The following is a 72,089-nucleotide window of genomic DNA, read 5'->3' as shown; positions in this document are numbered from 1 at the left end:
CACATGAAGAACTGAATATGCAAATATTTCATTGAGTGCTAACCTTCACACAAGGAACTGTTTTAACAGTTGGCAGTACTGAACTTGGTGTTACTTCAGGTTCATCAGAGACCTAATCTGTGTGAATCATTATGTTGCTGAGAAAGAAGAATGAGTGCAATATAGAAATAAAAGTGACCTAAAAGATCTCTTAGGGCTTAAATTGGACTCTGTTCTTGAACTGTTTCTGATTTGACACATATTTTTCAGAGTATAATTGTAATTTTTAACATCTTTGCACCTAAAGTACCAGATAGAAAATACCAGGATACTTTTAGAGATACAGATGTCTTTTTACAATTAAAATCTCCTCGCATCATTTAAGTACAGACTGTTTAATAGACTTAAATCTTTGTCTCTAGATATGGGGTGCTTGTTTTTAGACAGAAAACTGATAATTACCAAGATATCTTTATTATCTGTCACCTAGATCTATGTCCTACAAGTATTATCCACATGTCTAAGTGAACTTAATGAAGAACCTTTTCTTGAGCCACAGAATAGTACATCTATTAGACTTGACCTATTTCAATAGTTCCTTTCAGCAGTATCTTTTACTGTACCTTAACACCCAAATTTTGAGTAATGGGTGGTGTTCATAATTCAGAGATCCATCAAATGACATAATTTTCAGAAATTGGCTTAGCTCCTCACTATGCTGCAACTCTTATATCTGCCAAATGTGCTATGTAGGGGAAGCAGAGCTGAAGAAAGCGAATTCTCAAAAGAACAGATGCTAGTTTCCAGCTATAGAGTATATTGGAAATTGCAGACTCCCAGTTCCTTTCAGCCTGCTGTCATGATGGAACCTCCTTTTATCTGTCATAGAAAAAAAAAAAGTATCTACTGCTTTTATTTAAAAACCAATATCCTATATGGTTTTGTAATTAAAGTTTTCATGTACAATTCAGCAGATGACTAAGGTAATATCAATCTTATTTCCAAACGGATAACTTTTGGGATTCATTCCATGCAATGGCTAAATCTATGGTCTGCAGCACTCATTGTTTTGGTAGCGCTGCCTTATAGGCAGCATGATGTCTTTGTTGAATAATCACCCCCTTTCTTCTGTGGCTTGGCTCAAAGTCAAGGATAGATAGGCAAGAGGGATAAGAAGTGAGTACCATGCAAATTCTAAACTCATTTCTGCAAGGTCTTGGAATCTTGAATCTATTTATCAAAGGGGACATATAAATTTGGAATATATTCATCCTTGGGTAAAATCACTTACAATCATTAATTGCTTGGCTGTTCATCTATAAAATAGCATCCACCTTGTAGAATTGATGAGAGTGTTCTATAAGGCAATCAATTTAAAATACTTAGCAAGTTTCTGGAATATATTAATTAGTGAATATTAATTGTTATTAATTCATTTTGAACTTTCTGGAAATATCAATTCTAACCTTCTTAGATCTAGCAGCACACGTATTAACACCCTCCTTGCTTGTTTTTTCCATTTTCCAGCAGTTATCCCCTCTTGTATTTCTTCTTAGACTTGCAAGCTGGATTTCATTTTGTACTTAGAATGCTTGATGAACTAGGAAATATTAATAAAGCTGCTTCTTATTCACCTACTCAATGTCAAAATGTAACAGACTGATTAAAGAGAAAGAAGACATGAATAAAATGACAGAATACACATTAAATTTTAATCACTACAGGGTTATCTAAGACATGTAGCTGACACACTGCAAAGAATTCTATTTGGGTCAGGCAGATGGCAGTGTTGTAAAAAGCTGGTTTAATTCATGCAGTTAGTGGGAGGGTGATATAGAAATTAGGGCATGAAGAACCAAACATGATTCTGCTTTCTAACTCAAATGTTTAGGCTTTTTGAAGTCCCAAATAAAGCTGGTTGATGTTTTGATATTAATATATTTGGACTAAAATGTTGGTGTGTGAAATTAGTATGTGAAATAAGTCTGTAGTGGAAGAGATGCCTGAAACAGTCCCTATCCATCAAAGACAAGCAGTGAGATGAAATTCAAGTGACAAAATGTTTATTATGAACACACAGCTATCGATTAGTGTGAAATTATATATATATATATATATATGTTTTACCATGTCATTTAATTTATTCTTTCAAATAAACAGACATGTCTGTCAAAATGAGGTATAAAGTTATTTTAACTACCTTACTAAAAAGTGTTCTAATTCCTTAGCATAAAATATAATGGCATCCACAATCTCTTCCCCTATCTTACCTTCCATTTCTCTTGTTTACAATTCCAATAATCCAGTTGTCTATCAGAGCCTCTGTTCTCAAATACACCTTTTCATTTGGTATTGCGGTGGGAGGAGCAGGGGAATGTTACAAAAACTCATGCCTATTTTTGTATTTACAAAGCCTATGTATCATTCAAGCCTTAGATATTATCTCATCCATAAATCTTTCTGCTCTGTTATCCTCCAGCAAAAGAGAATAGTAGCTTCTTTTTTCTTCATGTTTGAGATAATTTATCTATAACTATGCTTTGGAATTTATTAATTTCAATATTTTATAACAATAATTTATGTATATTCCTTACTAAAATAGTAAGATCTTAAGGAGAAAGGGACTTGTCTTTTTGTTATTGCAAATATCAAAGAACCCTCAGCACTTTGCTAAGTCATCCATTCATATATTCATTTATTTACTCTTCATACTCTTGATGTTCTAGGAATGTTGGAAGGCACTGTGGATACTAAGATGAGAGAGAGGAAGTTAGGTAGTTATTTAGTACTACCTAGTTAGTTGCCATGGAGTCTTTTAGGGAAAGACTACACATGTTGTCATATCATGGTTTAAGTACCATGATATCTGAGTTGGTTTAGTATGCTCTGAACAGAGGATATTCATGAGAGTGAGAGGAAAACATGAAAGGTTAGGGGTGTGGAATGAAGTCCTTGTACAGAATATAATATTTGGCCATTATCTTATAGGTGATGGGCATCTGTTAAAGAATTTTAAGTTTCAAAATTCTACCCTCGAATTTTGTGAAGGATGAGTCTTATGGACCTGAAAATTAAAGTAGTGAGTCTGGTTAGAATTTTTTGGAGGTTAAAACTGAAAAGGAATAATAAATTATAAGGCTGAATTAAGACAGTAGCAAAGGTGACAGACAGGAGGGGTCAGATTTGGGAGCTAGTTTTAAAGTTGACAAAGTTCCATCATTGATTTGATATGGGGAAGATGAAGATGAAGGAATTAATGATAACTTCCAGGTTCCTGGCATAGGTGACTAGAAACGTTAATGGAGGGGACGACAGCAGGAGGTATAGGTTTGGGAATAAAAGAAAATGAGTCAGTTTTAAACCAAAAGAGTTTAGTATGAGTGGAATGGAGATCGTAGGTCACTGGGAATTAAAGAGCTCTCAGGCAAGTGTAAGGCTAGGGTCCTAAGTGGTTTGTTCACATGAATGTTTAAGTTGACTAGCAAAGAAGAGATATTGGGGCATGAAGATTCTAAATCAATGGCAAAAATTTTTGGCAGTGGGAAGTGGACTTGGCCCAATGGATAGGGCATCCCTCTACCACATGGGAGGTCCGTGGTTCAAACTCCGGGCCTCCTTGACCCGTGTGGAGCAGACTCATGCGCAGTGCTGATGTGTGCAAGGAGTGCCCTGCCATGCAGGGGTGTCCCCCCCGTAGGGGAGCCCCATGCGCAAGAAGTGCGCCCAGTAAGGAGAGCCACCCAGCACGAAAGAAAGTGCAGTCTGCCCAGGAATGGCGCTGCACACATGGAGAGCTGACACAGCAAGATGATGCAACAAAAAGAAATACAGATTCCCATGCTGCTGACAACAACAGAAGTGGACAAAAAGAACACACAGCAAATGGACACAGAGAACAGACAACTGTGGGGGGAGGGGAAGGGAGAGAAATAAATACAATAAATCTTAAGAAAAAAAAATTCTTGGCAGGAAAGTGGTAAATTACCTGGAGGTAAGTCCATGAAATTGCGAAGAAGAAATTTTTTAAAGGAATGACTCTCAAAATATATGTCATGAAATCTCTCACAGTACCAGTAGGTTTCTGGCATTCCTATTGTTTGGTTGAGAATTGGATCTCAAGGTTTTTTAAATGAAAATACAAATATATTACCAAGAAAGGAGACTGCTTCATCAACTCCACTATGAATCCTGATGGAACAAGAGATAGAACATGAAGGAGGAAACCAAAATTATTGAGCTTCTGTTTTATGTCACTTAAATTGCACAGCCAACTTTGAGATTTTATTATTTTTTAGATCCAAAAAAATATATCCCAATTGGCTAAATGACTTGCTCTTGACATGAGTGACTCAATTCCTAAAACCCTTCTATTTCTATTACAACAGCATGATAATAGACAGGTGTTGGCAAGTATCATTTTTAAGACAGTATGTATCACGTATACATATTTAGTACTCTTAACTTTCCCACGTGTTAGGTGTTATCTTTACTTAAACACAAGAAAACTGAGGCTCAAAGGAATTGAGTAGCATGACCTTGTCATATAGTTAATAAGATGTATGAAATATAGATAGAAGCCCAGATGGAAATGACTTCTTGGCTCAAGTTCTTAAGCACTACCCATATTACCCATATTGCCTTATCCTGGATAAGGGCAGAGAATGGGCAACTTGATTGGATTTTTTGATGTTGTTATTGTTTTCATCTTATGTTTCAGTGTATTTGTAGCATCCTATTACTTAACATACAATAAAGAAATCAGGTTCTATAAAAATTGAATCCTTGCCAATGTCAGCAAAATAATAAAACACTCTCATTATGTTCTTTTTGCCCTTCACTCAAGAAAGCTCACATCATATCCAAATAGTATATAATACCTCATAAAAGGATCCTGTGTTTCAATGGGCAGCTTCTTTGAAACTAATTAGGAATGTCTCTTTTAATCAGGTGTCTATCTTAATGGACCAATTGAAAGAACCATCTTATATATTTTTTCTGACAACTCAAAGAAGATCCAGTTGGTTTGCAGTTGCATTTAGTGTCGTCATTAGTCTCTCTTGTTGGAATGACTAACTTTCATTCAAAGACAAAAAGTTAAGTGTGCTGGAAAAATAACACCAGGCCACAGCTTCTTACTTAGTGAAATTATATAGCTGAGACAAGATGTTAGATTAGAACCAACTATAAGAATATGAGAATATGTGGAATAATGACATTTATAGACTAATCATATTAATTATTTGACAATGAAGTCAAAGTTAACTCTATTCAAAGATGGCAAATCAGTCAGGTAAGTCTAACTAAATGAAATCTGATATCATTTGCTATATTCTTTCAAGATGTCTAATAAGGGCAAGTTCCTCCCTCATTTCTCTTAAGATATCAATGAAATATGTTTTATAGAAATGACCATGTTTAGGAACACTCTGGGTTGGGAATCAGGAATCAAGAATAAATAAAAACTAAAGGCACATAGGAAAGCCAGGAATAAATCTCAGTACACTCAGAATGAATTACATATATCATTGCCAAGCTGTAATGCTTCTTTGTCAAGGTGTTCCTGCAAAATATTTTCACCTCTGCTGCCAATAGGTAAGAAGAACTCTTACTGGGTTTGCCTTAAATGATAAACATTATATTCTCATTACCAAGTTCTGCAGTCTTTACAAGTTTATACTTTACCTTTTAGTTCTATTTAAATTGGATTATTCTAGTATATTAATACATGAAATTTTAAATGATGCCAGGTGTACTTGATAAACCCATAATTAATCATAATCCTATGCAGATTATGGTGGAGTACAGCTAATTGTTATTTATAATTTACCACTTGATAATATTTTCAATTTATATATTATTGTTCTTCCATTGGTATCAGTAACAGTAACTCATTATTTCTCACAGCATAGATTGTTTTCCTTTCGTCATGAAGGGACAACGCCAATACCTGCCAATTTAAATGTTTTATGGATCATGCTGAATAAAGTTTAGACAAACTGGGGATTCAAATCTTCGAATTATTGGATTGAGACTTCACCTACAGATTGGACAATGAAGACTTAATTGGGAGTAAAAACTCTAATGAGATCTAACAGGTTGCTTGTTGTATTAGCTTTTTATTGTTGCAATGAATTACCACAAGTTTAGCAGTTTAAAACAACACCTTTTTTTAAAAAATTTATTTATTTATTTTTTATTGATTTTGTAAAAATATTACATTAAAAAAAATATGAGGTCCCATTCAACCCCACCACCCTCACCGCACCCCTCCCCCCCCCAGCAACACTCACTCCCATCATCATGACACATCCTTTGCATTTGGTAAGTACATCTCTGGGCATCTCTGCACCTCATGGTCATTGGTCCACATCATGGCCCACACTCTCCCCCATTCCATCCAGTGGGCCCTGGGAGGATTTACAATGTCCGGTGATTGCCCCTGAAGCACCATCCAGGGCAACTCCAAGTCCCAAAGGTGCCTCCACATCTCATCTCTTCCTGCCATTCCCCATACCCATCAGCCACCATGTCCACTTTTCCCACTCCAATGTCACCTTTTCTCTGTGGACCTTGGATTGGTTGTGTCCGTTGCACCTCTATGTCAAGAGGAGGCTCAGATTCCACATGGTTACTGGATGCAATCCTCCTGCTTTCAGTTGTAGGCACTCTAGGCTCCATGGTGTGGTGGTTGTCCTTCTTCAACTCCATCTTAGCTGAGTGAGGTGAGTCCAATAAATCAGATTGTAGGAGCTGGAGTCTGTTGAGGCCCAGGGCCTGGCTATTATATTGTCAGTAAAAAGATTCAATCCCCTAAACAACACCTATTTATTACCTCACAGTTTTCTTGAGTCAGAAGTCCAGCACAGCATGGTTCAACTGGTGCTTAGGTTGGTCTCACACGTCTGAAATCACGGTGTTGGCCACCGTGAGCTCTTTTCTGAGGGCTCTAGGATACAGTCCACGTCCAAGCTCATTCAGGTTATTGACAGGATTCAGTTCTTGTAATCATAGGACTGAGGTCCCTGTTTCCTTGTTGGCTATCGCCCTGCCAGGGTTTTTCTCAACTTGTGGAGGCTTCCCACATTCCTTATCTTGTGGCCTTTTTAATCTCCCAAGCTAGCAAGGGTAGGTCAAGATCTAGTCATACTTCAAATCTCTCTGCTCCTCCTTCTGCTTCATCTCCCCACTGCCTTCGTTGACGCCATTTTTCTGATTCTTCTGCATTCAAGGGTTCTTGTGATTGATTAGGCCCACTCAGAAATGCAGATAATTTCCCAATTTAAAGTTAGCTGATTAGTAACCTCAATTCTATCTGCAAATTCCTCTACTAGTATTGTTCACACCATCCATTTTAACATCTAGTGATATAATTTTTTATAATTAAAAAAAAAATTTACCCAGATAATATTTCTAGTTAAACAACTGAAAATTTTGAAATACTAGACATTTAACTGTGGGATTTGATAAATCCAGTTTGGTAGATCAAAATGGTCTTGAAATGTCAAAACTTTAAACTATGCATTATTCTACATGTGATATAACTAAATAAAAGTAAAACAGATTTTGTACTCAGAAAATAAAAAGAACAATGATTGAACAAAATAAAAGAAAAAAATTAAGAAGCAGCCTAATGTCAAGTCATAGACAGGTGATGCACAGGTGCATTTTCCGGTGTACTCTGAGCTCTCCACCAAGCGTCATCCTTCCGCTAGACTTAATGTCTGCACTAAGGGCCTACTGAATATATTTTAATAGCTTGATGATGACCTCTTTGAATAACTACTTGGATTTTTTTTCCCTGTTCAGTTTTAAAAAAGTCTCTCTTAAGCATGTTCCCAGAGAATGGAAGAGTGTGTGCTTCCTAAAGGGATTTTCTCGGGCTGTAAACAGTTGTGCTTACTCTGCAGAGTGCTTGGGTTTTTCTTCTGAATTCTCATATGTGACATTCTGCTTTTCTCTTTCCTGTCACTTTTGGCAGTGACATGTGCTTTCCCATTGCTGTTTGTAATCTCTGCTGTAATTTCTGCTTCCTGACATTTCTGCTTTTTGTTCTTATTTTTCCACTCTTCTTTATATCCCTCTTGTTACATACTTCTTGCCATCATAACAACTATCTTTCTTTCATCCAAAGTTTTTGAGTGTATAGGTTATCCTTACTGCCTGTGCTCATTGTTCACTCAATTGACAACTGAGTTATTGAAATGTGCATGTGTCCCTTGCCTTCCCCACCACTCTTTTCTCAAGGATACCAATGTCATTTAATTTGCCAATTATGGTGAATATTTTTCCCTCCTATCTTCCTGGGTTTCTCTGCTATACTATGGATCTCCTTCTACCTCTTAAATGCTGGTATTCCCTAGACTTTTCTCCTGCTATTTCCTACTTTTATTCTTACCCCACAGTTCTTTTCCCAAGGGGGATATCATGTATTTTCAGAATTTCACTGAGATTTAGGTGATCACTCCCAAATATAGAAAGTATTTCTATACCGAAGAGTTTCTTCTCAAGCCCTTTATTCATTTTTAATGCCCTTCTAGACATCCTTCCTGTCAAAGGTTGGTCTGTCAGAAGCAGACACAGAGACAGAGTTAGGTGAGTAAAATAAAGGGGGAGGAAGAAGGCTTGGGCAGAGGGCAATGTTGGACTATGTTGCAGGCCTAACAAAATCTCAGCCAACCCTGTGGGGTGCTCCAGAGCAATTATTATCTATCAGAGGAGTTCCATATTGTCCAGATCTCCAGATACGTGTAGGCCCACTTTGCTCGGTCATTGGGTGTGGGTCTTCCTGGGAATAGTGTGACTCTAGCCATCTCTGCAGCTGAGGCAGACAGACTCTGAAGTAACTGAAAGATTGAGGCTGAATGACAGAATTCCATCCAGCTGGACAAAAAGTCCTTCCTTGAAGCAGGATCTAGACATCACATCTTCCAATCAATTTCATCTTCTAAGTGTTCCTTAATTAACTCATTTCACAGTCTATAACTTAGTCACATTGCCACATTCAGCAACAAAGGGGTTTGAGAAGTACATTCCTAATACAGGGTGGTTCTATGCCTGGATTAGAAACTATTAAATATTCTGTGATAATACAAAGAAGGGGAGACTGGTTTTTGGAGGACACTCTTCAATCTTCATTTTTTTATTGGTAAGATTTAATTCACTAAAAGTTTGCATACACAGAGTATTTGTGCCTTTCCTTGCTCCTCTACAGTGGATCTCTGTAAGGCAGCCATCTTGGGTATGTCTATTGGTAAAACGATTCTAAACTAAACTGTTCTACAGGGACTAGTGTAATGGGGGAGAGAATATTAATATGTAGTTTTAGTGGGTGTAGGGATTATAAGCAGTATCTTTGTTTAGAAGCCATAAAGTCATATTTCATAATTATTTTTATCAGCAATAAAATTGGCATTTTGAAACTCATTTGTCTCCTTTATTTCTTAACTAGACCTAATAATGGGAGGATAAATAAAGGGTATAATGTTTTGAATGACTTAAAATGCAGCATTCTTTGAGAGGATTTAAAGAAGACTTAACAAGTGCTTCATCAGTCTATCTGGGCAACTGAGGTCAGATTTGGCTTGCACAACTTAGTTTACTAACCAAACCTGTGGATCTAAGGAAGAAAATGCAAGAAACAGTTGAAAAAGAAATGAAAATTCAGATTGGCTAAACATGAACCATTATCAATTTCCAAAATAAGTTGAACTGAGTATCAAAGAGGGGTGCAGCAAAAAGCAAATCAAATAGAAAGCCCTAGACCAGGGGTTCTTAAACTTTTTTGTTCCATGGCCTTTTCTGCCAGTCAGGTGAAAACCACAGATTCCTTCTCAGAATGTAGAGGTAGATAGTCTCATGACACTCAACTAGAGTTAGGTCTAACAACTACCATAATTTTGATGTATGGATGAGTGTAACTGATTTTTTAAGATATGCAACAACTGTGATGTGTGTGAAATTAATACTACTAATTTATTGCATACATTCATAAGTGAAGGAAAGGCTAGATTTCATTTAGAGGTCAGAGAAAATAAAGATAAGTTGTTTTCTTTCAATTCAAGCTCGTGGATTCCCTGAAATCTTTCCACATACCCTTTAGGGATCCATGGTTAAGAACCCCTGTTTCTTAACCCCTGGTTAAGAACTCCTGCCATAGATTAAAAAGAGAAACTCAACCCAGAATAAATACATCTGGTAAACCAGATGCCAAGAAGCCAAGAAAAAATTACAAGCCATACCAATAAACAGGAAGATACGGCCCAGTAAAAGGAAGAAACTAAATCTCCAGATGACATAAAGGAGTTGATATAACTAATTACAAATGACCAAACAAATCCCCTTAATAAATTAATGAGATGGGTGAGCACAAAGAAGAACTTGAAAGCATACATATAAAACAGCAGATCTAATGGGAAAGAAAGGCACAATAAATGAAATTAAAAATACACTGAAGGCATATAACAGCAGATTTGAAGATGCAGAAGGAAAGATCAGTGCGCTTGAAGACAGGGCCTCTGAAAGCAAACACACAAAAGAACAGATAAAGAAAAGAAAGGGAAAAATTGAACAGGGTTGGGAACTAAATGACAGCAAGACATACAAACATATGTGCCATTGGTGTCCCAGAAGGAGAAGATAAAAGAAAAGGGGCAGAAAGAATATTTGAGGAAATAATGGTAGAGAATTTCCCAACTCTGTAGAGGGATATAGACATTCATGTCCAAGAAGCATCAAAAGACGCAACTGGCTGAGTGGATAAGAAAATATGAGCCATCTATATACTGTTTACAAGAGACTCACCACAGACCACCCAAGGATACAAACAGCTTGAAAGTGAAACTGGAAAAAGATATTCCATGCATGCAGTTACAAAAAAAATTCTGGAAAAGCTATACATATGTCAGATGAAGTTGCTTTAAAAGCAAAGCTGTTGTTAGAGACAAGGAAGGACATTATATATTAATAAAAGAGATAATTCATCAAGAAGAAATAACAACTAACCAGGGTACCTCAAAATACATGAGGCAAACAGTGGCAAAACTAAAGGGAGAAATAGATGTCTGCAAAATAATAGTTGGAGACTTCAATACACCACTGGCATCATTGAACAGAACATCTGGGCAAAGGGTCAATAAAGAAACAGAAAGTCTGAATAATATTATAAACAAACTAAACATAATAAACATATATAGAATATTGCACCCCAAACAGCAAAATATGCATTCTTTTCAAATATTTATGGATCTTTCTCAAAGAAAGACCATATGTTGGGTCACAAAGCAAATATCAATATATTTAAAAAGATAAAATTTATACAGATTACTTTCTCTGATTATAATGGAGTGAAGCTAGAAATAAAAAACAGGTAGAAAAGGGGGAAATTTATTAAATATATGAAGATTAAACAACACATTCTTAAATAACCAGTGGGTCTAAAAGGAAATTGCAGGAAAATTCAGTAAATATCTTGAGATGAATGAAAATGAGAACACAATATCAAAACCTATGGGACAACACAAAGTGTGGACTAAGAGGGAAATTTGTAGCCCTCACTGATTACATTATAAAAGAAGAAAGAGCTAAAGTTAATGACCTAACTATACAACTGGAGGAACTAGAAAAAGAAGAGCAAACTATTCCCCAAATAAGCAAAAAGAATGAAATAACAAAGATCAATGCAGAAATAAATGAAACTCAGAACAAAAAACAATAGAGAGGATCAACAAATTCAAAAGTTGTTTCTCTGAGAAAATCTACAAATTAACAAACCATTAACTAGATTGATAAAGAAAATAAAAAGGAAATGCAAATAAATAAAAATCAGAAATGAAAGCTGACCCCACAGAAATAAAATAAAACATAAGAGGATACTATGAACAACTGTGTGCCAACAAACTAGACAAAGTAGATGAAGTGGACAAATTCCTAGGAACATACAAATAACCTACACTCACCATAGAAGAAAGAGAAGACCTTAACAAGACAAGCACAAGTAAAGAGATTGAAACAGTCATCAAAAACTCCCCCAAAATGAAAAGCCCTGGACCACATAGTTTCAAAGATGATTTCTATGAAGCATTCAAAGAAGATTTAATCTTACTCAAACTCTTCCAAAAAATTGAGCAGAAAAGAATGCTTACCAAACTCATTCTATGAAACCTTCATCACATAATACCAAACCCAGATAAAGATATTATGAAAAAAGAAAATTACAGACCCATTTCCTTAATAAATATAGATGCAAAAATCCTCAGCAAAATACTTGCTAATCAAATCCAACAACATATTTTTAAAAAGTATTCGTCATAATAAGTTCTAGGCATGCAAGTGTGGTCCAACATGAGAAAATCAATCAGTGTAAAACATCACATTAATAAATCAAAGAAGAAAAATCACATGATCATCTTGATTGATGCAGGAAAAGCATTTGACAAAATAGAGCATCCTTTGTTGATAAAAACACACAAAAAAGATAAGAATTGAAGGAAAATTTCTCAACCTGATTAAGGGCATATATGAAAACCCACAGCTAACATTGTACTCAATAGTGAAAGACTGAGAGCTTTCCTGTTGAGATTGGGAACAACACAATCTTGCCCACTATCACCACTGTTGTTCAGCTTAGTGCTAGAGGTTCATAGTGCCAGAACAATCAGGCAGGACAAAAGAAATACAAACAAATTACAAGAAAGAAAGAAAACTCTTTGCTATTTGCTGATGATTGATTGTATACCTAGCAGGTCCTGAAAATTTTACAACAAAGCTACTAGAGCTAATAAAGGACTTCAGTAGAGTGGCAGTATACAAGATTAATATGCAAAAATCAGTAATGTTTGTCTATACACTAGCAATGAACAATCTGAGGAGGAAATCAAGAAAAATTCCATTTACAACAGCGACAAAAAGAATCAAATACATAGGAATAAACTTAACTAAGGATGTAAAGGACCTGTACTCAGAAAACTATGATGCATTGCTAAAAGAAATCAAATAATGACTCTCATTTCTGGACATTAAATCATGTTACCTAGCAACAGTGGTTAAAACAGCATGATATGCGGTGTAGCAGTGCTCTAAAATGTACGCACCAAATGCAATGAATATGCCACACTGATGAAAGATGTTGATGTAGGAGGAGTGGGGTATATGGAAACATCTTATATTTTTTAATTTTGTGTGATCTAAGAATCTTTAAATAAAAAAGGCAATAAAAATTTTGCTAAAAAAAAACCCAGAATGATACTGGCATAAAAAGAGACATATATACCAATGGAACAAAATTGATTGTTCAGAAACAGACTGTCACATTTTGGTCAAGTGATTTTTGACAAGGCTGGCAAGTCCACCCATCTGGGGCAGAACAGTCTCTTCAACAAATGGTGTGGGGGGAATAGGATATTCATATCCAAAGAAAGAAAGAGGACCCTATCTCACACCTTACACAACGATTAAATCAAAAATGCAAAAAGGACTTAAATATAAAAGTGACAACCATAAAACTCCTAGAAGAAAATGTAGTAAAACATCTTCAAGATCTTGTGGTAGGTGGTGGTTTCTTAAACCTTACACCAAAAGCATGAGCAACAAAAGAAAAATACATTAATTGAACCTTCTAAGAATAAATACTTTCACACCTCAAAGCACTTAGCACAAGGGTGAAAAGGCAGCTGACACAATGGGAGAAAACATTGGGAAATCACGTATCCGATAAGGGTTTAATATCCATGATATTTAAAGAAATACTACAATTCAACAATAAAAAGACAAACTAGACAAACAACAGTTTGTCCAAAGAAGAAATACAAATGGTGAAAAAACACGTGAAAAAATGTTCACGATGACTAGCTATTAGGAAAGCGCAAATGAAAACTATAGTGTGATATCATCTCACACCTCATAGAATGACCTTATTAAAAAAAACAGCAACCAAATATCAGGAAACTATAAGTGCTGGAGAGGATGTAGAGAAATAAGAAGACTCCTTGACTGGTTGTTGAGAATGTAGAATAGTGTAGCCTCTTTTAAAGACAGTTTGGTGGTTCCTCAGGAAGTACTGTCCTATGGTCTGGCAATCCCTCTAATAGGAATATCCAGAAGTACTGAAAACAGGGACAAGAACAGATATTTGTACACCAATGTTGATAGCAGTATTCATAATTGCCAAAAGATGGTAACAACTTATTTGCCCGTTAATCGATGAATGGATAAACAAAATGTGCTATATACACATGATGGACTACTATGCTGCTATAAAAAGAAAGGAAATTGGGACACATTTGACAATACAGATGAAACTTGAGGACATTATGCTGAGTGAAATAAGCCAGACACAAAAGGACAAATATTGTATGTTCTCACTAATATGAGCTAAATACAAAGAATAAACACATGGAGTGAAAATCTAGCATATAGGTCACTAGGAATATAGCATAGGATGAGGGCTGAGAAAGGGTACTGATATTTAATGAATGTAGAATTTTTAGTTCACTTGACTGTAAGTGTGGTAATGGATAGGGCTGATAGTAACATATTATAATGAATATAAGTAACATGGCTGGTTTACAAATGTGATTATGGCTTAAAGTGGGCAGTCTAGGGACATAAGCATCAAATGAAAGAAAGCTAGAGTATAATCTAGGGACTGTATAGCATAGTGAACCCGGTAGTGGGTGAGGATTGTGGTTAACAGCACAAATACAAGAATGTTCTTCTGTGAGCTAGAACAAATGTGTGCCAACTGTTACAAGGTGGTAAGAATATGGTGATGTGTGGGAAAAATAAACTTACTGTAACTTATGGACTATAATTAACAGCAATATTGTAATATTTGCATCAATGTCAAAGAAGGCAGTATATCAATACTAAAGGATAATAATAGGGGGATAGGATTTTTTTCCTTAGGAATAAGGAAAACCTTCAAAAATTTACTGAGACTGTGACTGTACAACTCTGTGATGAAAGTGAGAGCCTGTGAGTATGCCATTTGGGTGGATTGTAGAAGGCATGGGACTATATAACAGTGAACCATGTGGTGGATGGTGGACTGTGGTTAACAGTACAAATATGAGAGTTCTCTCATGAACTGTAACAAATGTATAATGCTAATTCATGGTGTTAATAATATGGGGTATATGGACAATATACCAAATATAAGTTATAGATCATTACATAATGTTAGTAGTAATATTTTGATGGTTTTCTTTCATAATATGTAAGAAATATTTCACAATGCAAGGTGTCAGGAAAAGGTGATATATGGAAATTCTGCATGTTATGCATAATTGTTTTATAAGTTCACAATTTCTCTAATAAAAAAAATATTAAAGAAAGTAAGCAGAAACCACAGCCTGTATCTTCCATCATATATTTTCTATTCTGAGAAACAATGTTTACAACCACGCTCTCGCTCTTCCTACTACAGCATAGAATATTATGGAGAAATGCCTCCCCCATTTATCCTCCTCATATGGTCTTATTTCTTTTGCCAGGAAAGGACCCTTCTCCCTCCCCTCATTTTTTTCCCAACCTCAGTTACTGGATAAGGAGGGTAGAATTTTACTGGGTGAATTTCACAAACTAACACAAAAGGATTATTGCTTCACAGGGCCCTTTTGCTTTATGGTCCACCAAACAGAATGCCATGTTTTGGATAACAGTGTTTGATTTCCATGTGGTCATGGATGTTCGAGCTGTAACCATCCCATACTAGGGAAAAAAAAATTGGTTCATGTAATAACTCACCTGGGCAAACCTTGGGAAGCAGGAGTTATTTCTCAGTGGTAGTAGCAGGAAACCTTCCTGTTTACCCCTACTAATTCCAAGCCTCCAAATATGAACTAGTGCTTCTAGTCTCGACTTTAATTTTGTTTCCCTTGTTCCTCTGTATCTTCATCTTCCTTCCAAATCAACTTCGCTTCGTATAGATAAACCAGGAGACCCTTTTATGGCTCTTGAGAAATTTTGGTTCGCTTTGTTCCCAGATCAGTAGCTTCAATGAGGCAGGATTGTGTAGCCACATGCTTTCATTTAAAGTTTTTTTTTTTAATATCGTGCCATATTCATCATCTCAAAGTCTCTCTATTCTTTTAATTTGTGTAGAAGTCTTTCATCTTTCCTTTTTAAAGAGAACACAATTTTATTGTAGGAGTTCCAGCAACTCTCAATGTAAGAGGATCCAAATTACATAGCAATGATGATGATAATAATAAATATATCTAATGTTTCTGAATGTCATGTTTATCTTTTTCACATGAGGTCATTGAAATGGTGATGCTGTTCTAGAATCTATCTTGTAAATGTATTAATGCTAGATACTTTATTTTCTTTTGTAATTTCATGCTATTTTAACAAACAATCATTAACTAAGAACATGTCATTGTTTCAAACTAATCCCTTTGTTAGGTTATTATAAGTGAGACTACAGAATGATTAAAAATTTACATATATATGTATGCATACACATACATACATACACTTGCACCAAGAATCATTAACTAAATTAATTTGTAAAGACCCCATCTCTCTGGCTATATCCAATTCAGTTTCAGGAACATCATGGCATTTCAGAATCCCTCAGTTAAATATCAAATCCTAATTGAAAATAATGGCCCCGAGGTTTTATAATTATGTCATACTGAAAAAGGCTTCTTTAGAAGCAATGTCTTTGCCTTCTTTTACAAGCATATAACTATAAAGAGTTATATGTACATACCTATATTATAAATCATGCTTGATTCACACTTTCTTTTAAACTCTAGAAACAGGATTTAATAAATTCCGACAGGCATTTTCTCTTTCTGGACTGAATTTTCTTTTCAACATTTTAGAATGAGTGTGAAATGTCTTCAACCAATTTGAATCCATTCTGGTCTATGTCAGGTTGAATGATATTTTTCATTATTTTCTGGTGTCAGTTAATATGTGTTGTCCATGGATAGCAGCCGAGGCATTCTTGACATCCTCGTCTTTCCCTATGACTTATTCAAATGGTGCTTCAGTGTTTGTTGAAGAAACATTACTCCTAATTCAAAATTTCTGAATTAAAACTTATATAAAAAACTTTTATATTCTAAAAACACAGTTTGTCAAAACTGAATCAAATAAATATGCCTTTTTGATTCCAAGGTGCTCATATATTCTGGTATTAGAAATAACAGCAATAAGTAGATGTGAAACCACTAAACTCTCTCTAAAACAAGCATGTTATGGTACAGCATAACACAGGATCTAGGAAATTAAGAAGGAGATGGAATTATAAAGAGTCCTATTACTCCAGAAATTATTTATCTAACAGTTCGACTTTCATTATTCTCACATTTGCTTACCTCTTATATATGGATCCTATAGTTTAGCACTTGTTTTTCATTTTATGCTTTTGCTTTTCCTCAGTTAGGTTTTAAGTTCCTGGAAGACAGGGAATATACCTAAATTTTTTTTTTCTCCTTCAGCATTGCCTTGCACAGTGCTGAGCATTTAATGGATGCTTAAAATTCTTGGTTAATGATTTTTTGAGCCGAAATATGTATTCTTTTCTCTCAATGATTTAATAGAAATCCATTTGGTGGCAAGTGTGCATGCAACTGTGATCTAAGAGAAGAATTACTGGGATGTCTAAGGCAATTCACTCATCATGATAGTGCTTAGAATGTGTAGCAGTTTGATATTATTTGTGAATTCCAAAAAAGAAGGATTATGTTTATAAACTGGTCTGTTCCTGGGGGTCATCCCTTTTGATTGTATTGGATTCAGCTGAGATGTCTTTGATTAAATTATGTTAAGATTAGGGCTTTGATTTGACCATGTCAGTAAGGTGTAACTCTGGTTAAGTCCCTGGCCCCTCGGTGGGCTGATATAAATGGGTATTCACTTAAGAAGACGCAGAAGAGGATACATGGGAAAAGAGAGCTCCATAGTTACCAGAGGAGAGAACTTTGTCATGATATGGAAGAGGAGAGAACTTTGATCCTGTGGCCCTGGGAAGAGAGAAAAGTGCTGTGCCAGCCTGTAGATGAGTGAGAGGAAGGCTGAACACTGGCAGAGATCAGCAACCATCTTGCTTGAACACGTGGCAAACGACTTTGGTGAGAAACCAACCTTGAGTTGGACTCTTCAAGGGCTTGTAACTAAGCTTTTACCCAAATAAATACCCTTTATAAAAGCCAACACATTTCTGGTACTTTACATCAGGACCTCTTTGACTAACTAATATGGAATGTTTCTTGCAGCAGGCTAAGAATGTCTGACATAGAATGTACTAAGTGGGTAACAAGCAGATCAAATAATAAATGGGGTCATTGTACTATTACATGGGAAACTTTGACAAGGAACATATCACCCAGTCTTTTATTGTCCTCATCTACTCCAGAAAATTGTTCAAAACTGTATCAGATAAAGGTCTCTTGTGAGGAATTGATAGTTACATATTTGGTGCAATAATGAGCCCCTTGTGATTTGCTGCTTTCCAAATAGTCTTATTAAGTGTTCTCTTTTTATGTAGGCTCTTCTAAGTGTATGCCAGCCCAGGCTGACATTCCCCAAAAGAGTTTAAATCAATGGCATGCTCAGAAATATTGTTATCAAGAGACATAACTGGGGGCTGAATACCATGACCTATTTTTGTATAGGATTTTTACAGAGCTGGCAACCTGTCAATTTTATTTGATGATTAACTACCATGAAATGTAGGGAAAAAAAGTTTCATTTTCTCCTCCATGGTAAGGCTAAGCCTATAATACCACATTTCCAAATTCCATGGTTATTTCTCTCTTATTATTTGAATATTTATACATAACTAGGAAGGGTCAATTAAGTATCAATGTAATCAAAAGTTGAGAATCTATTTTATAGAAATATTAAATGTGCAGGTGTAAAAACATTTTTATTATTATTTTCATAAAAGAACTATTTATACCATTTTGTTTTGTTCAGGCAGAATCAATTTCAGTTAGCTAAGGTTTTAATGCCTGGAATGTAAGAAGAAATTTATTTTGGAAATGGGAAGTAACAGTCTGACACACATTGCCTTTCTTTTTCTAGTTTATCTCAATTCTATTCACTCAGGAAAATAAAGGATATTTTTTTCATTGTCCTTTCTTTTCTTAAAGAAATATTTTAAAGCAAGTGTTATTTTTTATTGGTATCTTGACAATGATTTTCAGAGGTAGTATAATTCAAATCTGGTGCCCACATTTTAACTTTAGAATTAAGGAATAATTTTCAGATTCCAACTTCTAGAGGTAAATATCAGGTGAAAATCCATGGATTGTATTTTAATGAAAATAATTCAATTCTTAAGATTATGAAGAGGGCCTAGAGCCAAGAATCTGAAATTACTGATACAACTTCAGTATTAATACCCTACTCATTTATTCATAACTATTTATTGATCCAACTTTAATCAATTTTAAGTTGTTGGTAAATGTGATAAACATAGTATATATGCATGTGTATACATACATACACATGTTCTTTTACCAACTAAACAAAACATGTGCCTTATTGCTTTTTAGGCAAGCTATACAAGTTATCTATTTTTTCTTGGGCAATTTTCATATTCAGATGGCCATCCTCTTTAAAGTTGTATTAAATAGCAAAAATGAGGAATTATGCAATTATCTATACAACTCAATTCGCAAATCATGTTTTTAAGTCACATTTTTCTAAATAGTTAAGTATGTCCTATTTATTTTGCACTCAGTTAAGTGGATAATTGGCATAATCAATTAACATCAATCTTCTCATTTCCAGGTCAATTTATAGGTCCTAAGTTTCATCTGAACTCTAGGACTTATGTCTCGTTGCTATAGAATATCATATTGGCTCTCAAAATTATTAGAACTCATTATACTCAACTCCACCCAATCACAAACTTCTCCCCAAACTTATTCCTTTTCCTTCAATCTTAAGATACTTACTGTCCTGGTTACAACAATTACAAGAATGTTCTTCCATGAACTCAAACAAATGTGCATCACTATTACAAGGTGGTAAGAATATAGTGATGCATGGGAAAAATAAAATTAATGTCGCTTATGGACTATAGTTAACAGTAATACTGTAATATTCTTGCATCAATGTCAAAGAAGGCACTATATCAATGCTAAGGGTCAATAATAGGGGATATGGGAATTTTTTTTTTGGACTAAGAAAAGCATTCAAATGTTTACTAGGGCAATGCCCACAGAACTCTGTGATGAAAATGAGAACCACTGAGTGTACACTTTGGATAAATTGTACAGACGTGGGACTGTGTGATACAGTGAACCATGTGGTGAGAGAGTGTGATTAATAGTACAAATATGAGAATGCTTTCTCATGAACTATAACAAATGTACAGAACTAATACACACAGTGTTAATAATTGGGGTTATATGGAAAAATACACAAAGTGGACCATAGTTAGTGGATTTTAATAGTCTGGTGATGTTCTTTCATAATCTGTAAAAAATGTTCCACAGCGATGTAAGGTGTTGATGGAGGGATGTATGGAAATTCTGCACATTATGCATGATTTTTTTGTAAGCTCACAACTTCTCTAATAAAAAAAATGAAAAAAAAAAATGGCTCACAAAAAAAATACCTTAACATATTTGTTTTAATTTTTAACTAAGTCCATGTCCAAGACATGTGAGTCAGACATATTCGTCTTACATTTTGTTGATGTTTTTATTGTTGCCACTCATGCTCAGAACTCTCTTGCAGATTTTGCCCTTGAAAAATGGAATTTTTTTATTCCTTTAGTTATGAGAGTACAATAAAAACTCCCCCCCCAAAATACTATTGTCCTGCTTCCTAAACTAAAATGCATGCCATTACCAGTAATTTTTTTCACTTTCTTTACCCACGTATCTAATCATTTAACCAGTCTTATTGAAATCGCTCCCGAAATATTGACCTAAATAGTTCTCTTCACTCTCCTGCTGCTGTAGAATTTGAAAGAGGTTCAATTATTTGAGTATAGAAAGGCCAGGACTCAGGAATGATTTTGAGAAGGAAAAATGGTTTATTGACAGCTGGCCAGACTCGGGAGCTTTCTGCATCAAACCTGAGCCCCAAACAAGATTTTCAAGTTCCTTTTATACAGGGTAAGGGCTAAATCTTTCTTTGTTTCAGTGCTCAATAGGTTTAATTAGCATATATCTTCCATATCCTAGGTAAGCTTTTAGCATGGACCTTATACATTCTAGATAAGGTTTTAGCACATTTGATTTGCGTTTCCCTTGAATATTTAAAGTTTATAGAGTTTGCATTGCTAAACTGTTTCCTGGGACTGGAGTCGTTGCCATGGTCACTAAGAGCAGGACTGCAGCCTCTTACTGTCCCACACCCACAAGTCAGGACAGACAGTTTAGGTTAAGGTTATCTCTGAAGAGACAATCTCCCACCCATAGCCCACATCATTTCCCCCCTTATGCCAAAGTTTAACTTGCTAAGCTTTGGCATAATTATTGTTGGAGCTATGAGGTGGATGGCTGTTTGTTGTTTTGATTGATTACTCTTCTACACTACTGGCTCCAAATCGAATTTATTTGGATTATTGCAAAGTTCTCTTTGCCTAACAATTTTTCTCCACCTGATCCTACATTTCATACTTTCAACTAATGAAAACAACTACCCCACAAAATTAAAGCAGTCCCAAACCTTTCTTTGAATTTCATTACCTATAGGGTAAAAATTTGACTTCTTAGCAAACCATAAAACTTTTTAAACATGTGATTCCTAATATGATTTGCTTTTCAAAGGACTACTCCTCTCAACTTTCTTATCTTCTTCCTGTGACTCTGAATCTTAGTCCCACGAGGCTATTTTGATTTAGTGTATTTATACATACTCTTCCTTGTATCTTCAGTGCCCTTTCTCCCTTAGTCAACTCCTACTTAGACTACAAAACCCAGCTCAGATACTGTTGTAGAATTTGAGAGAGATTGAATTATTTGCATATAGAAAGGCCAGGACTCAGGAATGATTTTGAGAAGGAAAAAATGATTTATTGACAGCTGGCTGGACTCAGAAGCTTTCTGTTTCAAACCTGAGCACTGAACAAGATTTTCAAGTTTCTTTTATACAAGGTGGGGAGATAAATGATGCTTTTATGAAAGAATACGACTTTATTTGTTAGTTAAGTGTTTGCCTGAGTACCAGATAGGTTTTGAATTAACATATCGACCACATTTCAGGTGAGCTTGAAGTAGCATCTCAACCACATTCCATCTGGATACAACTTTGAATACACATTCAGTCTTGCATCCTTTCTGAATATTCAAAGCCTATAGGGCCTATATATTACTTAACTGGATTTCTAGAGACTAGGCACACTTGGTTATAGAATTAGATAATTTTGAGTTTATGCACAGGCTCTATTTCCCTTTCGAGGTCAAGTCCAAGTTCCCTTAATCTTTGGCATCACCACCATCAGAGTTTCCCTGGACTGACTGGTATGTAAATAGAGTTTGCATTGCTAAATTGCCTCCTGGGACTGGAGTCGTTGCCATGGTCACCAAGGGCAGGACTGCAGCCTCTCAGCGTCCCACACCCACAGGTCAGGACAGTTACAGCTTACGTTATCTACAAAGAGATGAACAGCCTCTCGCCCATAGCCCACATCAGTACCATCCTCATTTTTAAGATTCTTTGTATTCCCCACTGATGACCTCAGTTCTGGTGGCTCTCTTTTTTCTACAGGAAGAATACTATAATAGCATTAAGAAGGAGAGATGGGGAATTTTTAACAAAGTATATGTGGTCTCTTGGTAAATCTCTGTGCTTCTTTAGGAGAGGCACTATGTCTTATTCATTGTTGTCCCCCAAGTCCTTTGAACAAAGGACAGTAAATAATGTTTCAACATTATTTGTTGAAATAAAGAAAGAAATAATGATGTCCTGATAAACCTTAGTAAATTGACCATGGCTAAAATATGATAGTTCAAATGGTTAGACCCTCTTAGTGTTCACTATTAGCTGTTATTGCAGCAGTTGTATCAACAAGAACAACAGTTTTCTATAGGAAAAAACTATCAGAGTTGGGAAGGAAGCTTAGGTACAAACTCGTACAACATTTTAATTTTAATGATGAGGAAACTGTGACCCCTAAAATTAAGTAACTTGACCTAGATCTCACAGTCGATTAGTAACAGAGCAAGTACTGATTGTTAAGCATTACATTTATTTTCATTTTGCTACAGTTGATGCTTTGCTGTATATAGAGAAGCACCAAATTTTATGTATTTATCCTGCTTTCATCTGAGTCCCTTCACAGAAGCTAGATTTATGTTTCTTAATAAACCTTCCACAGTACTCAACACGCTAATAGGTGGTTTTCTTTCTTTTTTGCCTTTTATCTAATAAAATGTTGTGGTAACATTGCTTTATCAATTTTGAATTTGTGACAGAATTTAATCAACCAATAATGATCTGTAATTCCGAGTATTTTATCAGCTTGTTCTACAGATAATACAAGCTTGAAAATATTCCTCTCTCTTAGTGTAATTTAGTTACCATAGCTGTATTTCTGCAAGATTAGCACAAAATATACAACTTTTATTATATTAGTAAGTTGATTTTGGAAATAACTATTTTAAAATGTGTATTCCTGATGGTTTTTATCTTGATCTTCTGTACTCAAATTTAACAAATTTACTTAAATATATTATGTTAGTAACCACAATATCTGTTTAATACTTAAAGTGCTTTTTGATAGGTCTTTAATATAAACTTTAAAAATTCTGCTCATTTAGAGAAGTAAACATATCTGTTCACTCTATGTAAAATGTAGTTACCAAAACACTTTGAAATGTAGATTCATCGCCATTCAGTCTTGCAACTCTTGGGTTCCAGTTCAGAGGGACAAGAAGGCTATTTATAGGAAGGAAACCTGGGTTGTACCGCTAAAGAGTTCTGAGATGTTGGACAATTCATGTAATTTATCTACTTTTCATTTTTTCGTCTGCTAACTATATTTATTACCATTAAAATGTAAACTTTAAGAAGCCAGTGTTAGATATATTAGTTGTCATCTTTGCCCTTCTTCCTGAAGCAAGGTAGTGTTCTACTTAAAGGTCCTGGAGCCATGCTCTCTGGGGTTGTGATTTATGAGACATTACCCCAGGAAAGACACTCTACCTCCCCATGCCTGTTTCCTTCTCTATAAAATAGGGGTAACAATAGCACCTAATCCTAGGTCTGTCTCGAAGATTATGTGAGTCATTACATAGAAAGCACTCAGAACAGCAGTGGCATGCAGTAATCCCTCTTCCTCTCTTGTAACTGCCTGCCCATTACCTGTTGCTATAATGACAGATGTACTAAGAATCAGCCAACTCTCAGGTTTTCTGTCATAGCTGGAAATAACTTTGAGATAAAAAAATGTAACTTCTTGAGGAGAAGACTCAATCCATGCATACTTTTACCCACTGGCAGAAATGGAGTTTCCCCTGAGGATTAAATACACATTATGGGTTCTTAAGGAGGCAGCTCTGATGCTGTAATGAACAATCGTGGACATCAATACACCTGAAGAAGTATAATCCTGACCTCTACTTTACTCACTCTTGATACTCTGCTGTTTTATACCAGCTCTCAAACATAGTCTCCTGTTTTTTTCCTAAGTCAATAAATACTTCAAAGGTCTTTTAAAGCTATAGATTTAGGCTATATATCCATGTTTCAATTTTTTATATTAAAAAATTTTAAAGATAATAACAGCATCATGGCTATTACTCACACAAGCGTTAACACTATCCTTGAAGATTTCTGAATACAATTAAATTGGTTCTTACTTTAAATACAGTGGATAACTTTAACAATAGCAACAAAAAGCAATTCGCTGTTTCTGAGTACTATGAACGAGGCCCTATACTAAAAGCTTTATAGCATCATCTAAATAAATCCACAAAAAGATCCTCTTTAAGTATTATCTGCATTTTTCAAATAGTAAAATTGAAGTTCACATATTTAAGCGACATTTCCAAGAATACAGAGATATATAATCAGTCAATGGTGCAATCTGAATTCAAAAGTCCTTCACTCTTGCTTAAAAGTCATGTCCCCAAGCACTATCCAATTGTGAATCATCTCCTAAAATAGGATGATATGCTTCACCCCATTTACTGACTCAGGCTTTAACAGACAAACCTAAATGGAGGAATCGTCACAGCAGTCGCTGCTCAAAGAATGTAATGATTCTTACTCCTGAAATAGGCTGACTGTGAAATAGCTTCCGAGTAATTGTGAAGTTTAGGGTTTCTCCTCTACTGTTTGTGACTGGTAACCATAGTGTGGAGCAAGCATGGAGGTGATTGGTTTGATTTTCTAAATAAACTATCTGAGAACAGCTTACTAGCAGCTAGGTGACCTGTTCAAAAGAAAGTGGCCTTGCTCTTGTCAAACAGATCATTGATTTTCTCTTGGTTTCCTGTAGGGAGTTGCGGGATAAGTTTCTATTTACCACAAAATAGAAAAAAGTCTTCTCCAACAGACTTCTGTGTTTTAGGAATACAATCTTGGAAGTGAAAAAAACTTTTAATTAAGGAATAATCAGAGTTTTCCTTAAAAATTTTTTTTTGAGATTTATCAGGACAAATTGTCTAGTAGAAAGGAACTAACCAAATTCATATTTCTTCTGTGGTATTTGAGGAACTTGAAATTGTAAAAGCAACTGAATTTGAAGAAATTTATCTTTTTAGTTATACATATGCCCTTCTTATAATGTAGTTTCAGTTTATGCATGTCATTTACACATACATTGGGAAAATCTTTTCTAATTTGTTGGGTCAAATAAATTGCTAGCGGTTTTAAAAATTATCGTGGAATTCAATTTGTTCCATTCAATAAGAATATGCTATCTATATCCAAAGGGGGATATCACCATCATGTGAAGCACACACAAAGAAAGTTTGTGATTAAAACTCTTTCATCTTTGTTCCTTTTAGTGACTCAAAGGATTAGTTAAGTAATAAACATCTTCCTATATAGATTGAAAGTGGTGTCCGGAGGGATTATCATCAAGGCTACATGAGTTTTATTTCAAATAATTTAAAGACATCATTTGTGAAAACTTTTAAACACGATGTGAGTCCATGTGGAAGCCTTGGACCAGGGTAATTTTGAATTGCCGCCTATTTCATTTCCCAACTGAAGAGAACTTATACTGCTTCTTGTCACAACTGCTTGAGCACCCTCATCATCTTTAGGTCAAAGATGCATTTTTAAAAAGAGCCCAAAGCCTCATTTACAGAACATAATAGAAAGTAACAGCTGGGAAGCCATTGTTAATGTCTACTGGGTAATTAAAATTAGTTCTCAAGATAAGCATGCAGACTGAAATACATATTTACTTGAGGAGTCACAGTAGCTCCCAGAGAGCTCTTATGGGCTGTCAGGTAAATAGCAGCATAAGTAGAAATAAGGATGTAGGACAGTATGTGACAGGCAACAGAAATGTCCATTTCTTTTCTATGTCTGATGTGTTCCCCTGTTATACTTTGCCTCCTCTGCCTATGCATTAACAACTTTTCCCATATTTTCCATATTAGTGTTAATTAAGATTCAGGCACTTTGTGCAGGCTTGATTTTTAACCCACTGTGTACCAAGAGGAGGAATAGAATCTGTTATGTGGGCATAGAAAGATTAACTAAATAAGAAGTATGTGTTCTTAAGGTTATAAAAGGGCAATGACAGATTAAAAGGCTTACAGTTGCAAAGGAGAAGAAAATAAATTTGAATGTGAACTACTGAATATGCCTATGAACTCAAAAAGTCATCCGAGAAGACCATGGTCTTTAAAAGACTATTAATTTCAATTCTTAATAGCTTTATTAAAGAATTGGAGTCCTTTATAATGAAGACGATAGAGTGCTCAGCCCCATTCACCCAAAGAGATGTTGGCCTGAGTAAAAACATGCTGATATTTTTCTATAATGACTTATTTAAATCTTGTTTCTCTCTACCTTCCTTTTCTGTCCCATGGTTTCAACTTTTACCTTTATGATGAAAATGCTTATTTATAATTTTGGCCTTACTTTTTCAAGCAAGCTCCAACCCTGATTCTCTACTTCCTCATAAAGATCTCCAATAAGATGTTGATCTAATACTTCAACATAATAAATTCAAACCATATTTATTCTTTCCCATAAACAGATTCTGGTTTGCATCATTCTTATTTCTGATAATAGAATAATGACGATATTATCATTTTTCTTGGCTCAAAATTCACAAAGTTAACTTTGAGATCTTTTGACTTTACATTCCATATTCAAACTATTGCAAGTCATGTTATTTCCAAAAAGAATTTAGTACAACTATATTGTATTTTGATGACACCAGTTAATGGGAGAAAATATTTGGCAATCACATATCTGATAAGGGTCTAATATCCATTTTATATAAGGAGATCATACAACTCAACAATAAAGAGACAAGCTATTTGATTAAAAATGGGAAAAAGACTTGAAAAGAAAACTGTCCTAAGAAGAAATACAAATGACAAAGAAACATATGAAAAAATGTTAAACATTACTATCAATTAGAGAAATGCAAATCAAAACTAAAATGAGATACCATTTCACACCTATTAGACTGGCCACTATTAAAAAGTCAGAAAACTGTAAATGTTGGAGAGGATGTAGAGAGACAAGAACGTTTATTCATTGTTGGTGCAAATGCAGAATGGTACAGCTGCTGTGGAGGACAGTTTGGCAGTTCCTAAGGAAGTTGAATAAAGACTTGCCATGGGATCCAGCAATACCATTGCTAGCATATACCCCATACATCCAGAGGAAGAACTGAGAGCAGTGACACGAACAGACATCTGCACATCAATGTTCACAGCAGCATTATTCACGATTGTTAAAAGTTGGAAACAGTCCAGGTGTCCGTCAACTTATGAATGGATAAACAAATTGTGGTGTATTCACACAATGGAATATTATGCAGCAATATGAAAAAATGAAGTCATGAAACATACAACAACATGGATGGACCTGGAGGAATTACGTTGAGTGAAGCAATCCAGACACAGAAGAACACATACTGTATAATTGTGCTATTATGAACTAAATATATTTGTGAAATATAAATATATTATGTGAAATATAAATATACTAAGTGAAGTATGAATATGGGTAAAATGCATATATAAGACCATTTTTCTTTGAAGCTGAACAAATGTAGGTTAATACTACAAAACATTATTATCAGACAAAAAAAAACACTTTAAACTAAGTGAAGGAGACCAGACACAGAGTCTTACAAATTGTATGATTCCCCTTATATAACCTGTAGATATAAATCAATTTATTAAGATGAAATTAGATTAGTGGTTATGTAAGACTGGGAAAGGACAGCTAAGGGTGTGGAGACTTCCTTTTAGAGAAATGAAACCTTTCTAAACTTTTTGAGATAATGAATGTACAGCATTTTGATTGTACTAAAAGCCATTGATTATACACTTTGGAAATATTGTATGGTATGTGACTATATCTCAATAAAACTGCTTAATAAACAAATAAATAATTGTGCAAGAATAGCCAGACACAGCAGCTATGTACAGCAGGGGAAACATAGAGAGATTTAGAAGTGAGGAATTTTCTTGTTTGTCTGTTTTTGATTATTATTATTCTTATTGAAATAATGAAAATACTCTAACAAAGATTGAAATGATGAATGCACAACTACATGATTATACCAAATACCATTGATTGTACATTTTGGAAGATTGTAAGCTATATAAATTTGTATCAATAAAATTGATTTGTTTAAAATAATACTTTAGAGGAACATAACAGCAGACTTGAATTGCTTGAAGACAGCATTAGTGATTTCGAGGAAAGAACATCCAAACTGGAAAAGACAGGAGAACAGAAAGAGAAAATAATGGAAAATATGGAACAGGGTCTCAGGGAATTGAATGACAATGCCAAATTAACAAACATACATGTTATTGGTGTCCCAGAAAGAGAAGAGAAGAGAAGGGAAAGTGGCAGAAAGAACATTTGAGGAAATAATGACCAAAAACTTTCCAATCCTTATGAATGACATAAATATCAATAACCAAGAAGGGCAACACACCCAAAGAGAATAAATTTGGATAGACCTACACAAAGACTTTCTATTCAAAATGACAAAAAAAAAAAACAAAAAAAAAAACAACAGAATAAAGGGAGGATTCTGAAAGCAGCAAGAGAAAAACAAAGCAAGCACATACAGGGGAACCTCAGTGAGATTAAGTGCCAACTTCCCATCAAAAACCATGGAGGCAAGACAAAAGTGACATGATGTATTTAAGATACTGAAAGAGATAAACAGCCAGCCAAGAATTCTGTATCTGGCAAAATTGTCCTTCAAAAATAAGGTTTCATTCAAAGTCCTCAAATACAAATGAAAACTGACGGAGTATGCTAATAAAAGATTAGAATTGCAAGAGATACTAAAGGGAGTACAGCAGCCTGAAAGGAAAAATAAAACAAGGGCAAGAGACTTGGAGAAGAGTGTAGAAATGAAAATTATAGGAAGGGTAAATTAAGTGTAAAAAGACAATAGTAAGTTATGACAATGGAAAGCCAAGAGAAAAAATGGACAAAATAAGTAATACCTTTACAGTAATAACATTGAATGTTTATGGCTTGAATTCCAGAATCAAAGGTACAGACTGATGGAATGGATAAAAAATATGAGCCATCTATATGCTGTCTACAAAAGACTCACCTCATAAGTGACACAATCAAGTTGAAAGTGAAAGATGGAAAAAGATATACCATGCAAATAGTAACCAAAAAAGAGCTGGAATAGTGACACTAATATCAGACAAATTAAATTTGAAATGCAAAGCTGTTATAAGGGATGAAGAAGGCCATTACCTATCAATAAAAGGGGCAATGCACCAAAAAGAAATATTTCTGCTAAATATTTATGCACTTAACCTAGGTGCCCCAAGATATATGAGGCATACACTGGCAAAACTGAAGGGAGAAATAAATAGTTCTACAATAAGGGTTGGAGACTTCAATACACCACTGTTATTATTGGATAGAACATCTGGACAGAGGGTAAATAAAAAAAAACCAAACAAACAGATGGTGAACCAGCAGGATGGTGGCAGAATAAGGAGCTCCTAGAGTCAGCTCATGCTACAGTGAAGTTAGTAATCACCCAGAGCCATCTAAAGCACCTGTTTGGGGGCTCCAGGACACCAGAAGAGCATCCTGCAACATGCATGAAAGAATGGAAGGAGGACTGCCCATCTGCACAGAAGATTCATGAATAAAGTACTCCACTCTGCAGAGCCCAGTGCCCATCCTCCAGTGGTGGCACAAGTTGCCTTGGGAGTTGTTCCATGGCTAGAATTGGAAGCTTTACTTCCAAAAAACAGGGGAGGAAGAGATTATTGGGCACCAACTTCAGCTACTGGTTATTAAATTTGGTGGGCTAATGTATAATCCTAAGAATAGCTAAAGTTTGAAACTGTCCAAGTTAGAAAGAGGCTGGTAGCCACCATTTTGGCTCTGCCTTTGGCATGAGGGGAAGTGGTTTGGGCTGAAAATCACAGTGCTGGTAGGGACTGGCTTCTTTCCATCCAGATCAGACTTTAGCTCTAGGCTAATCCCCAGGCCCACCTCTGGGCTTCTCTGGGAAAATACAGACCATGGTATAGAGGCCAGTGATCATCCTACTCTGGCAGAGCAAGTGGCTTCAGGAGCTATTCTGTGACTGGAGTTGGAAACTCCAGTTCCCAAAACAGGAGAGGAAGGGATGGTTGGCCATTGACTTCAGCTACTGGTTAGCAAATGCAGCTGACTAAAATATAATCCTAAGAACAGCTTAAGTTTGAACTTGTCCATGTCTGAAAGAGGCCAGTAGTTGCCATTTGACTCTGCCCTGGCATGAGGGGAAGCCTGGCTGATTGAAAATCACAGTGACGGTAGGGAATGGCTTCTTTCCACCCAGATTGGACTGAAGCCCTAGTCTAGGCTTCAGCCTCACTTCTGGCAAGGAGAAAGCTGGTGGGACTTGCACCAGCCTATCCAGGTAACTGCAGACACATTTGCCTGGCACAGAATGAATGGCCAGAAGTCTGCTGGGGCACCATGGTCATTTCGGGCCCACACAGCATAGATTGCTGCCTATACCTGCAGATTCATCCCCATCCCAGGCAAGGGAGGAAGGGACTTGGAGTTTCATCCATGTCTCTGGGCCACTACAGTCTAGGCCTGCATCACTTGGATTATTACACACAGCTCTGGCTCTGTCCCTACCCCTGGCAAAAGGGAAAGGTGGGAGAAGCTTCATTGGTCCCTGGGGCAATGTGGGCAGCCTGAATCTCTACAGCTTACTGCGCCAATTGCATACTCTGCTCTTACTACACAACCACCAAGTTAGAAAGGCACGAAAGCTCTAAACTAAAGAGAAAAACTGCACCCAGAATAAATACATCTAGTAAGCTAGATGCCAAGACACCAACAAAAAATTACAATCTATACCAAGAAACAGGAAGATATGGTCCAGTTAAAGGAACAAGATAAGCTTCCAGACATAAAGGAGTTGAATCAACTAATCATAGACTTTCAAACAAATCTCCTTAATAACTTCAATGAGATAGCTAAAAAGATTAAGGATATTAAGAAGACATTGGATGAGCATAAAGAAGAATTTGAAAACATACATAGAAAAAGAGAAGATCTTATGGGAATTAAAGGTGCAATAAATGAAATTAAAGTCACACTGGAATCCTATAATAGAAGATTTGAGGAGGCGGAAGAAAGGCTTGGTGAGCTTGACTAAATGGCCTCTGAAAGCAAACATACAAAAGAACAGATGGTGAAAAGAATGGGAAAAAATCAACAAAGTCTCAGGGAACTAAACAACAGCAAGAGACATGCAAATATACATGCTATGGGTGTCTCAGAAGGAAAAGAGAAAAGGAAAAGGGGCAGAAGGAATATTTGAAGAAATAATGGTAGACAATTTCCCAACCCTATAGGAAGGACATAGATATCCATGTCCAAGAAGCACAACGTACTCCCACAGAATAAATCAAATAGAGCAACTCTGAGACACATAATAATCAAAATGTCAAAATGACAAAGACAGAGATAATTCTGAGAGCAGGAAGAGAAAAGCAATGCATAACATATACGGGAAACCTGATAAGATTAAGTTCTGATTTCTCATCAGAAACCATGGAGGCAAGAAGACAGTGGTATGATATATTCAAGATACTGCAAAAGAAAAACTTCTAGCCAAGAATCTCATATCCAGCAAGACTGTCTTTCAAAAATGAGGGTGAGTTTAGAATATTCACATATATACAGAAACTGAGAGAGTTTGTAATCAAGAGACCAGCTTTACAGGAAATTCTAAAAGGAATGCCTGAAAAGAAAAGAAAAGAGAGAGAGGCTTGAAAGAGTCTAGAAATAAAATTATTTCGGTGAAAGTAATGTAAGTCTTAAAAGAGTGGTGAAAAGAAAATATTACAGATAAAACCCAAAGGTCGAAATGGGTGAAATAATAAGCCTTTACAGTCATATATTGAATGTTAATGGATTAAACTCCCCAATCAAAAAACAAGACTGGTGGAATGGATAAGAAAATATGAGCTAAATGCTTTTTTTTTTTTTTTTTTTTTAACACATGAATGAAGCCATTTATTTGAAATGTCTGGAATAGGCAAATCCATAGAGACAGAAAACAGGTGAGTGGTTATCAGAGGCTGGGAGAGGGGAAATGGGGGATTACTGCTAATGGGAACGGGGGTCATTCTGGGGTGAGGAAAATGTTCTGGAATTAGATAGTGGCGAGGGTTGCACACCCTTATGAACATACAAAAACTACTGAGCTGTACACATTCGGTGAATTTTATGGTGCATAGAGCTCAATAAACACAAATAAGAAGTGAAGGAAAGACCGTCACCTCATTTAAGGTGGTGGGTGCCTCTGGGGAGGTGGAGGGACAGGATAAGCAGAGGGCTTCATTTTATGATTATGTGTCACATGTTACAAATATGTTGGGCATTTTTATATATATCAAATTGTACACAATGTCATTTTTAAAAACATTTCTTCCCCGGGTTAGGTGAAGAGCAGGCCCGGCGTGCATGTGCCTCAGGACCCTGCAAGGCCCCCTGGGGAGCAGGTGGTGGGAGCTCCCCCATGGCAGCCTTACCTCCTCAGACACAGTGGCCTCTGCCATACCTGCTGCATAGGCCTGCAGGCTGTCGTTGTAGCCACCGCTCCTGCTGACCTCCAGAAAAGCCCACCTGGAGAGAGGGAGACAGGCTCAGTCAGTGGCAGGGGCCCTCGCCAAGCTGGGCCTCAGGCTCAACACTCAGGCCAGTTTTAAACTGTGAAAACCAAAGCTGCGCTCAATAGCTGCTTACACAGATGTCTGTCTGTCTTTGTGCACTCGTCAGGCCAAATCCCTGAAAAAGGAACTGCCAGGTCAGACACACACCTTTTTAACTGCAATAGACATTGCCAAGCAGCCTCCCCAAATAGTTGTACTCATCTTTTTCGTTACACAGCACTGTTGCCCAATACTAGCTGGTATACTTGCCTGAAGATCACAGAGCTTGCAAAAGGCAGAGCCAGCACACAATTCCAGGTAGACTGGTTCCCACTCCTCCTCTAAGCAGCACTTCTCGGACACTGCTGGGCTTACAGATGACCTGAAGACCTTATTAAAAGGCAGATTCTAATTATGGAGGTCTAGGGTCGGGGCTGAGACTGCATTTCTAACTAGCCCCCAAATGATTCCAACACTGCCAATCCTGAGAGTACCGTGGGGTATATACTGCCTCTCTACAATGTATGAGCTCCTGTCTGATAGGAGAGCATTTTAAGGAAGGTAGTAAGCAATCTTTTTCACCTTTGCTAAGATGATAGTTGAAAATTTACCTTGTTTAATTAAACATAATCCTTTAGTTTAAGCTACAGATCTTTTCTTATTTTGTCATTTATACTTCTTCGGCTTGTATCCTTTACCCATTTTTCTCCACTGGTTTTGTGTTTTTGTGTTTGACCTTATTGACCAGTAAAATTCCTTTATATACAGATTAGCCTTTTGTTCATGACTAAGATTGAAAATATGTTTGTGATTTAATTGAACCTGGGACCTCGTATGTGGGAAGCCAACACTTTACCATTGAGCCACATCAGCTTCCCGAGTTGGTTTTTTCATTTGTTTGCTCGTTGTTTGTTTTTATCTTGTTTTTAGAAGGTGCCAGAAACTGAACCCAGAACCTCCCATGTGGGAAGCAGGTGCTCAACAGCTTGACCCATGTCCACTCCCCTTAACTGATTTTTGCTTTTGTTTTTGCCACACAGAAGTTAGCCAAATCCATTCATCTTTTCTTGTAAGCTTCTGGATTTCATCTTCCTGCTCCAAGGGCAAAATATTCACCCTGTAGCTCCTATGACTAAGGGGGAAGTATTTTTAAGGCAATTCCTATTACAAAATGAGGGCAGAGGAAAACACTTAAAGAGACCTTGAAGACGGTACTGGAGGGAAGGGCCAGGCTCAGCCAGGGCTGTCTCATGGGAAGTTGGCTAAAAAGCCACAGACAGGCTCCAGGGCAAGAATAGCTCTGTCACAGAGAAGACTCTCCAGGGGAAAAGACTATTAATTACCTGCACCCAATCCTTCAAGCCTACTGGTCGCCTGCTGAGGGTAGAGGAGGAGGAACGACACACGAAGCTCATGGTCAGGGGCAAGGGGAATGACAGGTAAACAGATGGTGACATAACAGGGAACTATTACACCAAGGAGCCGCCTGAGGAGCGCATTGCTGGCTGAGTCATCTGGGAAGTCTCCACGGAAGAAGAGACAGCTGCTCACAGTTTTGAAGTTTAAGCAGGTGCTTGCCTGGAAGAAAAAAAAGAGGGAAAGTACAAGAAGGAAGGCCAAGTGCTGCATGTTTAAAGCAAAGGATGTTGGGGCCAGCAGGATGGAACTGTGGGGTTCGGGGTTGGCCCCCTATGGCAAATAACAGTAGCCTCGAGGCACTCTGCTGACCATGTCACATGTTTTCCAGTGTCTCAAACCCAAGACATGGGTTTATTCTTCCCAGTTGACAGATGTGGGGACTGAGGCTCAGAGAGATGACATCACTTGCCCGAGGTCACACAGCAAGAATAGAGGGGGGACAGGGCTTTTACTTTCCACATCCCATCTCCCCCTTCTAAATGGCTGGAAATTTTACTATGGAAAATAAATCACTCGCGTACCTAGTCACTGCCTTTGTTCGAGAGTGCCTTGTGTGCCCCCTTATTCCAAGCAGCAACGGGGATGACTCATTTGAAAGTTTCTCTCCATTTTACCTGAGTCCTCAGGAAACCCAGATCTAGTAGGTGGCATGTGCCAGCAACGCTAGCCTTTCGGGTACACCTGGCATGGGCGAGGTTCCCCTTACACTCAAGAAAACCTTCTCTCCACTTCCCTGTTCTCCATATGTGGGCAATTCTGTCCAGTGGGGCCCTCCTAGGGCCAAAGCTCCCTGCCCACGCAGGGTCTCACTCCGTGCCTCTTTCTGTTGCTGGCACCCGGGCAGAGAACTGGCAATCGTGCCCTCTTGGCTCTGCTAGGCAGGATGGAAAACAAGAGTGAGTCAGCAGACAATGGGGCACCCGATTGCAGAGTCAGCCACCTCTGCAGCCAGCCACAGGGCTCAGGTTCCCTCTCTAGAATCCAGTTGCCCTGTGGCCTCCTCCCCCTGGAAGCCTTCCCAGATTCGCCCCACCCAACTCCTGTGTCTGCAGCAAATCCCTTCCCCCCAAATCTCCCATCTGTCCATTCTAATATTCCCCAAGAGCCATAAAGCACCAGAAGAGGGGTGCCCTCAGTGTCCTGTGTCTCCCTTACACGTGCAGGAATAAGGGAGGCGGCGGCTGTAGCAGGAGTGGCCATGCCTGCTGGAGGAGGCAATGCACTCTGAGCACTGGGATGGGCCGAGGAGGAGGCCTCCCAGCACAGCTTGGGTCTAGGGCTGGACCCTGCTGGTCCTCCCCACCCACTAGATCTGGTTTCTCTTCCGGCACCAAATCGATCTCCTGCACTGAGCAGTGCGCCTTCTCTCTTGCTCAGCGGTGTGTGCCCAAGCCAAGCGCTAGAATAACGAGTGAACAAATGAATGAATGGGCTCGGGTCTGACAGGTGCCCCGTCCTTCCTACAACCTCTCAGCCAGAGCGCATCCTAAATATCCGGGCCACAGGTAGGGAAATGGAAGCCCGGACAGGCAATGGAGTTAGGGGAAAGTCACAACAGCCTGGGTCCCTGCCACACAGATAGCGGTGGTGATGGCCAAGGACACAGTAATGGCTTTGTGCTAAGTATCTGGCCAAGGAAGGGAAGAGCAGAGCCCTAGCAAGGATCCTCTCTGGGTCTATGAATTTAGGGACCCCCTGCTTTCAGATTTGCTTAGAAACCAGGCTCAGTCCTGATACTCCAGGTCTGGAAGAGAGGCAGTGGGCAGGCACCCATGGGCAAGCTACAACCAAAGAAGTGAGAGTCCCCTGAAGCGCTATCACCCTTCACCTGGGGGGGGGGGGGGGGGGGCCGGAGCGGGGGGTGCCTTAGGGGCCTGGTCTCTGTGGGGTTGGGGGTTGAAATCAATCGAAGAAGGCTGCTGCCCTGCCGACGGGAGTGGCTTATTCCCCTCGGCAAGGCCCTGGTCCCCGGCAGAGGCACTGCAGTCTGGAAGGTGCGTAACTGGCCGCTAGAGGGACTGTGGTACTGTCACCCCGGCTGGGGGCACGGGCCTGGCGCTCCTGAGGTGAGGAATGCTGCCTTAGCCACCCCACTCTCCAACCAGAGACCTGGTCCGGTCGGGGTTCTGCAGCCTCGGAGCCAGGGATCTGACCCTCAGGGGGACAGAGGTGCGGTCACCGGGCAAGACGCAGCCCCATCGGGGAATTGCCACCTCCGGCAGGGAGGCCGGGAGCCCACGCACCCTCTCCTCCCGCTGACGCCGCGCGAGGCCGGGTCAACCCTCACCCGGTCGCACGGATGGCGTTGGTGAGGTTGCCCGGGACACGGCGTCAGGGTGGCAGCCGTCCACCAGGCGCAGCTGGCCCGTGGTGGCTTTCAGGAGCACAGGGCGGCTGCGGGAGGTGGACAGCGGCGGCCCTTCAGGCCCCCAACGGCCCCCCGTGGCGGGGATTTCGCCCCCCAGGCGGCTCAGGAAGAGCCGGACCAGGAGGGCCAGCGCCCGGGCCAGGCGGCCACCTGGGGAACCATGAAGGCCAGCTAAATGCTACCTGCAAGAGATTCACCTCGGGTATCACCCGATGATACCAATAAATTGAAAGTGAATGGCTGGAAAAAGATACACTATGCATACAGTAACCAAAAACAAAACTAAACTAAACAAAACAAAAAACAAACAAAAACCAGAGTACCTGTACTAATATCAGATGAAATAGACTTTAAAAAACACTAGTAATGTGCATCAGGAAAAAAATTCTATTAACAATAGTGACTAAAAGAATCAAATATTTAGGTATAAGCATAACCAATGATGTAAAGCACTTGTATTCAGAAAACTACAGTGCATTGTTAAAAGAAAAAAAAATACTTAAATAATTGGAAGAATATGCTATGCTCACAGATTTGAAGACTAAATATCATTAAGATGTCAATTCTACCCAAATTGATATATAGATTTCAATGATATTCTGATAAAAATTCTATCATCATTTTAAAAAATGGAATGCACGATTATCAAAATTATTTGGAAGAGTAAGTGGTCCTGAATAGCCAGAAACATCTTAAAAAGAAAAAGTGATGTTGGAGAATTCTCACTTCCAGACTTCAAATCATATTACCTATCTACACTGGTAAAACAGCATGGTACTGGCTTAAAGACAGACACATAGACCAATGGAACCTAATCGGCGGTTCAGAAATAGGCCCTCACTGCACCCAGCTCTGGCAGAGCAGTCCATTCAACAAATGGTGCTGAGAGAACTGGATATCCATAGCGAAAACAAAGAAGAGGATCCCTATCTCACACCTTATACAAAAATTAACTCAAAATGGATCAAAAACCTAAATATAAAAGCAAGAACCATAAAGCTTCTAGTAGAAAATGTAGGAAAACATTGTCAAGATCTGGTGGCCTGTGGTAGATTCTTAAAGGAGATAAGAGGAAGCCTGAGATGGACTACTGATGCTTAATGTATTTAGAAGTTTCAATTAACTTTACTGTAAAAGTGTGGAAATGTGTAAAGTTGATGGTAAAACATTATAGTGAGTAACCTGGTTTATAAATGGGAATGTGACTGGAAAGAGCAGTCTAGGGATCTAAATGTCAATTGAAAGAAAACTGGAGAATAGTCCAGGGACTGAATAGTACAGTAAACCCAGAGGTGGAAAGAGTTGTGGTTGAGGGTACAGATGCAAGAGTGTCCTCTGTGAGCTGGAGCAGATGTACATCATTATTGCAGGGTGGTGGAAATGAGGAGAAGCATAAGAAAAATACAACTAGAGTGACTATGGACTGTGGTTAACAGCAATGCGGTAATATTAATGCATCTATGCCAAAGATGTACTGTGTTGATAATGGGGGAGTATGGAAAAAGTGTGCCAAATGTACAATATGGGCCATGGTGAGTGGTAATAGTCTGATGATATTATCTCATTCATCTGTTACAAATATTCCACCATGGTGTGGTGTGTTTTGCGGGAAGGGTGCTGTATGGGAATTCTGCACATGTCCAAGTAAGTTTTGTAATTTACAACTTCTGTGATAAAAATATATTAAAAAAAATAATAACAGGGTGGGTTGGGGGAAAACTACAACAAATATAACAAATAGACAATAGTTAGTAGTAAGATTTTGATGATGTACTTCCATAATGTGTAATAAATATTTGACAACAATGCAAAGTGTTGTTGGTGGTTTGATGTATGGGGCCACAGTATGATGTTATATAAGTTTGTAAGTTCACAGTTTTTACTACACAATTATTGTTTATGGATGTTCATGCATAAATGATATAGTAATAATAATAATAGGGTGGGTTGGGGGGAATACACCAAATGTAAGATACTTTGGTTAATAGTAGTATATTGAGGATATTCTTTAATGATCAATTAAAAATGTTTCACAACAATACAAGGTATTGGTGGTAAGGTGAATTATGAGGGCCTTGTATGATATTATGTATGTTTGTTTTGTAAATTCATAACTATTACTATGCACTTATTGCTTATATATGTTTATGTATGTGTGATATACCGCAATAAAAACAAGTCATACAAAAAAAATGAATATGATAAATGAACTAGACCTAACAGATATTTATCAAGCATTACACCTCAAAACAGCAGGATATTTATTTTTTCAAACACTTAAGGATTCTACTTCGGGATAGAACATACATTGGGTCACAAAACAGGGCTCAATAAATTTAAAAAGATTGAAATTATGCAAAACACTTTCTCTGATCTTAACATAATGAAGCTTGAAATCAATAATGGTCTGAAAAAGTGAGACTAAAAAACATGTTCTTAAATAATTAGTGGGATCATGGAAATTGCAAGATAATTTAGTCAATATTTTGAGACAAATGAAAATGGGAACACATCATATCAAAATCAACAGGACACTCAAAAGCAGTGCTAAGAGGGAAATTTATAATGCTCAATATTTACATTAAAAAAGAAGAAAAAACCAAAATTGAATAACTAATTGCAAACCTGGAGGAACCAGAATAAAAACAGCAAACTAATCCCAAACCAAACTGAAAGAAATTGTAAAGATCAGAGCAAAAATAAATAAAATTGAGAACAAAAAGACAATAGAGACAATCAACAAAACCAAAAATTGGTTCTTTGAGAAGATCAACAATATTGACAAACCCTTAGCTAGACTGAAAAAGAAAAAAGAGAGAGAAGATACAAATAAAATCACAAATGGGGGGAGGGGGGGAACATTGCCACTGACCCTGTAGAAATAAGAAAGATCATAAATTCGAGGATGCCCACTGTCACCACTTTATGGGTACAAGATTAATACAGAAAAATCGGTAGCGTTTCTATACACTATTGATGAGCAATCTGAGGAGGAAGGTGGGAAAAAAAAATTTATCATAGTGAGGAAAGAATAAAATATTTAGGAATAAATTTAACCAAGTACATAAAGGACCTATATTCAGAAAACTACAGAACATTGTTAAAATAAACTGAAGGCTTAAATTAATGGAAGGATATTCCATGTTCCTGGACTGGAAAATTAAATGACATTATGATGTCAATTCTACCCAAACTGATTTAGAGATTCAACACAATCTCAATTAAAATCCCAACAGTCTTTTGTGCAGCAATGGAAAAGTAAAAATCAAATGTATTTGGAAGGGTAAAGAGCCCCAAATAGCCAAAAATGTCTGAAAAAGAATGAAGTTGGAGGACTCTCACTTTCTGAATTTAAATCATATTATTTAGCTATAGTAGTGAAAAAAAAAAAAAGAGCTTGGTATTGGCATAAAGACAGACTGACCAATGGAACTGAATCAAGAACTCAGAAACAGACCCTCACCTCTATGGTCACAAGACTTTTGACAAGGTTGTCAAGCCTTACTACCTGGGCCAGAACAGTCTATTCAACAAATGTTGCTGGGAGAACTGGATATTCTTATCCAAAAACATAGAAAGAAAGAGGGTCCCTATCTCACACCTTATACAAAAATGAACTCAAAGTGGATCAAGGACCTAAGTATAAAAGTGACAACCATAAAACTCCTAGGAAAAAGTGTAGGAAAACGTTCAAGATTTTGTGGTAGGCAGTAGTTTCTTAAACTTTAGACCAAAAGCATAAGTAACAAACAAAAAAAAAAATTAATGGGCCCTCTCAAAATAAACACTTTCATACCTCAAAGGACTTATCATCACAAGGGTGAAAAGGCAATTGACTCAATGGTAGAAAATATTTGTCAATCTCATATCCAATAAGAGTTTAATATCCATGATATTTCAGGAGATACAACTCAAAAATAAAAGGACAAAATACCTGTTTTAAAAATGAGCAAAAGACTTGAATAAAAATTTGTCCCAAGGAGAAATACAAACAGTGAGAAAACATGTGAGAAAATGTCCATTATCACTAGTGATTAGGGAAATGCAAATCAAATCTACAATGAAATATCTTTTTATACATTAATTAGAATGGCCGCTATTAAAAAGTCAGAAAACTACAAGTGTTGGAGGGGATGTGGAGGGATAGGAATGCTTATTCACTGTTGGGGGAAATGTAGAATGGTACAGCCACGTGGAGAACTGTTTGGATAAAGACTTGCCATGTAATCCTACAATATCACTACTAGGTTTATACCCAGAAGAACTGACAGCAGTGACAGGAATAGACACCTACAAACTGATGTTCTTTGCAGTATTATTCACAGTTACCAAAAGATGGATACAAACCAGGTATCCATCAGTAGTTGAATACATAAACAAATTGTGGTATATAAATGCAATGGGCTATTATGTAGCTGTAAGGAGAAATGAAATTGTGAAGCATGTGACAACATGGATGAACCTGGAAAACATTATGTTGATTGAAGCAAGTCAGACACAGAATGATAAATACTGTATGGCTGTGCTATTGTTAATATATTGTGTAAACTCACGGAAATAAGTAGAATATAGGTCACTGGAAAATAGAATGAGGTTAGAGAATTGAAAGGTGAGGTTTAATCTGTGCAGAATTGGTAAAAGATTTGTAAATCTTTGGAAATGAATAGAAATAGAGAAAGCATATCGTGGTGATTGTGACTAGTAGAGCTATTATATGGGTATGACAGTGGGTGAAAGGGCAAGTCTAAGTTCATGTGTATAACTAGAAGAAAAGCTAAAAATTGGACTCTGGGACTGTATAACATAGTGAAACCTCATGTGAATACAAATACAGATAATACTGCATATATAAAGTGGTTTTTACAAAATATAAATACTAATAAACTTGAGAGATGGAAACAGAATAGCAGCTATGTATGGCAGGGGAAGCAGAGAATGACAGAGCTGATGAGTTTTGTTTGCTTTTTATTATTATTTTTATTGGAATAATGAAAATGCTCTTATAATGATTGAAGTGATGAATGCACAACTATGTGATTATAGTATATACCATTGATTGTACTCTTTGGATGGATTTATGCTTTTTTAATATGTATCAGTAACATTTATTTGTTAAAAAGAGTCCTTAACTTCCTACTTACCATGAATTCTTCCTTAGTGATGTAAATGGACTAATTCACCACAATTATCCATACCTTCTTCAATCTTTTTTTGACATGAGTTCATATAAGAACTCATCAGTATGAGTTCATCCATCTCCAAACTCCTCTTCTTGTCCCTCTCATCTTCTCTTTTGGGCTCCTCTTTCTTTGACTACACCTTAATATTATAGTATTGGTGTTGGGTTTCCCCAGGATTCTGTCCACAGTTTTGTTTTTTCCCTATTTCCTTTCTTTCCTTATGCTACTCATTTTTCATGGGTTATCCCATTAACTCTACTAGTTTGAACTAGTAATTGTAGCCAGATAGCTCATAAATTTATGTTTTGGCTCAGACCTTTCATATGTGTTCTTAACACTTATATACTTTAATTCCCTGGAGACATTTCCATCTGAATATTCTTAAGTTTTTCAAACTTAGCACATAAAAACAAAAGTCTTTTCCCTCCAATATCTGCCCATTTACCCATCCCAGCATCCCAATGACTTGAGCGTCATCCTTGATTTTCCCTTTGCTGAGGTAAGCCTCAGCAAACAGTTATTCAATTTCACTTATTTAACATCTCTCCAGTGTGCCCCTTCCTTTTATTTCAGTGCCATTGCTTTCATTCAGGGCCTTAGCTTCCTATACTATTTATTAGGTACCAATTTTTATCATACATTTTCATATCTTGATAGATTTTGACATTTGTTTCCTGGTACTGGAAGCCATAAGCTAACTTCCACCACCGTCTTCATTTGGGAAATCCCTATTTTTCCTTAAATATTTATGAGCCTTTATCTTTTTTGGGTTTCCCTTTCTGACACTTTTTCAGGGACTCTTCTCTGGGATATCAGAGCAATTTCTGGATACCTTTATTCTATCACCTGTCAAACTTTCTAATTGCTTGTAATTGTCTATTTACTTGTATCTTTCACACTAAATTTTAAGTTTCTTTGGAGAAGCAACTGCACGTTTTATATCCATTTTCATACCCACTACTGAATAACAATGCTCCTTGAAAGAAAATACAAAATGTAAGAAACTATGGCCCATATTAGTCTTCTCTCTCTACATATAAGATATTCAATGAAATATCAAATAGATCCTGAACAGATACATATGATTTTTAGTCTGCATATTCAATCTTTTTACTTCTTATTCCTTATGTTCAAGTTTCCCCCTGCCTGCTTTATAACAATTCTTAAATTATAAATGATCATAATTTTCATTCACTTGCCTGAGACGTAAATGTTCCTGGGATTTGTTGTTTTTTAACGTTGAGTCTTAACAACCAAAAACAACCAGGAACATATCTATAGTCAAATAAAATTTGATTTCTTGAATTTGCTATTTAACAAGTGAGAACACACCCGAGAAAAATTATGGAGAGTCTCAGTGAGGAGAAATTGAAATGAGCTTCTTAGAGGGTCTGCGTTTGTGCTACGTAATTAAGGAATTGGGGTCAATTCTGGATTGGAGACTCTTGGGAAAAAATAACAATTTGGTGACTGGTTTTCATAGTAAGTTTTATGTAGGAAGCAGGATGATTAAAACCAGGATATGGTTGTGATTGGTAAATTGCCTCTGTCGTATGCCTTGTCTATGCCTTATTTTGAGCATTCTTTATATTCTTTTAGGATTATTGTGGTCTAGTTGTCAGCTATCCGTTTTTTTTTCCTCAGTAAGGATTTTGTCTTATTCAGAAATGTAATTGTTTGACTTTTTTTCTCATACTGCAGCAGTATTTGTTAAAGGTAATTCTATTTTTCCAACTTCATCCTTCTAATGTTCAAAAATTACATTAGATTTGTTTGACACATGACTCTGTTTGAACAAATAAATAGAAGTACTAGTTAGAACATAAAATATTAAGAGTTGGATGAATAATTATGAATCCATTTATTTGTTCCTCAATTATTTATCTAACACCTCATGACTTCTTCTGATGTGCATTCTTTTCTCAAGTATCATTGATAATAAAGAAGACATCCTTATTAATGCTTAATATGATACAAAGTTGCCACTCTAATATAGATTAATTTCTCAACACAACTTTGCTTACCAATCTTAAAGAAAACCTTTTCTCCTGTAACAATTTATTCCTATTTTCTATTCAGTTAAGTCAACATTCTCTTATGTTTGAAATAAATTATCGCAAAGGAATGTTTTATATAAATGGACACATTTAGCATTCAAACACTAAATTATCAAGTGTATCCTATATTATTAGTGGCAGTAACACTATGAATCATAATTCATTTTGTAGAGTAAACACAATGCAATACTTTTTTAACAAATCAATTTTATTGATATATATTAATTAAGCATAAATCCATCCAAATTGTATAATCAATGGAAATTGGCATAGTCACATAGTTGTGCATTCATCTCTTCTGTCATTATTGGAGCATTTTCATTATTCCAATAATAATAATAATAATAAACAAAAAAAACATGCAAAAAAACCCATCACCCCTCAGTCTCTCTCTGCTTCCCCTGCCGTACATAGCTGCTATTCTGTTTCCGTCTTTCTAGTTTATTTGTGCTTATATTTTGTAAAAACAGTCTTATATATGTAATATTACTCATATTCATAATTCACATGAGGTTTCACTAGATTATACAGCCCCTGTTACATTTTTAGCTTTCCTTCTAAACTAAAGGGAAAAAGAAGTGAAAGTGAAAGTAAAAGTAAATATACAATTACAAGCAATTACTAAGTTTGAAGTGTCTAAGGGAGTCCTTAGACACTCCTTTTCAACCACTGTCATAGCTATTAGCTCTGCTAGTCATAAACACCATAACGCACTTTCATCATTTCTATTCATTTCCAAGGATTTACAAACAAATGTTTTAACAATTTTGGACAGATTAGCCCTCACCTGTCCATTCTCTGTCCTCATTCTATTTTCTGGTGACCTTTATTTGAATTATTAGCTCTCTGAGTTTACACAATGTATTTGCTTCATAATAGCACAATCATACAGTATTTGTCCTTTTGTGTCTGGCTTGCTTCAGTCAATGTAATATCATCCAGGTTAATCCATGTTGTCATAGGGCTCAATATTTCATTTCTTCTTACAGCTGTTTATCCGTTTATCCATTCATCTGTTGATGGACACCTGGGTTGTTTCCATATTTGGCAATTGTGAATAACACCGCTATGAACATCAGTGTGCAGATGCCTGTTTGTGTCACTGTTCTCTTTCTTTTGGGTATAAACATAGTAGTGGTATTGCCAGATCACATGGTAAGCCCATATCCAACTTCCTTAGGAACTGCCAAACAGTCCTCCACAGGGGCTGTACTGTTATGCATTCCACCTAGCCGTGAATAAGTGTTCCTATCTCCCCACATCCTCTCCAACCCTTGTAGTTTTCTGACTTTTTATTAATAGTGATCTTTCTAATAGGTATAAAGTAATATCTCACTGTAAATTTGATTTGCATTTCCCTAATCACTAGTGATGTCAAACATTTTTTCTTGTGTATTTTTGCCATTTGTGTTTCTTCTTTGGACAAATGTCTACTTAAGTCGTTTGCCCATTCTTCAGTCAGGTAATTTGTTTTTTTTGTTGTTGTTGTTGAATGTAGTATCTCCTCAAATATCATGGATATTAAACATTTATCAGATATGTGATTGCCCAACATTTTCTTCCATTGAGTTGGCTGCCTTTTCACTCTTTTGATAAGTTCTTTGAGGTGTAAAAGTATTTAATTTTGAGAAGGTTCCATTTATGTATTGTTTTCTTTTGTTGCTCATGCTTTTGGTGTAAAGTTTAAGAAACTCCTGCCTACTACAAGATCTTGAAGATGTTTTCCTACATTTTCTTCTAGGAGTTTTATGGTTGTCATTTTTATATTTAGGTCCTTGATCCATTTCTAGTTAATTTTTGTGTAAGGTGTGAGAATGGGGTCCTCCTCCTATCTTTTGTATATGGATATCCAGTTCTCCCAGTGCCATTTTTTTAATAGACTGTTCTGGCCCAGCTAGGAGGGCTTGATGGCCTCATCAAAAGTCATGTGTCCATAGAGGTGAAGGCCTATTTCTGAGTTCTTGATTCAATTCCATTGGTCAATCTGTCTTTATGCCAATACCAAGCTTTTTATTTTTATTTTTAACCACCGTAGCTAAGAAATATGCTTTAAATTCAGGAAGTGAGAGTCCTCCAACTTCATTCTTCTTTTTTAGACATTTTTGGCTATTAGGGGCCCTTTACACTTCCAAATAAATTTGGTAATTGGCTTTTCCATTTCCTTAGAGAAGGTTGTTGGAAATTCCACTGGGATTGCATTGACTTTGTAAAGCAGTTTGGGTAGAATTGACTTCTTAATGCTATTTAGTTTTTCCGTACATGAACATGGAATATCCTTTCATTTATTTCACTCTTCTTCAGTTTCTTTCAGCAGTGTTTTGTGGTTTTCTGAACACAGGTCTTTTATGTCCTTGGTTAAGTTTATTCATAAATATGTTATTCTTTCAGTCGCTGTTACAAATGAAATATTTTTTTCTGATTTGCCCATCAGATTGCACATCAGAAGCATATTCATCTTGTATCCTGCCTCTTGGCTGAACTTGTCTATTATTTCTAGTAGCTTTGTTGTGGATTTTCAGGTTTTTCCAGATATAGGATCAAATCATCAGTGAACAATGAAAGTTTTACTTATTCCTCTCCTATTTGGATGCCTTTTATTTCTTTATCCAGCTTAATTGCTCTAATTAGAACTTCTAGCACAATATTGAATAACTGTGGTGACAACGGGCATCCTTTTCTTGTTCCTGATCTCAGTGGGAAAGCATGCAGTCAATTACAGTTGAGTACAATTTTAGTTGCAGTTTTTTCATATATGTGCTTTACTATATTGAGAAAGCTTCCTTTCATTCCTATATTTTGAAGTGTTTTATTAAGGAAAGCTTTCATCAAACCTCTTTTCTGCATTAATTGAGAGGATTATTTGATTTTTCTTCTTCAATTTATTAATGTGGTTTATTTCACTATTGATTTTCTTGTGTTGAAGGATTCTGTTTGAAGTATTGTGTTGAGGATTTTTGCATCTATATTAATTAGAGATTTTGGTTTGTAATTTTCTTTTTTCATAGTATCTTTATCTAGTTTTGTTATTACTGTGATGTTGGCTTTATAGTATGAGTTTAGTACCATTCTTTCCTGTTCAATATTTTGGAAAAACTTGAGCAAGATCGATATTAGATAGTCTTTGAATGATTTGTTGTAGTCAATCTGTGAAGCCATCTGGTCCTGGTCTTTTCTTTGGAAGTTTTTGATATCTGTTTCAATCTCTTTACTTGTGATTGTTTTGTCGAATTCTTCTATTTTTTCTATTGTCAGTGTAGGTTGTTTGTGTGTTTCTGGGAATTTGTCCATCTCATCTACATTGTCTAGATTTTTGGGATAGGGTCATTCATAGTATCCTCTTATGATCTCTCTTATTTATGTGGTGTCAGTGGTAATACCCTCCCCACCATTTTGTTTTTTAAAATTTGCATCTTCTCCCATTTTTTCTTTGTCAGACTAGCTCAGGGTTTGTTGATTTTGTTGATCTTCTCAAAGAACCAAATTTTGGTTTTGTTGATTCTCTCTATTGCTATTTTTTTGGTTGTTCTCAATTTTATTTATTTCTGTTCTTTCTTTAATTTTCTTTCCTTCAGCTTGGTTTGGGATTAGCTTGCTGTTCTTTTTCTGGTTCCTCCATTTGTGCAGTCAAATCTTCAATTTTAGTATTTTCTTCTTTTTTAACATAAGCATTGAGGCTATAAATTTCCATCTCAGCACTGCCTTTTCTGTGTCCTATAGCTTTCTTTTTCCCTCTCCCTACCCCCTGCCCTGCCGTTTTTTGCCATCTGTTTCCATTTGCTGTGTGATCTTGTGTGTCTATGTCTCTTTTTGTCTTCTCTCCTCATTTTCTCCTCTAGGATTCACCAGGATTTGATCCTGAGGACCTCCAATTTGGAAAGAGGTTCCCTGTCACTTGTGCTACCTCAGTTCCTGGTTTCTGTTACATCTGGCCTTGACTTTCCCCTTTTTCTCTTTTGTTGCATCATCATCTTGCTGCATGCCTCACTGCACAGGACTGGCTTGCCATGCATGCATGCCTTTACCAGGAGGCCCCAGGGATTGAACCTGGGTTCTCCCATATGGTAGATGGAAGCCCAATCAGTTGAACCACATCTACTTCCCAAGTGTCCTATAGCTTTTGATATGTTCTGTTCATTCTCATTTGTCTCAATATAAATACTGAGTTACCTTGCAATTTCTTCTTACTCACTGATTATTTAAGAGTATGTTGCTTAATCTCCATATATTTATGAATTTTCCCTTTTACCATTCATTATTGATTTCCAGCTTCATTCTGTTATGATCACAGAAGGTGTTTTGTATAATTTCAGTCTTTTTAAGTTTATTGAGACCTATCTCATGACTAAAACATATGGTCTGTCCTGCAAAAGTATCCATGAGTAATTGAAAAGAATGCATATCCTGCCGTTTTGGGGTATAATGCTTTAAAAATGTCTGTTAGGTTTAGATCATTTATCACATTATTCAAGCTCTTTGTTTATTTTTCCCCAGTCCGGATGTTCTATCCAATACTGAGAGTGGTGTATTTAAGCATTATTGTAGAAAGATCTTTTTCTTCTTTCAGCTTTGCCAGTTGTTCCTCATATATCTTGGGGCACCCAGGTTAGGTGAATAAATATTTAGTATAGTTATTTCTTCTTGGTGAATTGCCCTTTTGATTAATATGTAGTGACCTTCATCATCCCTTATAGTAGTTTTACATTTAAAATCTATTTTGTCCAATATTTTTATCTCTACTCCAGATGTTTTTTGGATACTCTTTGTGGGGAATATCTTTTTCCAACTTTTCCTTCTCAAGCTCTTTGTGTCCTTAAGCCTGAGGTGAGTCTCTTGTAGACAGCATATGCATAGTACATATTTTTATCCATTCTATCAGTCAGTGTCTTTTGATTGGGGTGTTCAAGCAATTAACAGTCAATGTTACTACTGTAAAGGCTTTATTTTGTCCATTTCATCCTTTGGTTTTCCATTGTCATATCTTACTATTGTTTGTCTTTTTACCCTTTCATTTACACTTCTGTAGCAGTTTGATGTGGTTACGAGTTCCAAAAATAGAAATTGGATTATGTTTGTAATCTGGTCTGTACCTGGGTGTGATTAAGTTATAATTAGGTCTTGATTGGGCCATGTCATTAGTGCGTTGAGTCCCTACCTCTTGGTGAATGTGGACTCACAGATAAAAGGCATGGCAAAGGACAGTGCTGAGGGTTTTTTATGTTGGAGTTTGATACTAAATTCTTAAGCTGGGGCCCTAGGAAGTAAGCTCATAGAGGAAAGAGAAGCCAGTTCCAGGAAGAGAGGAACCCTGAGCTCAGGAAGAAGAAAGGAACCTTGAACCCAGAAAGAAGCAAGACCCTGGAAGGGAGGAACCCAGGAAGGCTGAACCCTCGCAGCCATCAGCAGCCATCTTGCTCCAACACGTGAAAATAAACTTTGTTGAGGGAAGTAACTTATGCTTTATGGCCTGGTATCTGTAAGCTCCTATCTCAAATAAATATCCTTTATAAAAACCAACCAATTTCTGGTTCTGACAGCACCCCTTTGGCTGACTAACATATCTTCCTATAATATTCGTTTGTCTACTCTTCTCCAAGTCTCTTGCCCTTGTTTTTTCCTTTCAGGCTGGAGCACTCACTTTGGTAGCTCTTGTAATTCTGATCTCTTGTTAAATTACTCTGTCAGTTTTTGTTTGTTTTTGAAGACTTTGAATTCAACTTCATTTCTGAAGGACAGTTTTGCCAGATATAGAATTCTTGGTTGGCTGTTTTTCTCTTTCAAAATCTTAAATACATTGTACCACTTTCTTCTCCCCCCCATGGTTTCTGATGAGAGGTTGCACTTACTCTTATTGAGGCTCCCCTGTATATGATTCTTTGTTTTTCTCTTGTTGCTTTCAGAATCTTCTCTTTATCTCTGATATTTGTCACTCTGAATAGAAGTTCTCTCAGTGTAGGTCTGTTCAGATTTATTCTGTTTGGGGTGTGTTGTACTTCTTGGATATCGATATTTATATCTTCCATTAGGGTTGGGAAGTTTTTGGTCATTATTTCCTGAAATATTCTTTCTGTCCCTTTTCCGTTCTTTTCTCATTCTGGGACACCAGTACTGCATATGCTTATCACTCAATTCCATGAGACCCTTTCCCATTTTTCTTCCATTATTTTCTCTTTTTGTTCTCCTGTCTTTTCCAGGTTGGATGTTCTGTCCTTGAAATCACTAATTCTGTCTTTGAGCAATTCAAACTTGCTTTTATATTCCTCTAATGTATTTTTAAAAATCTCATTCATCATGCCTTTCATTTCCATAAGACCTGTACTTTTCTTTGAAAGCTTTCAAATTTTTCTTAATGCTTACCCAGTGTCTTCTTAATATCCTTTATCTCTTTAGTCATATTTTCTTTCAATGCTTTGAATAGATAAGGGAGATTCGTGTAATTATCCTTGCTTAAATCCTGACCTCATTAGGATATTTAGTTTGTTCCTTTAACTGGGCCATATCTTTCTGTTTCCTAGTATGACTTTTAATTTTTTCTGATTTCTATATATCTGAATATGTTGGTGAATTTACTCTGTTGGTCAATTTCTTTCTCTTGCTTGGTGGTTTTTTTTTTTTTTTTTTTTTTTTCCACAGCTCTTTTTCTGATTCTTGGTTCAGCTTATTCTGAATTATTAAAATTACCCAGCTTAAGTTATCAAAGTTGGACCAGGTATTCACTAATGGGGCACAGATTTTCTCCCAGAGGTGGGGCTAAAGAGAGAAATAAAAGCAATTTTTCTTCTTGCCTTTTCCTGGCCAGTTTGTAGAAAGCATTCATTGGCGAACCTTTCATCAGAGTTGTTTCTTTCATCCTCTGCTTTCCCATGTTGCTGGTCTTGCCAGAACTGAGATTCACAGTGGATTCTGCTGTCTGAATTCACTGAAGAGAAGCCCACTTATTGACTCTCCCTCTTCCTTATAACAGCTAATCAGGAGGAAACATCTGTTGCCCTCTGAGTTTGCTGTATTGAGTCAGTGGTTTTATCCAGATTTAATGCCTTGAGGGTGGGAAGTGGGAGCCCTTCCCAGCCACTGCAGTGGTTTAGTAACTCACATTTTTTTTTTAATTTTTCTAAATTAAAGTTAATAGATCACAAGGAATGTTACATTAAAAAACATAAAAAAACAAGAAACATAAGAGGTCCCCTTATAATCCGCTCCCTACCCCCACCACATCATTTTCGTAAATTGTATTTTTTTAAAGATATATATATCACAAAATAAATGTTACACTAAAAAATATAAGAGGTTCCTGTATACACCCCCACCCCACTCCTCCCACACCAACAATCTCCCTTATGATTGTGGCACACTCATCACACTCGGTGAACACATTTTGGGACACTGCTGCACTACACAGATAATAGTTTACCCTGTAGTTCACACTCTCCCCCAGTACATTCAGTGGGTTATGGCAGGATATATAAGGTCCAGCATCTGACCCTGCAATATCAATAAGGACAACTCAAAATCCCAAAAATGCCCCCACATTTGTTTTTTTCATGTTCTTTGTCTCTTTATCCCTTTTTCTCCTGGGAATCGCACAGCACTGTCTTGGTCTGCCAAACTCCAAAGCGGGTACTTTGGACAGCGTCTGGCCCTTTTTTCCATTGCTTTTGTGAGAGATTTGAGCCCTGCTTGTCTACTCTGATCCAGGAACTCAGGGCTTTTCTTTTTATAAGATAAGAAAAATTGATCCCATTTATTTGCTTAGGGGAAAAGACAAAATTACATACACATACATGAGAGAGAGGGCTAGATGGAATCTCTACGTTTGATAGAGGGATAGAGGCTAAAATGAGAAACTTGAAGTTATTATGTTGTAGTAAAGGCATGGGTTCTGGAATTAGTTGCACATTGCTTTGTATTTTAGCTGTGTCACTGAGTGTGCAACCTTGTATAGGTTATTAAGTAAATAATATCACCTCTCTCAATTTGGTTATTATCATACTGTTTTAATTTGCTAAGCTGCTGAAAGCAGGTACCATAAATGCATTGGCTTTAACTATGAAATTTATTAGCTTAGAAAATTAGTTTTGAAGCCATGAAAATTGTCCAAATTAAGGTACCCTCAAGGCAATGCTTCTTTCTGAATACCAGATGCCTGCTATCCTGGACACCTTTGTCACATGGCAGCATCTGCTGCTCTTTCCCTTCTCTTCCCCTTCTCTTTCGGGCTTTATTACTTTCAGCTTCTGGCTTGTGTGGATTTCTCTCTCTGTCTGAATTTCATTCTTTTATAAAGGACTTCAGTAAGAGGATTAAGACCCACCCCGAATGAGATCTGTTGTGTCTTAAGATCACTTACAGTGGGTCCACACCTGTAGGAATGGATTAACTTTAACAACATGCTTTTCTTGGATATATACAGCTTCAAACCACCACACATCCTTAAATGAAATGTTGCTTGTACATTGCAATTGATCAGCAATTGATCAATGCAGTTTTAGTGTTATTATTTATGTTATACCTTAAAATTAGAGATAAGAAAATAAGAGTCATTATGGTTAAACTAATTTCTGGCTGTATTATATAAATTGGTGCACATTATTACCAGAATTCTCCCATTTCTCTGTGTCATGGTGACATTATCATTGGCTGAGAGTGCCTTGTGAGGTAGTAGAATGGGAAGCTTGAGGATAATAGAAGAGGTTTGGAAGAGTTTATCTAGAAAAGGGAAGGTCAAAGGAAGAAAATGTATGACTTTGAATCAAGCTTTCTTTCTTTCTTTCTTTCTTTCTTTCTTCCTTTCTTTCTTTCTTTCTTTCTAATTTTAAGCACCTCTGATACAGGAGGAGAAAAGGCACATTCATTCAGGGTCAGGAATTCACTTGCTGAATGTGATATAAAGACAAGGGAATTGAGAACATTTGCAAAAAGATAACCTAAGTGAAAAGAATGTGAGAACAAAAGGGCATTTGTAGATTAGGAAAAAATGACAAATTAAATAACTCTTGAAGAACAAGCCTTTGTGGGAGAAAGGGATAAAAGAATTGGAGTAATAGAAGATTAGAATCAGAGTGAAAGATTTATGGAATAAAATTTCAGAGGTGGAGTGATTTGGGGGATGGCAAGCTTGGCATGACAGTTGTGGATGTGAAGAGACAGAAAAGTGAAGGGAACACCACGTTGAAGGGACTAAAAGACTTTGAAAATAGGCATCATATGTGTTACTTACATGGAACCATTAATCATATGTGAACATTCTAAACAAATTTTGTAAGATAATCAAATTGAGAGTGGTAGAGGATGGTGAAGAAGGACTTTTAAATAAAAGGAGAAGGGATCAGTGTTCTGGGGGCAGGAGATGAGAACAGAATGAGACAAGTGTAGGAGAGGGTGCCTTGTCACCAGGAGAGGGCCGGGTTTCAGCTATGTAAAGAGTTTGAAAGAGGATTCTAAAGAAAAAGTTGATGATGTAGTAGGGGAATATGTAAAGCATGTAATTTTGTCCTCAGGGTTTGTATTAGAGTGGAGTTTTAGAGAATAAATGAAAAGATTTTCATTTTGGTTTTCTGGCCTCAGGATTTCCAATGGGACCCTGATGAAACACATTTCAATTCTAGGGCAGAATGAGAACAGACGCTGGTCAAGAGCCTATAAGTATTCCAGACCAGGGACTCTGCTTGGGCTTTCAAAGAGAATGTTGATGTTACTGATCATCATGGAAGGAACAAAGTGGAGTCTGGCAGTCTTCTTTACAAAAACTGATCTCTATTTGCTGTTATCGATTGTTAGTGTAGTTACATTTTTACAAGATGTCTTAGGTTACTAGTCCCCGTAGCAGCTGCTGTTTCAGTCTGTATCTACTTGACCCTTACCAATTCACGGCCATGTGTCTGATTTCCAAATGACCATACCTGTATTTCTTTGAGCAGTTTCTCTTTCTGGAGACTGTTCAGCCCTCATACATGATAGACTACGTCAAAATAGCTGTGAAATTAACACAGACCCCTACCTCTCTGGGATCAAGCTTTCAACTAAGTGACTGATGTACATTTTTGCATGAACACTCAGGAATCCTTACTCTTTAGTGGGAATAAATCTGAGGCACATATTCTACTCTCACTCCCATATCTTCCCTGCAGAATTAGTCCATGTGTCAACAGCAGAAAGTTGCTATATTGGCTCCCTTTATGTCTCTCACTTCTCCACTCCTTACTGGTATTTCTGGGATCACTTCCCAAATAAAATATGTTCTGTGTGTCCTCAGATCATTGTCACATGAAAGCAAGTCTAGGATAAGTCCAAAGGAAATAAATACCAACCATCCATACATTCCAAAGGATGTGGCTTAGAACAGTTTGCAATCCTTAATACAGATTATGAAAAGGGCTGAGTGGACTTGGAAAAAAAGAGAATTTGCATGGGGAAGGTTTTTTCCTTCCCCCATTTTTCAAAACTTTATTTTGTACATTTAATAATTGAAAATATAAATAATAATTTTAAAAATAAAAAGAAAGACAGTTGGATAGAAACGTATTTCTCAATTAAATGTACTGGACACATATGAAAGTGTTTGAATCATACAATATGTTACACAATATATTTGGTTCATAGTAATGCAATCATACAGTATTTGTCCTTTTGTGCTTGACTGGCTTCACTCAACATAATGACTTCTTTTCTTCTTACAGCTGCATAATATTCCGTTGTGTGAATACACCACAGTTTGTTTATCCATTCATCTGTTGATGGACACCTGGGGGAAGGTTTTAAGCATGCTGAGTTTAGCACCATAATAGTGGAGGGATGGATTATGCTTCCCTGTGGTTTCATAACTTTTGATTAAGGTTTCAAAAAGACAGAAAAGGAGTTCCATACATTTCCAATGGAGTCTGTGGGGTATAGAGGCTAAGCTGTGGCCTGTTAGCTGCTCTGGTGGAAGGTTGAGATGTGTCTGCATTGAGAATGCTCTATACTCACTCTCAGAATTTCTGGGGGCAAAGGATGTTGCTTTTCCACTGTCCAGAGAGATCCCAGAAGGGAGTAATAGCTTAGAGCTATCTTAAGATATTTTGAGAGAAGCATTGTGATGACTAGCAAATTTGAGGAGGCTTCAGTTCATTACAAAAGAAGACAGAAAGAGGTGAAGGAAGAGTCATAAGCTGCCTGTCAGAGAAGACATTTATTTTTTAAGGAAATTTCAGGTGACTGATGCCCAGAGTGGGGCTGGAGAAGTGATCTTCAAAGAACCCATATAAATAATTTGGGATAAAAAGAGTTACATTCAAATATGGCAAAGCAACGAAAATTTTTGTGAGATTACAATAATATAAAGGGACAGGGGGAACTTATCTGAACTTTATCCCCTTCAAACCCCACTTAAACCTTAGAGAAGCCAGAAACAGTCAAGCTGGCCCTGCTCCCCTATATCCCAGTTCTTTGAAACCCCCCAGCAGACTCTGCCATCTAAGCTGCTGAGGGAGAAAAGTTTTAACTAAATAAAGTGTTCATTTATGGTCATGATAGACACTGGATATTTTAATTAGAGAAGTTTGATCCTCCTGAGACTGAAGGTGGTCAAAGGACATTTTGTTGTCCAATAGAGACTGAAAATCATGGAAGGTGCCCAAGTTTCACCAAGGGGTGGGGAAACTGTCTCCACAGTGACAGCGTGGGGGAAAGAATCTAGTTTCTTTTTGTTTTTGATCCTTGGAATTCCACTTTTCAGCCTAATTGGTACAGTCTTTTGGTATTCATAAATTCACATTTGTTCCTTGGTAACAAGGGATTTAAGAGTTTCAAATGCATGGTTGATTTAAGCACATGGAAATATTCTGGGAACATGCATGTAGTCAAAATTAATAATGAGTACCAATGGTGAAAAGTTGGGAATGCTTTGCATCTTTGAATTCTAAATAGACTAATGAATGTCTTAGGTGTCATTTTCAGTTGTATACTTAAATTCTGCAAATGGTTATGATTATGTGTGAATCATAAGACTTTTTTTGTTTGTTTAACATACTGATATATGTCTGTTTTGCATGGATTATAAATAACCACGTCCTGAATTGCTTTACACTGACAATTTGGTTCACTGCTTCTGCATTGCTTAAGGTTTTCAACTCACCATTGGGGCATATCTTTTCTCTTTCCTGCTGTTCTTTTTTTCTTCCTGCTTGACAGTTCTCTTTGTACGACTTGTTGTCATCCATTTTCTAAGCATGTCCAGCTCAGGAGGACTAAATTGCAGTGAACTCATGTCAGGCTGATGGACTGGCTGGCTTCCAGGCTCTACTTGTTGGTGATCTTGTCAGACTATTACATGCTGATTATGGTTTATTGATGATGCCTGTGAAACTGCTTAAGAGGCCAGATGTAACATCTCTGAGCAGTTAAAGCCTCACAGCCAGTTAGAATGTTGCACACCACTTCTGCTTTCTACACTACATGATGCGGTATCAGTGACACTATACCTGATAACCTCCTGAAGGACATGTAGTTCTTCTTGACTGATTTACTTTTCAGTCTCTAGATGCTTCAGCTTATATTGCTGCCTAAGTAGAAACATACGGTAACTTCATGTACCAGTAACACTCTGGCACTTTGCTTTCAGTAACAAAATGGTTTTTGTTGTTTTTAAGATCTTTTTTGACTATAAACAAGCTTTTGAGGAATACTCATGTAATAATTTTAAAAACCAGAATACTGGAATATTTGGGTGCATATGACTGTGTGGATTAAACTGATGTGTTCAGTATATTTTAACTGTGTCTCAAAATTCTAGGAAGATTATAACAATAAATATTCCAATTTGACCAAGACCTGGAATCCAGTATAAAGATTCTGTGAAATCTGAGGCAACACTAATATTATCTGAAATATCAAAAGAACTGTTTATGCGATTCTGTTATTAAAGTTTTTACCAAGTACGGTCCATTTGTATTAGAAATAATTCTTAAACAAGCAGTCAGCTCTAAAATAAAATTAACAAAGGAACTCCTAAATGGGCTTAGTTCTGGAAATTAATTTTTCTGTTATTTTAAGCATTACTAAATGGACTGGCACGTGTGTAATTTTCACCTTCTGGCATGCCTATCCTGTATCCTATTAGCTAAGAACACAGTGATTCATGATTGTTGGAATTATGCCTATCTTAAAACTAGAGTTGTGGATCTAGTTGATTAGTGCAGTAGAATTATATACTGACCACTAGATGGGGCTATGAAACTTCTTGCATTATTAATAGAACTTGCAAACATTTGTTTTGCTTGAAAGGATAGGTTTTCCTTGAAAATTTCTGAGGAGAGTCCTATCCCTCCCATTTCCATGTCATCATCCTATTGGTGGTTGAAATATTCTCCAGATTCTCTGTATAATGAAAAAGCAGCATTAAAATAATGACATGGAAGAGTAATCATTATATTATGTTCTAGCAAGAAAATGGCTATAGTTAGCCAATGTCACCCTACAGTTAATTCAAGCTCTCCATTAATAGGGATAGGTCCATCATGGTGACAAGCTAACAATTCCACCTTTCTTGCTTTTTCTAGTCATTGACCCAAAACACAAATCATTAACTTCATCCTTTTGGAGAGTAGATCACAGATTGCTCCTAGGATTGAGATTATGGAAATGTGGTTAATTTGGGGCGGGCATAAAAATCACTAATAGTATAACAAGTAAAAAATTAATGATGTTTCTATCCTTTTTATCAGTTCCCTGTCAAGTTAACTGTGTAGTGATCTGCAGGTCCTTGGACCTCTGGAGGAAAGAGGGTCAATTCTGGACAATGCTTAGCATTAAATATGAAAAGTATGATTGCATTAATGTGATACTTAATGTTGATCTTCCCTTTTAAAGAAATATTTTTTTTTCACTTTGATCAACAAGCAATCATTTTACTGTTTTGGCTTTCATCCTGAATTTTATCTATATGGAGGAAATATTCAATTTTCCCAAATATTTCATTATTTTCCCTAGTAGAGAATTATAAATGCCATGCACAAAATAGACATACAATAAATTCTTATTAGAGGAATGAAAGAGTCACAACACCATGATTATATTTTATATTTTGAAAATGGTATGATTTCATTTGTGCCTTCTAATTTATTGAATTATTAGACAATTTCAACTAACAATAAAGTTTCCAAAGTTTAGGTAGGGCACACCATATTTAAGAGAGTTTTGGATGCTGAGAGAATAATTTAAAATCCAAGAGACCACTCTGTTCCCCATACATTCAGGTATTTAAACAAGAGCTTCATGGACTCATATCATTTCAATCAAATATATTCTTTTGATTCTAAGATCAAATAGAAATTTGCAAGTGAGCAGAAGAAGCTAATTGTTAGTCAGATATTTTTGGTGGAGAATAGTTCTGAAGACAGGATGATCAGAAAGGTTTTTTTTTTCAAATTGGCTTTTAAATTCAGATGTTTCAGGTAAGCAGGGGGCATTAAATGAAAGGCCGCTACTTACAGCTGTGCTTAGAAAATGAGGCAGGCCTGGAAAGCCATAGATAAAGAATCATCCATTAATCTCTGCTGGCACTCAAGCCAACCTGATACACATAAAGGAACTATAATAAGTCAATTTTACTTCTACGAGTAAATACAACTTCAATTTCTTGACAGCCTGTAGAAGATTCCTTAAAATATTTGGTGATACCTGGGCTAATTGAAAGGAAACACATTAAAATATATATATTTCATTTGCAAAGTAACATCATATTTCTCTGATTCTGACAGCAAGACAAATTCACAACAGAAAATTCAGGAAAAGCAATAGTGTAAATACAACTATCAGAGCTGTATATATGTGTTTGTGTATTATGGGAACATAGTGACTACATGTACCAATATATTGAAAGCCTTTTATTTATTTTTCTAAAACACAATTTTAACAACTGCATATATTTCTATTACATAGATGTACCATGATAATTTGACCAGTATGCATTTTGGACTTGTAGATGATTTCCAAAACTTGGCTAATGTAGCAAATGCCACAATGCCACAAGGATTTTTTTCTCAAGTCTTAGGTTATAAATATTTTTAAGGCCAATGTATTCTCTAGAAAGGTGGATTAAACTCTAACCAGCAGTGTGGAAGAAAGTTTTTTTTTACTAAATTTCATGTCACTGATTATTATCTTTAGAAAGTTCTGCCAATCTAATAGATAAAACATAAAATATTTAAAGTATGGATTTATTTAATTACTAATGGTACTGAAATATTTACTGTTTATTAGACATTTTGTCTCCTCTGTTAATTGTCTATGTACTTCATTGTTTTGTAAGCTGTAGAAATTCTTATCTTTACTGATTTTATTGTTCTTTACTGATCTATAAAGCCACTTTCTATATAAAATATAGCAATATTTCTGTCACATGTATTATAAATATGTTTTCAGAGCATGAAAATATATTCCCATTTCGAAGAGAAAGTTGTACGAGACCTGTTTCAATTAGGAGCTCAAAGAAGTATGGCAATATTCCCTTTTATTGAAATGCATAATGGAATGGCCACAGCAAATGTCTGACAAACAAAACTGACATCAGAAAAAATACCTAAGAATGAGTATTCACAGCTGGAATCCTGCCTAATTACAAGGATTTTTCTGATTATTCTGTTTTTGCAGAAGACAGTTTTGACCTTAAAATGTTGCTTCTCAAGAAAACCATTACGAAAATGAAATCTTCTAGAAACAGATGTCTAAAATGATTAAGTTAACTAAAATTTCTTCATGATATATTATTTTAGGTATATACCCCCCAAAATTGAAAACAGGTATTCAACCAAAAACATAGACATGAACGTTTATAACATCTCTATTAACAAAAACTGAAAAGTGGGAACATCACCCACCAACAGATGAATGGATAAACAAAATATGGTACATCCATACAATATTATTTAATTGCAAAAAGGAATGAAGTACTGATGCATGCTATGACATAGTTGAACCTCAAAAAATTATGCTAAATGAAAAATGTCATACACAAAAGATCACTTATTGTATAATTCCATTTATATCAAATATCCAGAATGAGTTAATCCATAGAGACAGAAAGGAAATAAGTGGTTACCAGGGGCTGATGGGAAAGGGGAATGGAGAGTGACTGCTAATGGGTACAGGGCTTCCTTTTAGAGTGGTGAAAATAAAATATTTTTGAACTAGATAAAGGTGATAGTGGCATAACACTGTGAGTTATGTGCTTTAAAATGTTGAATTTAAAGTTATGTGAATTTCACCTCAATAATAAAAAAGATGTCTTAATCCAGTGAAAGATTTAGATAAACAAAAGATGATCAAATTAATGAAACTAATATTTGGCACTGTAAACATGGACTCATGGAATCCTAACATGCCACTACTAAGGCACATACTTTATATTTTCTTAGTTAATGTTTAATTCATCTGTCTACTCATTCAATATAGCTTACCAGAACATGCACAGAAGAGAACAAAATGTCAAAGTTGCTGATGTAATGGACCATAGAAATGAGTGGACCAGATTCAAACTATGGTTTATATACGTAGCAGTTTGATATGGTTATGAATTTCAAAAATAGATATTGGATTATGTTTGTAATCTGGTCTGTACCTGGGTGTGACTGAGTTATGATTGGGGCTTTGACTGGGCCACATCATTGGGCCAGCAAGGCGTGGGGACTCACAGATAAAAGACATGACAAAGGACAGAGTTGAGGGCTTTTAATGTTGGAGTTTTGGTGCTAAACTTTGATGCTGAAGCCAGAGCCCCAGCAAGAGAGACAGAGCTATTTGCCTGATAGTCTACAGCTGACCTTGTGGAGAAACCAGAGGAGCCGAGCCCAGATGAACCCAGGAAGCCTGAGCCCTTGCAGATGTTGGCAGCCATCTTGCTCCAATGCATGCAAATAGACTTTGGTGAGGGAACTAATTTATGCTTTATGGCCTGGTATCTGTTAGCTCCTACCCCAAATAACTACCCTTTATAAAAACCAACCAACTTCTGGTATTTTGCATCAGCACCCCTTTGACTGACTAATACAACATACCAGTAAACATAAACATAAATATGACAAGCCAATTATAAGTTATTTGAATGAAAAGATAAAGGTGATATATGGAGAGATTTGTCTCATGGTGATATATATTTGCACATGATAATGATTCTACATTATATTTCTGTTTTTTAAGATGCAAAAAGTAAAATCTTGGACAGCACCCCAGTCATTCTATTGAAAACACATTGGGGAAAAGATTGGGGTGGCTGAAGTGTTTGCTTAATTGTATTTTTCAAATAGTTGACAGGAATGCATAAAGATTATGTCTATTTATACTTTCTAAGGTACTTGAACTTCTTATTTCTGAGGAGAACCTAAAGCCAAAATAATGTGCCTCAAACTAATCACATTTGTAATCAATGTCAAGGCAGGGTATATTATAGCAGTTAGTAAAGGAATTAATGTATAGGCACAGATTCCACTCCCAGCAGGCTTACTGAGAGTAAGTATTTTACTAATCTCTATTTGGTCATAACTTCACTTTAGGTCCCATTTTTGGCACAGCTCCTGTGAACTCTGTTGCTTTCTTTAGAAAAACAATGTAAATAATGACCAAAATTTATATTATGTTCACAGGTAAAATGTTACCAAGAAGCTATCAGTAACTGATTTACCTTAGTATAAGATTATTCTGTCAATTTCCGTAGTAGAATTTCTAGCCATATATATATTTTTTACTTTTTAAAGTAATTTCAGATCTATAGAAAAGTTGCAAGAGTAGTACTAAGGATGGATACTCATAACCCAGATTCCACAACTGATAATATTTAACCACACTTGTTTCATTGTATTGTTTTTCTTTCTCTCTCTCCTTCCCTATAATCTATCTACTCTATCTGCATATTTATTTACATATCTATGTATTTGAAAGGATTATCATCCAAGTGATACTATATTCTTTTTATTACATTTTTTCTTCTAGGTGGCATGAAACAGCAGTATTCTCATTCTCATTACTGGTGATTTTAATTCTGATCACTGATGATTAACTCTTAATTAAGGTGGTGACTTCTAAGTAAAGCTAATGATTTTTTCCTTTATATAAATAAGTACTTTGTATTTTGTGGGGAAATATTTTGAGAGTAGGTAAATTTTTTCTTCCTTATGAAACTTACACCCACTAATTTTGGCATCCGTTGAGGATTCTTGCCTGAAACAGTTATTACTGTGATTTTTGCCAAATGGTGCTTTTTTAACACCATTATTCCATACACTAAAATTCTAACCAATAATATTATTATTATGTTGAGGCTCAAATTTCCAGAGTTAGCTAGTGGAGTCACTTTTTAGTGGTTTCTGTTCATTTTTGACCCTCCCCAAAATTCTTTGAGGATTTCCTTATTTTCTGGCATACCAGTATTTTCTAGGCTTGTGCTGGTCTGAGTCATTTTTGGACCCCAGAAAATTATGTTCTTAAGTTAACCCATTCCTGTGGTGTAAACCTATTGTAGATGGGCCGTTTTAATTAGATTCAGTTAAGGGAATTTCCTTTTGATTAGATCACTTCAGTTGAGCATGACCCAAGGTAGATCTTAATCCTCTTACTGGAGTCCTTTATACACTGGTGAAATATTAAGAGAAGGGGCCAAACAGACAGAGAGGATCCCAGAGAAGTAGAGAGAATACCAAGAGAGCATGAAACTGAAATCATTGGAGCCCAGGGGAGAAGCCAGCAACTTTCAGATGCTACCATGTGCCTGGCACATAAGAGGAACCCAAGGTCACAAGCAGCGGGTCCTTGAGGAGGGATGTATTGCCTGATGAAGTCTTGATTTGGACATTTTCACAACCTCAGAACTGTAAGCTTGCAACCTAATAAATCCACATTGTAAAAGTCAACCCATTTCTGGAATATTGTCTTGGAAGCTTTGAGTAAACTAAATAAGGCTCATTTGTATTTTTCCTGCCCCAGTCCTTAAATCAGCCATTTTTCTCAGAGCCTTGGTTCTTTTAGTTGGAACATATTATATGGAAACCAAAGTATGGGTGTTAGGTGTGTTTGTTGTCACTTGAGTGTCACTGCTTTCAGGCCCACTCAGTGGACTAAGCTAGGAAAAAATATGTATGTGGTGTATATGTATGCATATGTATACATACACACATACATATATATGCCCATACTCTCATATATATACAAGCATGCCATACAACCATCTCTCTCTCTCTTTCTCACTCACACCTTATGTTCACACCATTACCTTAAGTTAACACCAATAACTCCAATTCCAGAGTACACTCTTAGTATCCACTGTAGCTTTTCAACAATCTATATTTGCAATTACTTTTCAAGCAGTGAGAGACCTGACTTCCATTTATTTATTTGCTAAATACCCTTGTAAGTACTCAATATCAATGACTCCTCAGGACAGCTGCCCAAAACTCAGCCTGGCTACCATTTGGCTTGAATGACTAACACCCTCAGGTGCATCTGACAAGTATTGGGAAAAGGGAAGGACAAAGGGAAGAGAAATGAAAGTGAAACAGCCCAAAATGTGTTTTTTAAAAATAACTGGTAGAAGGAAGGAAAGAAGGAGTAAAGGAAGGGATGAAGAGAGAGAAGAAAGAAATGAGGAAGGGAGGAAAGGAGGTAGGAAAGGAGAGAGAGTTTAATCAAACTAGATACAGAACATTTGAAAAAGAAATCTTCCCAAAGTGCAAGATTCAGGCCTTTCATTAAGACTGAAGGCCAGTGTTGTGTGGAATGACCGAAGTTTTAGTGTAGTTATCTACAAATTATGATTTTATTCCTTAATGGTTTGATCACAGCTGCATAAAACCTTAGGGGTTAGATACCTGGTGTGTTAGTTAGGGTTCTCTAGGGAAAGAGAGTCAGCAAGAGATATCTGTCAACAATATGTGATTCTATAAGACTCTTTTATGCAGCTGTGGGGATGCACTAGTCCAGGTTCCACAGGCAGGCTGCAACCAGGGCTGCAATGAGAGTCCAGTGAACATTCTTGATGAGTTCTGGGAGATGTTGGCTGTCCAAAGACAAGCTGGGAAATTCTCTCAATGCTGGGAGGACTTCCCTTTTGAGGGATTCAACTGACTGGGTTAAGCCTCACTCATTGCTGATGGCAATCCCCCTGATTGATGTAATTATAACCAGCTATCTATGATTTACCATTGCAGTAAAGTCAATGGTGACTAAAGTCCGTAAATGCCCTTGTATTACTGTTAGCCCAGTGCTTGCTTGACTAAACAGCTAGGCACAATTACCTGGCCAAGTTGACACAATAGCCTAGCCATCACAGTCCCCCCCTTGTCAACTTGGCAACCATACACATTACCTTAAACCATACTAAGTCTCTAAGTATGAACAATAACAAACATGCATAAATATATATTTCCTCCTAACAATGTTCAACTTTTCTGCATACAACTGGAAATGCATTCTGGTATGTGTACAGAATTGGGTGCAAGTTCTTGGGTAATATTTACACTCAAATTTGACATCCTCAAATATTATGACATGAAACAGATACAATTTGTTACATGATAAGGGAAAAGTTTGGGGAAGAAGACAAAGAAATTTGGTTTGTGTACATATACAGTCATTATCATAATGAAACAAGGAAGAAAGATTCATGACCATTATAGTCCTCATTTCTGTAACTGGTTACATGGTCAAAGTTCATATTTATCACTACCTTCTTCCACTACCCATTCCATGTTTCCATTACCCTGTTCTAAGCATCCTAACTGCTTCAGGGTGATGGGGAACATGGTAAGACCAGTGAATTCCATTAGCATTTGCCCATTCCCATATATCATTTGCTGTGAAATTGGTTCCTTGATTGGAAGAAATGCTGTGTGGAATGCCATGGTGGTAGATAATACATTTGGTAAGTCCGTGGATGGTAGTTTTGGGAGAAGCATTGCATGCAGGAAATGCAAACCCATATCCAGAGTATGTGTCTATTCCAGTTAAAACAAATCACTGCCCCTTCCATGGTGGAAATGGTCCAATGTAGTCAACCTGCCACCAGGTGGCAGGCTGGTCACCTTGAGGAATGGTGCCATATCAGGGGCTAAGTGTGGGTTTCTGCTGCTGGCAGAATGGGCACTCAGCAGTGGCTGTAGTCGAGTCAGCCCATGCATAACCTCCATCCCTACCTCCATGGCCACTTTGTTCATGAGCCCACTGGGCAATGACAGGAGTGGCTGAGGAAAGAGGCTGAGCATTAGCCACAGAGTGGGTCATCTTATCCACTTGATTATTAAATTTTTCTTTGCTGAAGTTACCCTCTGGTGAGCATTCACATGGGACACAAAAATTTTCATGTTTTTTGCCCACTCAAAAAGGTCAATCCACATACCTCTTCCTCAGACCTCTTTGTGACCAATTTTCTAATCATGATCCTTCCAATCGAGCCAAACCTTTGGCAACAGCCCATGAATCAGTGTACAAATGCACGTCTGGCCATTTCTTCTTCCAAGCAAAATGAACAACCAGGTACACTGCTCAAAGTTCTGCCCACTGGGAGGATTTACCCTCACCACCATCCTTCAGGGATGTCCCAGAAATGGACTGCAGTGCTGCAGCTGTCCACTTTCGGGTGGTACCTGCATATCGTGCAGAACCATCTGTAAACCAGGCCCAAGTTTTCTCTTCCTCAGTCAACTGACTGTAAGGGACTCCCCAAGAAGCCAAAGCTGTGGGCTAGGAAAGAGAAGGTAACATGGCAGGGGTGTGACCATGGGCATTTTGGCTACTTCCTCATGTAACTTACTTGTGCCTTCAGGACCCGCTCAAGCCCTATCTCGTATATACAACTTTCACTTTATTATGGAGTGCTGCTGTGCTCACCCATCTTTATGGTTTGGTGGGTCAGACAATACCCAGCTCATGATAGGCATCTCAGGTCTCATGGTAATTTGGTGGCCCATGGCTAATTGTTCAGTTTTCACTAAGGTCCAGTAGCAGGCCAAAAGCTGTTTCTCAAAAAGGGAGTAATTATCTGCAGAGAATGGTAGGGCTATGCTCCAAAATCCTAAGGGTCTTCATTGTGATTCTCCTATAGGGGCCTGTCAAAGGCTTCAGACAGCATCTCTATTTGCCACTGAAACTTCCAGCACCATTGGATTTGCTGGATCATATGACCCAAGTGGTAGTGCAGCTTGCACAGCAGCCTAGACCTGATGCAGAGCCACTTCTTGTTCTAGTCTCCAATCAAAACTAGCAGCTTTTCTGGTTACCTGGTAAATGGGCTGGAGTAACACACCCAAATGAGGAATATGTTGTCTCCAAATTCCGAAGAGACTAACTATGTATTGTGCCTCTTTTTTGGTCATAGGAGGAGACAGATGCAATAGCTTATCCTTCACTTTAGAAGGGGTATCTGGACAGGCCTCACACTCCTGGACACCTAGAAATTTCACTGAGATGGAAGGACCTTGCATTTTAGTTGAATTTATCTCCCATCATCTCTCATGCAAACGCCTTACTAATAAGTCTAGAGTCTTTGCTACTTCTTGCTCACTAGGTCCTATCAACATGATATCATCAATATAATGAACCAGTGTAATGTCTTATGGGAGGGAGAGATGATCAAGTTCCCTGTGGACAGTATTATGGCATAGGGCTGGAGAGTTGATATACCCCTGAGACAGGGCAGTGAAAGTATACTGCTGGCATTGCCAGCTGAAAGCAAATTGTTTGTGGTGGTCCTTACTATTAGCAACTGAGAAAAAAAGCATTTTCCAAATCGACAGCTGCATACCAGGTGTGTATGGGATGTGTTGATTTGCTCAAGCAATGATACCACATCTGGGACAGCAGCTGCAATTGGAGTCACCACCTGGTTAAGTTTACAATAATCTACCATCATCCTCCATGATCCATCTGTTTTCTATACAGACCAAATAGGAGAGTTGAATGGGGATGTGTGGGAATCACCATTCCTGCATCCTTCAAATCCTTGATGGTGGCACTAATTTCTGCAATCCCTCCAGGAATCCAGTATTGCTTTTGGTTTATTATTTTGCTGGGTAGGGGCAGTTATAGTGGCTTCCACTTGGCCTTTCCAACCCTCACTCCACAAGTCAGGGATCCAATGTGGGAATTCTGCCAGCTACTGAGTAATTCTTTTCCAATTACGCATTCAGGAACTGGGGAAATAACCACAGGATGGGTTTGGGGACCCACTGGACCAACAGTGAGATGGACCAGAGCTAAAGCTCCATTAATCATGTGACCTCCATAAGCCCCTACTCTGATTGGTGGACCACAGTGATGTTTTGGGTCTCCTGGAATTAATGTCACTTCTGAGCCAGTTTCTAATAATCCCCCAAATGCCCAATCATTTCCTTTCCCCTAATGCACAGTTACTCTGGTAAAAAGCCATAGATTTCCTTAGGAAAAGGTCGGAAGAAGATTAAAAGTATAAATTTTGGGCAGTTTAACAGGATCCTTCCCCCAAGGAGACCTGGCCTCCTCTTCATTCAAGGGGCTCTGGGTCTGTGAACTGTCTCAAGTCTGGAAATTGATTAAGGGGCCATGATTCCCTGCATCTATAATTTGAGTGAGGGTTTTGTTCACTCGACCTAGAACTCTTCTGTTTATACAGATCCAGAAGAAATTTATTAGACCGCCCATCTATTTCACCGCTAGGTACCCCATGTTGTATTAGCCAACACCATAACTCTACATAACTCAGACTATTTTGAGTGCTTTTTTTGAATCTGCCTTTCATTGCAGCAGTTACACTCAATTTGACTTGGCGATTAACTGCCTATACTTGAATTTTACCCAACCAACATCCAACATCCTCATAATGTTTAAGGATTCTAATTCCATCACAGCCCTCCCCACAGTAATATCTGGACTACAGAGAAGAGCAACCACAGAGCTCTTCAGGGAAGATAGAGTTAGTCTTACAAATATATTCCTCACAGTCATGATTAAAGGTGTGTCCTCTGGACATTTCTGGGGTGGGTGGGCAGTTCTCAAATGGTAAATTCATTCTAGCATTCCAATCTCCCTAACCCTTTGAATTCCCTCTTCTCCTGGGTACCAGGGAAAACTGGGCATCTCAACCTCAGATATGCTAGGCCACCTTTTGGCCCATATTTCAATCAGCCACCCAAACAAACTGTTAGAGCCCTTTCTAACACCTGAAGCTACAGTGTGGAATCAAGAATTTCTGCTTAGTGGGCCCATATCAATAAATTCAGCCTCATCCAACTTTATATTCCTTCCACCATTATCCCATACCCTTAGTATCCATTCCCACACATATTCCCCTGATTTATATCTATATAAGTTGGAAAGCTCATGCAGTTCTTTCTGAGTATACCTTACTTCCTCATGGGTCACACTTTGTAATTTCACCTTTGGGGTCTTATTGTGATTTTAGTCTAGTAAAAGGTCTCAAAGATAAGAAAGGTGGTGGGAGTGGGTAAGGAGAAGGATTAGAAATGCCTTGCAAGCTACTGATCTCAGGGCATTCCCTTGCAATGTCTTCTGATGAGCCAGGATTAATCTCTTCAGGCAGGGGTCGGAAGGCAGTTTCCTCAGGGCAGACTGGAGGCTTGGCAGTACATGTTGGAGTTTGACTTGTACATGCCACAGTACTGGGAGGATGTCCAGACTTCCCAGGGCAGGCTGGAGTCTGGATGATACAAGGTTGTCAACGTGTGGCCTGGACAGGGCAGGACCTGGCAGGCTTATCTGGGAAAGTCTCAGTAGAATTCATGGTTCCAAAGTCTCCATCAATGTAATCATCATCCCATTTGTCTCCATCCCAATTCTCTAGATTCCACTCTTTTCTAATCAATGCCTTCACTTTAACCACAGAAACCCTGCAGGGTTGAGATTTTAGTTTTTTGTAACTCTGATATTCATACAGTGAAAGTTTGAGTTCGGTTGTTGGATATTTTGAGCCTGTGACTATAGAAGACAAGATTTTCTCTCAGAGCACACATACAAATTTTGCATCATCCATTCGGTGTTTAAGTTTCAAATTTGAAGGCTTTAACTCATCTCTTTCTTTTGTAACAGTATCCAGAGTATCCAGGAGGAACCAGCCAACATCATTATACTGTTTGTGGACTCCACAAAACTCTATTAAGGTGTTGAAAACACTCTCACCTAGATCCTTGCTTCTTATAAGCATGGAAGTAGGGGAAACCAGTAATGCTATTTGCAGATCTTGATGACCAACTCATGCCATGGACTGGTAGAGCCTCTTCATTATTGGAAAGGGAGTCATCAGTACCCTTGAGTTCAATTAGAGTAGAGACAGTTGCAAAACTCCCAGAACCACCTCAGACATCCCTTGTTTAAGACTCTGTTCCTCAAGAACCACTCCTGGTACCAAACTGTATTAGTCAGGGTTCTCTAGGGAAACAGTCAGCTAGAGATATCTTTCAATATTGTGCGATTCTGTAAGAGTCTCTCACACAGTCATAGGGATGCACAAGTCCAGGTTCTCTAGGTAGGCAGCAATCAGGGGCTGCAAAGAAAGTCTAATGAAGGTTCTTGATGAATTCTGGGAGATATTGACTGTCCAAAGACAAGCTGGGAAATTCTCTTTCAATGCTGGAATCACTTCCCCTTTTAAGGGTTCAATTGATTGGTTTAAGCATCACTCATTGCTGATGGCGATTCCCCAGACTGATGTAATTTTAACCAGCTATCTATGATTTACCACTGCAGTAAAGTCAATGGCAACTGAAGTCCATAAATGCCTTTGTATTACAGTTAGCCCAGTGCTTGCTTGACCAAACAACTAGTCACAATTACCTGGCTTAATTGACACAATAGCCTGATCATCACACCTGGCATACTTAGGTTTGTTTTTAATCCATTCTGATGTGGCCAATTTTGTTTAAATTATAGTCAAGCATTAATGTTAACTATCCAGAATATAGACTATTGATTTTTTAGTTGTTTACTTAGGAATATGAGGTTCTTTAACAGAACATCAAGAATATCCAGAGCATTTTTATTTTATTCCCAGTTGAAAGAAAATAATGAAATTAAAATTGTCTTTCCTATTTCCTAATAATGATAAGATGTGAAATTGAAAGCCAATAGCCAAAGAGCCCAACTTTTGACCATTTAGCAGAGTTGCTTACCAAACTCTTAAATGGCAATGAATGCAGAAGAAGAGTATCTGAAACACATATACCATGGTGTAGATTGAGTGAACTGTTTTGTGAGAATATTGCACACAGGACTGAATTATCTCAATGAAAGAAAACAATTTTTTAATCAAATTAAGTTATTGACATTATGTTCTAAGTCTACATTGAGTGAGATGCAAGTTTACACAATTTTTCTTTCTGTTTTCTAGTCTGTTTACTTATAAAACTTGATTTACAAAGGGTTTTATATCATAGGGCACTGTTCATCAATTATTGCAAGCAAAGAAGATTGAATGCCATGTGATAGCATTGTCACACAGTTTTGAAACTGACATATTTATTTATTAATTCCACAAATATTTATTGAGTGCCTACTATGTATTAGTTACAATTCTATTTCCTGATGGTACAATGATAAATAAGATAACAAAATACTTACCCTCACAGACCTTGCATTAGAAAGGAGCAGACAAGTATATTAAATATCCATATACATGTATAAAATACTTCAAATAATGCTAAGTTACGTGAAGAAAAATAAAGAACGATATGGGGACAGAGAAGGAAGTTAAGTGCCAGTGTATTTAGAAATGTCAACCACTATATAAGAATTATCATAGCACTATACATTCTAGAACTGAAAAAAATTCAGAGATTGTTTAGTCCAATCCCTCCTTTTTGAAAATGTTTGAATCCAAGTTCCACAGAAGTTGTAACTTGCCTAAAATGCAATTACATTTGGTGCCCATGCTGGAATTTATGTTCTGTTGTCTAATAAACCATTAGTTACTGACACTTTCATTGTTAATTTTTTCTTAAGTGTTAATACATATATACAACTCAAAAATTCCCATTTAAACACTTTAAAGTATACATTTCAGAGTGTTAATTGCATTCACAATATTGTGCTGTCATTGCCAATATTCATTACCCCATCTTTTCCATCACCTGAAACAGAAACTCTGCACCCATTAAGCAATAACTCCCCCTGCCCTGTAACCTATAAATATTATCTGTTTCCATGAAATTTGCTTATTCTAGGTGTTTCAAATAGGTGAAATCATACATTATTTGTCTTTTTGTTCCTGGCTTATTTCATTCCACATGATATCTTAGAGGTTTATCCATTTCATGCCATGAATTAGAACTTCATTCCTTTTTATGGCTGAATAATATTCCATTTTTTGTATGTATCACATTTTGTTAATCCATTTATCAAAATGGATGAACACTTGGGTTACTTCCATCTTTTGGCTATTTTGAATAGTGCTGCTATAAACATTGGTGTACAAATATCTGTTTGAGTTCCTTCTTTCAGTTCTTTGCAGAATATACCAAGAGTGAGGTTGCTGGGTCTTACGATAATTTTGTATTCAACTTTCTGAGGAACTGCCAAATTGATTTCCACAGTGGATGCACAATTTTACAATGCCAACAGCAACACATAAAGGTTCCTATTTCTCCAAATCCTCACCAACACTTATCTATCTATCTATCTATCTATCTATCTATCTACCTATCTATTTATTATTAATAGTCATCTTAGTGGTATCTCACTGTGGGTTTTTTTTTTTACGATTTATTTTTTATTTACTTCTCTCCCCTTCCTCCCACTCCCCCCCTGCAGTTTTCTACTCTCGGTGTCCATTTGCTGTATGTTCTTCTGTGTCCACCTGTGTTCTTGTCAG

The sequence above is a fragment of the Dasypus novemcinctus genome, chromosome 1 (assembly GCF_030445035.2).
Source record: "Dasypus novemcinctus isolate mDasNov1 chromosome 1, mDasNov1.1.hap2, whole genome shotgun sequence".
Classification (NCBI taxonomy): domain Eukaryota; kingdom Metazoa; phylum Chordata; class Mammalia; order Cingulata; family Dasypodidae; genus Dasypus; species Dasypus novemcinctus.
The sequence above is the reverse complement of the archived record's forward strand: the minus strand, read 5'-3'. Positions refer to the sequence as shown.